This window comes from Ctenopharyngodon idella, chromosome 3, assembly GCF_019924925.1.
Source record: "Ctenopharyngodon idella isolate HZGC_01 chromosome 3, HZGC01, whole genome shotgun sequence".
NCBI classification, from domain to species: Eukaryota; Metazoa; Chordata; class Actinopteri; order Cypriniformes; family Xenocyprididae; genus Ctenopharyngodon; species Ctenopharyngodon idella.
In genome coordinates, this window is record NC_067222.1 from 15,814,782 (window position 1) to 15,876,299 (window position 61,518).

The 61,518-nt window shown below is 36.5% G+C and overlaps 3 protein-coding genes and 1 long non-coding RNA gene across 6 annotated transcripts; 1 reads left to right on the forward strand and 3 right to left on the reverse strand.

The window, feature by feature from the left end:
• Positions 1 to 5,109: 5,109 nt before the first annotated feature.
• LOC127508189 (GTPase IMAP family member 7-like) lies at positions 5,110 to 9,229 on the reverse strand. 2 transcript variants are annotated; one of them, XM_051885930.1, is made up of 3 exons: positions 9,154 to 9,229; positions 8,526 to 8,612; positions 5,110 to 6,180 (listed from the first exon to the last, which is right to left on the reverse strand). In XM_051885930.1, exons 1-3 carry the CDS (start codon positions 9,167 to 9,169, stop codon positions 5,447 to 5,449), a joined length of 837 nt encoding a protein of 278 aa, XP_051741890.1. In that variant the 5' UTR covers positions 9,170 to 9,229; the 3' UTR covers positions 5,110 to 5,446. The 2 variants fall into 2 exon arrangements, with proteins under 2 accessions (XP_051741890.1, XP_051741889.1); XM_051885929.1 differs by having other exon boundaries at positions 5,110 to 6,183; positions 9,154 to 9,226.
• Positions 9,230 to 19,513: 10,284 nt separating this feature from the next.
• Positions 19,514 to 24,955, forward strand: LOC127508175 (testisin-like). Of its 2 annotated transcripts, XM_051885906.1 has the most exons (6): positions 19,516 to 19,901; positions 21,448 to 21,468; positions 21,557 to 21,722; positions 21,801 to 22,069; positions 22,553 to 22,701; positions 24,133 to 24,955. In XM_051885906.1, the coding sequence occupies exons 1-6, from the start codon at positions 19,832 to 19,834 to the stop codon at positions 24,421 to 24,423; spliced, it is 966 nt and encodes a 321-aa protein (XP_051741866.1). In that variant the 5' UTR covers positions 19,516 to 19,831; the 3' UTR covers positions 24,424 to 24,955. The 2 variants fall into 2 exon arrangements, with proteins under 2 accessions (XP_051741867.1, XP_051741866.1); XM_051885907.1 differs by lacking the exon at positions 21,448 to 21,468 and having other exon boundaries at positions 19,514 to 19,901.
• Positions 24,956 to 28,928: 3,973 nt separating this feature from the next.
• Positions 28,929 to 34,269, reverse strand: LOC127508176 (uncharacterized). The gene is made up of 8 exons (XM_051885908.1): positions 33,035 to 34,269; positions 32,341 to 32,655; positions 31,943 to 32,263; positions 31,190 to 31,216; positions 30,960 to 31,043; positions 30,758 to 30,786; positions 30,339 to 30,392; positions 28,929 to 30,195 (listed from the first exon to the last, which is right to left on the reverse strand). The coding sequence occupies exons 1-8, from the start codon at positions 33,093 to 33,095 to the stop codon at positions 30,139 to 30,141; spliced, it is 948 nt and encodes a 315-aa protein (XP_051741868.1). The 5' UTR covers positions 33,096 to 34,269; the 3' UTR covers positions 28,929 to 30,138.
• A 16,283-nt stretch (positions 34,270 to 50,552) lies between these two features.
• On the reverse strand, positions 50,553 to 60,642 carry LOC127508253 (uncharacterized). The gene is made up of 6 exons (XR_007928751.1): positions 60,475 to 60,642; positions 54,698 to 54,844; positions 53,235 to 54,130; positions 53,038 to 53,160; positions 52,533 to 52,674; positions 50,553 to 51,311 (listed from the first exon to the last, which is right to left on the reverse strand). It is a non-coding gene; the product is annotated as an uncharacterized LOC127508253 (long non-coding RNA).
• Positions 60,643 to 61,518: the final 876 nt, after the last annotated feature.

Here is a 61,518-nt window from a genome sequence, read left to right on the forward strand (position 1 = left end):
TAGTTACGTATTTAAAATACAAAATTTGAGTAACTGTATTTCATTACAATTAAATTTTAAATGTGTGGTAATCAAATTACAGTTACATCTGAAAAGTATTTTACCTTGATGATCCACGACTGTTTTCATATTTTGTGACAGTTGTTTGTGAGTCCCCTGTAAAAAAAAAAAGAAGAAAAGATAAGAATAAAAGGTAATTGTGACTTTTTATCTCACAATTCTGACTTTTTTTTCTCAGAATTGCAAGATTTAAACTCCCAATTGTTTTTTTTTTTTTTTTAAAGTCAAAAGTTATAAGTTTAAATTAGAAGTTATTTTCTTGCAATTGTGAGTTTATATTTTACAATTCTGACTACTGACAATAAATCATAAAATGTTTGGATATTTGTATTCTGTAGGGTGAAAACAATTTGTGCACTGTTAAAAGTCTCAGTTTTGTATTGATTTTGAAAGGTTTTATGTGTAAAAAAAAATCTGCATGCTCCCACTGTACATCAGAGAGGTATCCTGGGATATAATGGGAACAAAATTAAATTTTTAACACAAATAAAGTGGTTATATTGTGAATATACATTTTATTTAATGTGCAATTTATTCAGATGTTTTAAAAATATATATACATATTTCATAATATATTTCATATACATATTTCAAAGAGAAAACTGTGTCCCCCAACTTAAAGAAAAGGTGAGTTTTATTTGACCTACTTCTTGTGTGTAAAGGTCACTGCAGGTGACGGTTGATCTGAGGGGGGCATGGCACATTCATTCTTTATTATAAATTTTGCCAAATGTCTGACAATTTCGTGTTTTGCACTTTATTAATGTCTGTCGTGTACATATTTTGAATCTATGATAAATCTTTGATAAATATAGTCATAGTTATTATTTTTTCCAAAATGTCCCCAAAATAAATAAATATAAGTGTGTATTTGTGTTAATTTGTCTGTGGTGTTACTGTCTCCATTGGGGAAAATGAATAAATATCCAAATGTCCTTAAGCTTCCATATTATCTGTGGTTGAACAGTTTCTAAATAATCCACTGTGTTTTTACGTTTTGCTCTGAACACACAGAGATTCCCAAAATAACATTATGTCTGCAGACTTGTCAGGTTGAGATTGATCTAAGACTTTTGAATTCACATTTAGTAATTGTCAAAAATACAAAGATGCTGTGCAAATACTGTTTTATTCTGAACTCAGAATGCAGAAAGGAATACTCAAACTCCAGACACACAACAGAATCAGAGTCCTCAAAGTCTCAGTTTGAGACTCGAGACTATTTACTTCATATGAAACGTCCCACAGCAGAAAGATTGTTTAAAATTCATGTCCTGTTCTGAACACAGACTGCAGCAGGATCTGACGAACCTACAGCCACTGGATCAAACCAGAACTCAGAATCACATGAAATAAAAGCTCTCATGGAGAATGAAGATCAGGGTACTGGAACGAATGGAGAAACTCAGCCGGATTCAGTGGTGTCACAAACATAATCAGAAATGACAGAAAAAGTCTGTAGATCAATCCCACACACTGATGGTTTGATCAAACTATCATGAGCTCAGACAGGTATCAAGATCAGTGTAATTCTTTATTTCTAATGGAGATTTAACTGATGTTATAACTTTAATCGTACTGCTTTGAGTTATTCTTTGCATTTTCTTGTTTTTAACTGTTGTGTAAATAGCTGTGAATAAATGTGTTTAAAGTCATCATGAAATCAATCAAAATTGACCCTATTTACTTTGTTAGTGCATATTACTAGTCTTGTGTTGAACAATTAATCCGTGCAAGGTAATACACAGAAAAAAATTGTTTGTCGTGGTAACCTTTAATCAAAATCTGAAAAGTTACTTCCGGTCTGGAATGGCGTTCCTTCTCAGATGATGTCAGTTTGACGGCTTGGGTTGAAAACGCTTAAACTACTCCCCTCCAACCGTTAGTCTGTTATGTGTGAGAGATGGAGAGGAGGAGTGCTGAAGTTAAACCCTGTCCTCTGTTCAATATTCCCTTTCACTTGGAAAATACGTCATAACACTGGAGAAAAGTCGTTTGCAACTTCCGGTTCACGGGGACTTTAATGAACTGTTTAGTTGCACCATTGTTGTGTATTTATGTGAAAGGGGGACATGACAGTGAACTGTGCAGCTGCAGGTACAGGATGCCATTATCTGTCATCTATAAGATCTGCCACTGAAGCATGTCGAGCTCTGAGAGTTTACAGCAACAGTTTATGGGAGTTAAAGAGGTCAAGACATGAGAAATCAAATTTGCTTTGATCTTTTGACATATGAGAGGTCTTTGTACCATTAAAACATCCTGCAAGTTTCGTAGCCTAAAATGTCCTTCCCATTATAAACAAAGGATTTATTTAATCAAGTTTTAAAAAAAAGCTTGTTTTGATATTATGGGACATTTGTATACGCCCGCCTCCAGAGCAAGACATCACCAATAGTTTTACATCATCACACCATCCACACATTTTCATTTATTGACACAGAACTCATGTTTAATGCATTCATCCTTACATCATCTATAATACAATATATTGTTAGCCCCGAGAGTATTTACATTAGTGAATTAATAGATCCACATTAAATGTTTGTTAGTGGTCGGGTGGTAGAACTTTTGTTAAGCGTGTCAGAGTTTTGGGTTCTAATCCGCCTTCGAATAGTTTTTTTTTTTTTTCTCATTAAAGTGCCCCTATTATGGATTTTTGAAAATTACCTTTCATGCAGTGTGTAATGTAGCTGTGTGTAATTTAGCTGTATCTGCAAAGTTGTAAAGCTGAAAGTGCATCATAAACAAAGTTATAGGCCTTTATAACAGAGAAATTGGTTACCGGAAGTGCTCATCGAAGCAGTGCATTGATTCTTCTGGTTATGTATATTTTCATTGTGCTTTAACTGTCACCGTCCTGTCAGCGTAACACCTACGTTTTCTTCACTGTATTACAATTAAATCCTAATCTTGTAATGACAAACTATATATTGTTGGAAGGGTCTAAGTCTCTTAAATAGATATGTTTGCACTGTTTTTTGTTACAAATTATGTAGGAACAGTAATAGATTAATTAATGACAAGATTGCACCTCAAAAATCTACATCATAACACAAGTTCTGACCTTTGTCACAAAAAGTTTTTTTCGTTGCCTTTTTTATCATAAATTACATATTTGAAAGTTTAAAACCTCAAAATTCACACTGTGAAAACCATTTTGAAATCGGATATTTAGGCTATTTATAATTTATGCCGCGCAGCGATTTTCAATAGCACGTATCAGAGGATTATTATGAAGGCAGCTGACATTAATGGAGGAATTTGCAGCTTTATTTGCAAACTACAATTCCTGTTCATCAATAAGGTGAGAATCAGACTCGTTAAAAACCCAAATACACTCGAATTAATTACATGAATTGATAAGTGTACTATCAAAGTAGTAATAAAGATGTTTGCCGTCATAATGATGACAGTAGCGCACACAAAAGTAGTAACTGTTCCGTGTTCAGGCACAGTTAGCGCTCACACTGCATGTGAACCGCGCTCGAGCCCAACCGAACTGCGCTCTGGCCCACCTCTTCCAAGTGGGCCAGGGCTGGCTAAATGAACCGCACCAGGGCACGGAACGGAGCGATCACACTTGTCAAACGAACCGGGTTTTGGGGGTCAAACGCACTCGGGCACGGTTCAGAGCGCCTAGTGTGAGTACACCCTTAGATTCATGATGCAATTTGTTGAGGCTCCAGTTGATCTTTGCCAATGTTGTCTTGATGAGAGAGAACCAGTTGGAGTCAGAGGAACTTTGGTGAATGGAAAGACAGACCTTTGTTGGGAGAGTGAGTTTGCTGGATTATTCATTAAATATATACCAGTGTGTCTGACTGGTCCAGATACTACACGTTCAGTGTAAAAGCGCCTTAAGGCTGTGGCTAGAAGTCAGTTGTAGTTCTTTTGTTTATATTTGTCTCTTCTCTTTTCCTGTTCTTGTTTATCTGTCCTTCAGTGATTCTGCTTGTTAACAGCAGGTGTTCATCAGTGTCTGAATTAACTCACTTCTTTTCATTCAATCTGTCAAGTGGACAATATTAGTAAACTACTGTAGGGAATAGTGAATGAGGGTGTAGAGTGTGAGAGCACAGCCCCTTGTCGACTTTGAGCGCTGCTAATTCACAGTATATTCGAAAATATTTGTCGAACATGACAAATATCATCCAGAATGCATTGTTTTCTATGGTATATTACTGTTTTAATGGGAAATGGTGTTACTGGCAGAATTTGGTAATTTTTTTACAGTAAGGTTTTACAGTGTAGATTAAAGAGTCTTTAATAAAGACGCATCTCTTTAGCCAAGCATTCACATAATGCATCTCATATCCTTGTACTCCAGTTATATCAGATCAAATGCACATGATTATCTTTGCTTAATGTTATGAACAGCAGCTACATTAATTATTTTCCATTTGCTTTTGTTTTATCTTGGGATGCACATCCCAATGGCGTCATTACAACACAAATAAGAAACAATCCCCAAGGATTTGATCACCACTCTAATGTTTCTCAGCTGGAGGATTTATTTATTCATTTAAAAAGGTGTCACTGATGTGAAATACTAAAAATATTCTACACAGGGGGAAAAAAATTACAGAGAAAATACAGTAAAATTTAACAACCATTTTCAAAAAATTTTTACATAATGTTAAATTCCCCTAAAATACAAATATTCACTCATACTTTTGCGCTGTTTAACTGATTGTTACTGAAGAAAAAAAAAAAGAAAAAAAAAAAAAACAGTAAATGAATTCTCTTTCAATAACTGCAGTGTTAAAAACACTTGTTTGTTGTTACAGAATGAGATTAACAGAGAAACAGATCAGCTGAAGTTAATTGTTTATGTTTGAATGGGTGTCTAAGTTATTCACTGATTTTTGTTTGTTTTATAACTTCATTAAAGGTTGAGATGTTACTGAACTGTAAATAATTCTGTTATGGCAGAAAGATCACTGTAATGCATCAGTACTTTGATACAGTGAAGAGAAAATACACCCTCTTTTGTGCAAGATGAGCAATTGAGACACACTTCATCAACACTCATCATACAAACCATGCTTAATTTGCTCAAGATAAGGATTTATTAAGTCCACGTTATACAAACAAGAAACTTCTCTTCTTACCACAGGTCGAGAGCTGTCTTAGTAGAGAGTTTCTTAGAAATTAGACTCTATAAAATAGCATTTTTGTTTAGGATGTTTAGGAAGAAAATGAGAGATATAGTTCCAGGTTTTTACAATCACAATTCAACAGATGAAATAATCAATATACATACAATATAGTATATACTTAACATGGCAATCTTAAAATTCTCATTAAATCTTTTAGATAACTAAATTAGAAATGAGTGTATGACGATCTGGCCTTTGTTGTTTAATCAGATTAACTACGGCCCTTATTTTCCTTTTGCTATTGCTATTCCTACTACTGCTGCTACTCCTGCTACTGCTACTGCTGCTCCTCCCACTGCTGTTAGTGCTGTTTGCCCATAGTCCCACAGTTTTTGTTTTAAAGCCTCTTGTTCAATCTTTCTCTGGGCTTTTTTAAATATCTCATTAGTGTAGTGCTGTCCTCCATTGATCCTCACTATTTTATCAATCTTCTGCAGCAGTTTTGTGACCTGAGAGCGATTACTCATGTCTTCATTGTTGAAAGAGTGAAATCTGCCACCGCACTCATCAACAAGAGCCTTGAGATCATTACTTTCATTGATGTATTCTTCTAATGAAATCCCCTTCAGATAATCAGCGTGAGTGAACAGAATGATGGTGTGATGAGAAGCTTCTTCTCCAAAGTTTTCCTGAATCCATTTCACTGTTTTCTTCTCTTCTTCTGTGAATCTCACACCCAGTCTGATGAGCAGCAGAAACACATGAGGGCCAGGAGCAGACATGTAGATGCACTTCTCGATCTCTTTCTTCAGCTCTTCTTCACTCAATGATGTGTCATATAGTCCTGGAGTGTCGATCACTGAGATGGTTTTATCCTCCACTGTTGTCACGTGTCTTTGACAGTGTCTAGTAACAGACTTAGAGGAAACACCATGTTTAAACTCAAAGTTGCCGATGATGGTGTTTCCTGTTGAACTCTTTCCTGATCCAGTTTTACCCAACAGCACAATCCTCTGATCTGCAAAAGAGAGAGGAATTTAAAATGTTATTTACACTTGTAATAATAATTCAGCACTTTGTCTTTGCTCAATTATTAATTAATCATTAAGATACTGATACTGTGAGTTGATTGCTGCTAAACGGGGCGCGTCTTGACGCACTTCACGTGAAGGACTTGAAACACCCGCACCCGCAAAGCGATGTTAACGGGACAGACATCACATTATAAAATGCGGTTATATTTTTTTCCGGCATCACCGGGGCCCTCCCTCAGTCCGGGTCCCTGGGCTTAAGCCCAGGTAAGTCTGTGCATTAATGCGGCCCAGTATGGAGGCAAAGAATCTTTTAGAACTTTTCTAGAAACCACTTTTAATATTAGCTGACCTCATACAGTATATCCAGGTTTTTAAAAACAATGGGAACCCAGGTTCTTCGATGGGGAAAAAGTTGTTAAGGGGGTACATTAAAATAATGTTAATTAACAACTTTAAATATCTACACAAAGGCCATAGCATTGACATTAGACACATATTGTATGTATGTATACTTTATTTGCTTCCATTTTACAATTTATTTGCTTCCATTTTAGAACACTGATTATTATTTAAATAATATTTGTATTGTATTACAGTGATGATAAAAGAGAACTGAAATCGAACGCATTTCTGATTTGTTTATATATTTATGTCTGCTGCATGATACAGTTTGCTTACTCATGACACTAGCTTTAATTATGCAACTTTGCTGCATAATGAATCGATAAAAGCGACTGGATATAAACTAATGCAAATAGATGATAACAATCATGACATTAAATCATGGGTCGAACTTGAGTGTGTTTTTGTCACATTGTTTTAAAGATCAAAGTGCAGGATAAAAAAGCAATTTTCTCCTTAAGAATGAATTGATTCTGAACTGCCGAAACGAGTCGTCAGCAATTCCCGTCTCACTTCCTGTTACAAACCTACATAACAATGTAAAAATTTGCATAATGGTAGCCGATGGTTTACACTGGTTGCTCACAACATCTATTTTGACCCGCCTTCAAACGCTGTTGTAGCTGAGACTGGAAGAGTTTGGTTTGTGTTGTTGAGATGTATAAAGATTTTTTTTTTCCTGTTTTTTTTTTTTTTTTTTACAGTGCGAAAGCAAATCCACTTTGCATGCACTTCCAAAAGATGAGGTCTCACGCTGGAATTGATATGGTAAAACTGACGCCATTGTTACTCTTCGAATCACTAGCTGTGTCTCATTTCACAGGCTGCGTCCTTCGGAGGTCACATTTGAAGTGCGACCTCCGGAGGATGCAGCCTTCGAAATGAGACACAGCTATCATGTATCAAGTGCTAAGGAAGCCTCCGGAAATTCAGATATGGTCATTTGTTTGGTTTCCGACATGTGATGTAAGTGGTAGACCAGTCACAACAGACTGGGCCATCTGACCAATCGGAGCAGAGGAGACTCTCGGAAAGGAGGGGTTTAGAGAGACTGACCCTGCATCCCAATGTGCCTGCTATCCACCCTAATGATTGGCCTGTTGAACTCACCTGACGTAGCTACTCACTTTGAATTCCTAATAATAGATGAGTTGATGTCATAATAACATCTAGAGAATATGAAACATATGAGCTTTTTAAACTTTACCAGTCACAAATACATGTGTAGAACATTCTTTTTCAAAGCTGTCAAAAAAACAACAACAACAAAATAGCAATGGCAGAAGAAAGAATTATTCTGACACGCATGTCAATCGAAAGTGTCGTAGTGAGGGAGTAGAACTTTTCCGACGTCATTAGGGATTTTGTGTCCTGAAAAAGCTTAAGCAAACCTTTGTAAGTTAGCCCCCATGATCTGATTACATTTTCAGCACGATAAAAAAGCATTCAGAAAGGAACATTTTTGTATATTTTCAAATGAAATGTAGTTCTAAGTACTGTAAGTAGCCTGTACAAATAGTTCAGACTATGTGCCAATATGTAGTTCATGCAGTGATATTTATATTTTATAACAGACCTATAGGTTCAGATGTTTTGTTAATGGCATTTATTCATGCAAAATAAAAGGCTGATAACTTGCACTTTGTGATTAAGAAGATTGAGTGAATGTAGGTTATAGTTCTTTTGGATGAAGGGCCCCCTCAAGAGGTAAAGCCCAGGGGCCCCTTGTAGTCTTAATGCGGCCCTGACTCCATATCATGTTTTTTGTTTGCCTCCACGTCATGCAACCAAGCCATAGATTATCACTTACCTATATATATATTTTACTTTTTTTTTTTTTTTTTTTTTACATGAAAATCTCTCAGAATTAAAAAAAAAAAAAAAAAAAAAAAAAAAAAAATGAAGCCACAAATGGCTAAATATTTACCCAATTTTAAGTGCAAACTTTCTTTAGCAATCTCCTGTATCAGTCCTTGCATCTCTTCTTGGTCTGCAGCATCCTTCTCTCTCAAAACTATCAGAAAGAGATAGCAGTCAGAATGAGATTTATTTATTAAGTCTGCTTACACACACAATGAATTTGTCTTGGTGAAATTTTAATTACACACACATCAGTAAACAAGCTTTACAATATTTCATTGATGGATGAAAAGTGTTATTTAGTGCTGATTTTACAGATTTTATATGGATTTCTGAAGGGAAAAGAGCGACCTGATTGTCAGAATCATAATGAATATGTCAGATGTTAGCCCTACTTCAAATTTCATTTTTAAATTCAAGGCCTGATATTTTTCTGTGTTGTTTTTTGAGACTATTTACAGCGATATAACAAAAACACTACACGCAGTACTTCTGCATCACAAAAAAATCAGTAAATTTTAATGTTAATTCAACCTGCGTGTGCATCTGTCCGTGGGGCTCTCAGTTCATAAACGCCCCTTGAAATGCATAATTCATTAATAAATCATTCCTTAATAGGAAGAGCTTTGATTCTGATATATCATAGAAACGTTTAACATGTTAATATACATATTTTGTTGTTCATAAAACCTTACCTGCACTCTTCGCCATTTTCTGTTCACCAGCAACAAAACCGAAAGTATAAAAGTGAGTCACGAAAAAACGAGCACGAAACTCGCCTGCGCCCCCCAGTGGAAGCTATAAATTAGTTATAGATTCATGATTTCCTCAGCAGACAAATGTCAAAGTGCTAACAAAATAGATATTTAAAAATAATATTGAAAATAGTTCTGACATGATTATTTATTTCTAATAATATTAATAGCCTATTAATATTATTATTTTTTTCATTCGCTTTGGTAGCCTACTATTTTCACAAGGTGTACATTTTCAGAACTGATCACACTTGTAACACAGCTAGTCATTCTTTCAAATCCTGATCGCATGCTTTCATTACAGTTATACACATTTTCAGTCCACATAATCAGTGTTTCAAACACAAGATCATTGTGATATGAGAACATTTGGTGTAATCACTGAAACACAATGTCTTCTTTCAGTTTAGTAGGCTACTTTTAACTATCAGTTCATTCATTAGCAAACAATGAAAGATACATGTTTCAAATCACCCTTGTTGCTAAAATAATTACAGCAACACAGGCAATATGTTAGAAAATACACTTACATTGCTAGAGGTGGGTAGTAACGAAGTACATTTACTTCGTTACATTTACTTGAGTACTTTTTGGGAAAATTTGTACTTTTAAGAGTAGATTTAAATGTGGGTACTTTTACTTTAACTTGAGTACATTTCTAATGAAAAATCTGTACTTTTAATTCGCTACGTTGGGTGATGTTCCTCTCGTTACTTTATTTTAATGCAATGGTCAGAACAGTGCAAATGCAACAAATGTATTGCAAAAGTTTTATTGAAAGTAAAATCTATCAAATGCAATTAACTAATCATCTAAAAGAAATAGAAAATAAGTATAGTCAATAGTCAGTTCTTGTGTGTTTTATTTATCATCCAAGTTTTCGATTGAGTTAACCATAAAGTTATTTATTTAAATGAGACAACGAGGGGTGACTGAATACTTTGTGAGAATTTTGTCCTATTGATATGCCCACCAGCCACTGCAAGTAAAATGGGGTTGCTGTTCAGCACATAAAAATGAACTACTATCATGATTTCAGACTGTGGTGATGTGGTTTCTCCACTGCGTGGATCTTCATGTGTATCTTCAGGTGACTTTTAAAAGAGAAACTCTTTCCGCACTGATCACACGTGTGCAGCTTCTCTCTGCTGTGGATCCTCTCATGTTTTTTCAGATCTGCTGACCGACTGAATCTCTTGTCTCAGTGTGAACACTTGTAAGGTTTTTCTCCAGTGTGAATCCTCTGGTGCAGTTTTAAATCACTCCCTGTAGTAAAATAAGAGAAATACAACAGTAAATCTGAATGTAAATGTGCAGAAGTGCTTGAATCTTTCTAACATGAATGTTGTTCAGCATCATGAATGAATGAAGAATAAACAGCAACCTCTTTGTTCTTCAGTATCTTCAGTGTGTTTCATTCTGCAGGGTTCTGGATCACTCATGTTCTCACTGTCCTCTTTAATAAACTCAGTCTTTGCAGATTTCAGCTCTTCCTGATGCTCTGATGCTCGTCTGATGGGAATATTCCAGCATTTATTGGAGAACTGCTGTGGGAGGAGCTTCACTGATGATGTGAGTGATGTGGGAGGAGCTTCACTGATGATGTGCCTGATGTAGGATAAAGACAGAAATAAATATACATATCTGTAGCCAACAAATCCCCTCAGTCTGTTGACAGCAATGAAATGAGCTTTAAGTGTCAATTTACAGCAGATCTGGAGACATCAGCATAATAAATGAGGTGAAAACAGGAGCTATTGACATGAAATAAAGAGTGTTTTCAGCAGTTTCTCTGTTAATATTGATGATCCTCAGACTATCAACACTCATTCAACAAGACATTCAGATCATCTCACTTTATTCTGAGTGTTTGCTAGAATGTACATTTCCTGAAGAAAATGTGAATGGTCCTTGCAGTGGCAAAACTCGGCACTCGGTTGCAAAAAGAAAAGTTTCCAGCAAGAGTTTTCTGCCAGTTCCTGTTCTTTTTATTGTATGTCTAATAAGTCCAATTACTGAGATTCTCACCTTTTGTCTTTAATAGCTCTTGGAGCCCCTGTCCCATTTATTGAATAGTTAATGCTGATTGGATTAGGACTTGCGACACTCTAGAGTCTGGGGCGGGTTCCTATACCTGAATACTTAATTTGCATGCTTTGTTTAAGGTCGTCAGCCAGGTGCTTTGTCTCTATTTCTAAGCACTGCCCCCTAAAATGTATATAAACTACAATGTACACTTCTCAATAAAGAGGAACTTCTGCTTGAAAGATATCCCAACGTCTCCTGGTCTCTGCTTCGACGAGGAAAAAGGTTCCTACAGTTTCAATAATGACTGATTAAACTTATTAGTCATTTTATCAACAACTCATTGTTATTGTCCATGTTTTAATTTTCTGCTGAGTCTGCTTGAATCAGGAATGATTTTAGTTCTAAAAGCTGTCAAGAAGCTGTCATGTGTCTCTTCTATTCAATAAAGACAAACATCTGAATCTACTTGACTCTTCTGTAATGAACTTGTGAACCTCTACACACATCTCACACGTGGTTACCCTCGGCTGTGTTCCCCTTCAGGTCCATACTACAACAAAATATACAACAAGTGTTCCTATTGTCATATCCTTTCTCCTTTTTAAATTTTTATTTATTTATTTATTTTAATACAGAACTAATGTTCCAAACAAAACTCTTAATTCATGTTAAAGACAAAAACAATCTACCATTTCCTTATAACATCCATACAGTGATTTCATATTTAAATCACAACAGTTTTACATTTCTTCCCTTTTTTTTTTTCCATGTGACATTTTTACACCTTTTTCATATTTTAAGTGTCGAGGTTTCTTTACTAAAAGTCCTGCTTTTGTGAAAACAGATGCTGGGATGTCTGACTGTACAGCGCTTTGCATCTGATTTCTCCATAGTGGTGGTGAGTTGTGACTGAACGTCAGCAGTTTCAGTGTTTTTTGTGTTGTCAAGATCAACAGTCTCTGTTTGGTCAGAGTCATAGGGTCATTTCATGGTCCCTGTTTCTCCTTTTAACACCTCCAGAATCCAGCTGGACACTGTAGGATCTCGAGTCGATGGGCTTCACCACTGTGCCCCTTCTCCAGATCTTATGAGGCTCGAATGCTTGTATTCTCACAGTCACCTTGTTTTAGTCTTTGGCTGATCTGTTAAAGTATGTTTGTTGCTGTTGTTGGTTTGCTGTCAATTCTCTCATGGGATTTTGAGTCTTTGGCTGCAGGAGGCTGGTTTTCGTGGGTAGTCGTGTCTTAGTGCGACGGCTAGTTGATAATCCATGTGTTGGTGTGTTTCTGTGATCCATAATTGCTAAATATGGATGATGTCTGGATATTTGTGTACTGATTTATGGTTTGCTTGTCTCAGCTGGGCTCTACATTCAACTGCAAAGTGATTTGCCTTTACACACTTTTTGCATTTCTTACCAAAAGCTGGTCATTTCTGTTTATTCATTTCATGCTCTTTACCACAGAATTTGCATGTGATTATACTGCCGTGTTGATGTCGATCTTACCTGACAGCATACACCTTTTCTACCGCTGCTCCCGCAATGGCTTTGAAAGTGACATGTGAAGGTCAAGTATGGTAACCCATACTCAGAACCTGTCCTCTGCATTTAACCCATCCAAGATAGTGCACACACACATAAGGAGCAGAGTCATGATTAGTGAACACACACTGCAAACCGTGATAGACAGCCGGAGCAGTGGACAGCCGTTACGCTCCCACCATGTTTCATATGTCTCTTTTATTCAATAAAGTCAAACATCTGGAACTACTTGACTCTTCTTTAATGAACTTGTGAACCTCTACACACATCTCACATGTGCTTATTCTCGGGTGTGTTCCCCCTTCAGGTCCCTACTACAACAAAATATACAACAATTGTTCCTATTGTCGCAACAGCCATTGTTTCCTCCTGAGACCTTGAGATTGAAATAAAATGGTAATAGATGACAGACTCGTGGAACAGTGGAAGTTCACATGGGGTTCAGCACATATTCATCATTTCTGTGATGTGCAGCTGAAGTATAATGTGATGACGATGATGATGATGTTGTTCATACGTTGCATTGTTTGAACTGAACAGATCCAGTTGGCACAGCATCAGAATCACTGGAACATTATTCATTCATTTCTACTGACAGCTTTACACCATTAAACTCTCAGTCAGTCTGTAAATGCTTCATCAATAACTGTTCATAGTTTAATCCACTTGACTTCAGTCATGTCCAGTTTCTCTTCTTCTTCCACACATGTTTCCTGCAGTGATTGTGATTATTGTTGAGATGGCAGTGTTTGCTGCTCCTACTGTGATTCTTCTTCAGATCATCTGTGCAAGAAGAGCTGGTGAGTTTGAGCTTTGTAGCATCGCATCTTGGTTCGTTTACATGTCTTTGGTCCGTGTTGTGTTCATATATCATTCGAACCGCACAAGAGTTCGTTTGGAAGCGGACCGAGACCCATCTTTTCAGCGGTCTCGGTCCGCTTGTTTGGTGCGCACCAGGGTTCGGATGGCAGCGTTCACACATGTTCAAATGAACCGCACTAACAGAGCAATCGCACCAGGGTTCGTTTTAATCGAACTAAACATGCCAAGGGTGAACACAGCCTAATTGGTCCTTCATGGACAAAAATCGACACCATAGGAAATGAATGGGGAATACTATAATTCAGAGCAATGTTTTCTTTATTTTATTATTATCTATATTTAATAAATCCAACACAATGCAGATCACACACATAAATGAAGGGGTGAGTCTACACAACATTCTCGATGTGCTGGTACTTTTGAGTTATTGAAATTTGATGTTTTTAGAAATAAATAATTTCTCTGTCTCCTACTTTGTCTTTTCCTTATATCATTTGTCTGTAAGCGTATTTGGTATAGTCTCTCACAACATAAATAGTTTTTTAAAAATTCTGAGAGGTTAGGTTCATTACAACAATGATTTATAGATTTCAGCCTATATGCAGCCATTGAGTACTACAGCCATATAGTGGCTATTGATATTTTTATACCATCACATGTCACCAAAGTCACCACATTTTTAGGTTTTGGCTGTCTGAACTTATTTAAGTTTTAAGTAAAATAAATATTAAATATAGATAATAAAAATAAGCTTATTTTACATAAAAATATGGTACTTTTAGACGTAAATTAATTAAAAATACCCCCAAAATCACAAAAAAGTACATAAATTGATAGTTCTTATTTTATCGAAGATAGTAATTAAAGGACATTTATTTAAAAAAAATGTAGGATTACACCTGAGACCTTTGTGCCCAAATTTGTTCACGAAGCACCAATTAAGGGCTGCTATACCAGGGGTGGCAAACGTGGGTTCTGGAGAGCCACAGTCCTGAGTTTAGCTCCAACCCTAATCAAAAACACATGAACAAGCTAATCAAGGTTTGAAAGGTTGCTAGAAAGCTATAGGCAGGCGAGTTTTTATCAGGGTTGGAGCTGAACTCTGCAGGACTGAGGCTCTCCAGGACCAGGGTTAGCCACCCCTGTGCTATATGAAGGACACTTGAGGGTTAAATGTTTCTGTGCAATTTGTAAAATGGTCTCAATTTCACAGCAGTCTCTTGAACTATGAGGAAGATTGAAAACTTATGAGAATTTTGGGTGGTGTCTCTTCAAGATATCTGATAATCCTCCCTTCATTCCTTCGAAGTGATGGTGCTTTATGTAACATTATGTAATGTAAACGACAAATCCCATTTGACATTTGTGCTGGCTACTGTATACAGGCCACCAGGACACCATACAGACTTTATCAAAGAATTTGCTGATTTTCTATCAGAGTTAGTACTAGCTGCAGATAAAGTCCTTGTTGTTGGTGATTTTAATATCCATGTAGATAATAAAAAAGATGCATTAGGATTGGCATTTACAGACATTCTAAACTCTATTGGAGTTAGACAATTTATGCGCCATTAAGCTCCTGAAGCTTCATTAAAGGAGTGAGCTTTCTGTAAGACAACCTTTCCTTAGCCACCATATAGGTGGACCTGAATGATGTTGCGGTCTCCTCCATTAATTTGGAATTCACCTCAATTACTTTATTTGGCAGAATCGCCTTTTGCTTAGTCAATGCCACTTCAATGGCCCTCTTGTGTGCAATGCTGTCCCTATGTTTATATATCTTTTTTCACAGCTTGTTCTGAGCAGTGCTGCTTACTTCCCCATTAATCCATTCACCAGACAAGTGAGTTTAACGGGAGAGAGGAGCAAGAGGGGTTAGGATGGTGACTGGCCTCTGACGAGCTGTTACCACCACCATCTTCAGCTAGAGAGGACTTTATTTCTTCAGCTTCTTCTTGCGTTGTCACCCCAGCGGGAGGTGTGCTAACAGGGCTTGCAGCAGGTGAATCGGTCGTGCTATTAACGTCATCACTACACAATTTCTTAGTAAAACCAAAATTAATTAAACTGCCTTGTGTTCTTTTTGCCATGGTGGCTATATGATGCTATATGATGCTAACTGCAGAATGGATTTCAAGGACTTCGCGCAGAGATCAAAGGCCTCCAACGTTTATATTTTTTTCTACAAATCTTTGAGTTAACATGTACTAAACATGAGTGGAATTTGCACCGCAGCGCCCCCACACCTTGATGCTCATGACAAGAGCAGCATGTATCGTTATCTTTATTGAAGTGAATTAGGTTTAAATCGCCGTCATGCATGAATGAATGATATTTTTGCAATTTTACACATAATAATCCACGATGATCACATTACACAAAACCGAAATTGCACGTCAAAATAACACATTGTCAATATTTTTTGAGACCCCCTCAAAATTTCACAAATCATGTTTTCAGGGGAGCCCATGTCTTATTAAGGGAAGCCAAGCTCGCCCTCGCTCCCCTGTAGGTCGCACCCTGTGTATAAAACTAAATTAAGCAACAATCTCTTTTAAAATTTAAAAAAAAAAAAAAAAAAATTATTTCATGAAAATTTTTACTAAACATGGACCTTTATTTTAATTAAAAAGGTTTATTTCTGCTATTGCAGGCTCATTTTGTAAATGTAAGCAATTAATTTGGACAAGCACAAACTGGGTGCTGGTAAAGATGCCGGTACAGATTCCTGCCAGAATCGGCTCAAATTCATGCATCTTGCACTCCACGCGCACGACCATGCACACCGCGATGACGTCACTTTCACCGCGCGCACCTTCGCGCTCGTGCGGACGCGGCGAGTATACACCAAGCAGCAACCTCCCCCTGTTTCTCTTGAAGCCAATACGGAAATTAATTGACTGGCCGCTAGAGACAGGCTCCTAAAGAGAGCAGAATCTCATTGAGTCCCATGTTAAAATGCCCAACTTTACAGCAGAAAGAAACATGTTTACAGCTTGGTACAAATTGTAGTTTTTGTCTATACAGCTAATTTTAATGGCTTTAAATACAAGAACTAAGTGAACACATGACTAAGACAACCAATGAGCAAGTGACACAAGGAACAAGGGAACCAATGACAGAACAGAACTCAGAACCACATGACCATAACCAACCAATCAGAACATGACACATAGACTAAGGGAGAACATGAGGAGCAAGAGAAGCATGACACAAACAAGCAACATAAACCAAACTACGAAATAAAAGACAAGAAAACATGAACAAAACCCAAAACTATACGTGACACTCCAGCACCAGTAATTGTAATTTGTGTTGGGTGTGCAAATAACAACATGAAAAATCAAACGGGACTTCATACCTTTATAATGAAATAGAAATTGCGAGATGAATCCAATCCGTTGCACTTGGGTAAAATGTTCATGAGTGTCCATTGAAAAACAAAAAACAGTACTTTTTGTCCACAAAAGCGTTAAATCCATGAAATATTGATATATTATCCATTGTTTGCATCACATTTCTTCTGAATGATCTGCTCTCTATCATCGTTCTTCAAGAAATTATGCAACTTGAGCAGCGTTCATGTTGTAAAACTGTATATGATCATATATATCTCACAAACAAATGAGTCCGTGTCCAAAGTATAATTTTTCAAAATGCAGCAGTTAAATATCCAAGCTGTGCTGTTTTATATCCTCCCGCCACTGTAGTAAATCTCAGACTCAGGAACAAAACTTTTAGCCAGTGCCACGATCCAACAACATGTGTTCTGTTTATCTTCCGCATGAGTGCACATGTACACAGACGCACATCTGTCTCGAGTCTCGACCATTAACGCAGCAAGCCATATTAATTTATAATTGTATATATTATTATTTTATAATTGTATAAAATAATCCCGAAAAAAAGCACAAACGTGGCTGAGATGCCAAATTCAGCGGCTGGAATTAGCTGAGGTAACATGACGGCTCACAGACAATCTACCTGTCACTCAAGTGACCACGCCCTTAATTATGCAGAACTTTAAGGCTTAATATAATTTAAACGGATGAGTTATAAAAAATATCACCCCCCTCAGAGTTGTCATGAAAATTAGCTGTATAGACTAAAACCACAATTTAATCCAGGCTGTAAACATGTTTTTTTTCTGCTGTAAAGTTGCCCATTTTAACATGGGACTCAATGAGATTCTGCTCTCTTTTGGAGCCTGTCCCTAGCGGCCAGTCGCTAATTAGAGTACTTTTTAATTTAAATAAGAATAGAGTTCTAACTCAGTAATATTTAAATTTACCCTTTAAAAACGAGGTTGTTAAAGTTTTATAGATATTGTTTGTGTATTAAATTTACATCTCTGTCCTATCTCAAGCTACTGTCAGCTCAAGCTTTTGTCGAATCTTTCATGTTTTCAAGATATAATATATATATATATATATAAATAGAAAAGGAACCGACCCCCAGATGTGTTCACAACGTCGAAGTCTGAAGAGACTCATGTAAAATTATACAGGAGAGAAGCAGTCAGTTGAGTTTGTGGCAAAAGCTTTTACAGTGCTTGAGTATTGTTGTATTTTACTGCATATGATAATTCATACTCATGAAGTAGAACTGAATTGACATTCATTACAAGATGATTAGTTAAAACATTTCAAATGCACCTGCAGATTATTTTTCCAGACATGAATTTTGTCATTGAGGATTTTTTAAAAATACTATGCAAAAATCTTGTCTCGTTTCGTTCTAATGAACCCAGTCTCGTGTCTCGTCCCGCCTCGTGAGCTAACTGTTTCGTCACATTCCACATACTTGTAAAGAACAATCAGTCATTTTTAAAGATTCGTGTGTTAACAGGTTTCAGGTTATCAGGCCCGTGGGTGTGCAGAACTGTCTTAACACTGTGTAGTTATGTGAACGTGTAGTTATGATCCTTTGATAAAATTTGAAGAATGAATAGGAATTAGGAAGAGGATGCTCACTGACAGTCACACAACGGGTAAAAACAGTTCCCATAAGCCACACTATATCGAGGTGAATTATACCGTGTAGGTTATAAATGTATAATCTGCTCTTCATAAAAGCACACTAAAACAGGAAAACAATGATTTTCTGATGTACTCACATTATTTGTCATCTACACAACAAAACTGTTTCTCTTCTTGATTTCTTTCCTTTTAATAACTGTACATCTAAAATGTACAGTGTACAAGATTAAATAATATAGGGTGAATATGAGCTAATCAAGTATGTTCAACAGCACTTGAAAATGTTTTTGCTGTTGACATTCATGAAGTTGTAGTTCCCATTGTGCTTTGCATGGGACCTAATGGGGAGAGTATAAAATGTTGAAATGGAGTATTATTTTACAGGTGTGTGTTTTTGGGCAAGATGAGAAGAGGGGGAGACTTGAGCGCATTTAATGTTAAATTATTTGGTGATTTAGAACCATTTCAATGACACTGGGTTAGCGCTGTGGGAAGAGTGGAGCTTTTATAGACTCAGTGTTTTCATCTTGATATAACAAAAGGTATAATTCCCATGTGACTTAATGGAAACTGTTGCTCCTGCTTTTACCTGTCGTGTGACTGTGGAGAAACCAGCGAGCATCCACTTCTTGTAAAAATTCCAGTTTCATACTTCAAATTTTTTTTTCAAAGGGTCATAATGTAGTCAGTTTCACTTATGGCTCTGCATATCTCCAGGCCTGAAATCCTGATAACGGAAGAATCTTTAAAGATGATTGACTGTTCTTCTATTAAATAAGCATGAATAATGTTGAATGCACATACTGATTTTCTCACATTGTGGCCATATATATACTGTAGGTTCCCATGCAAGTAGGTTAGAATTATGACATGCAGGTCTTTTCTCTTTCAAGGTAAACCAGCAACTGTCTCATAAACAGGGAAACACAATCTCTGTGTATCTGGTCTTTTTTTTATATAGTTCAGCAGTTCGGGACGAATACATGTACTGTTACACCCCTAGTAGATGTCATATTAGTTAGTGTTCTTTTATCACAGTGTCCCAATAAAGTGAACACGGGTGAATTTTAAACAGTTTTACTACTTCAAGCATTAAGCTTTTTTTTTTTTTTTTTTTTTTTGGACAAATTAGTCAGAGATGAACGTAGCAGTGGGGTGGGGCAGAGAACTCTAGATAAATGCAGTGGTACTCACTTTACTTTCCATTAGAAAGCTGACAGTCGAGGAAACAGCAGTCAGATCACAGATGACAATAATAATTATGAAGTTTAACACAGCTTTGAGTGTTGCTGGAATCATACTTCTCTACATAGCAGGTAAGATCTTACAAAAGTATATAACATGACAAAGATGTATTTAATAATGTTTGTTTCAATATATTAACAACTGACAAAACATTGAATTCCTGACTCTGTAAACACACTTGACAATTTATGTTTCTTATGATTGTAAAAACCTGAAGACTTTGTTTAAATGCTTGAAATTAGTTTTAGATGAACACAAGTTCTGCATTTGTATGAATTTCTTTACAAATGCATAATTTATGTATTTTAATGGATGGGTTTAATTCATGTAAATTCCAGGATCTCAAGAATCAGATGCAGTTGAGTGACTTTGAAGATAGTTTTGTTTTGTTTTGTTTAATATTTTGGTCACTACATAAACCCCATAGTATTATCTTAGTTATAGATTTGATGACTTTAATTATTCTAAAATGTGGAAAATAACAATAATAATAAAAAAGAATGAATAGTGTCTGAAATACTGAAATATACTGTAAAAAATACTGTACATATACTGTAATACAACTTCCTAATTTTGGTCTAAGTTTAGAAGAGGTAACATTGAGATTGTGACCATATGTGCTGTAATGATGATGGGAAGAGACAATATGCTATACAAAAGTGCCAGCAAATGTAGTATATTTTACAATTAATGAAAGCAAGATATAACAATACTAATAATAAAAGGAAAAAGGGAAAATATATAGGCTATACAAATGTATGTATGCAATACAACAAAATAATAAGCCCACAGGAGGAAACAGTGGTACCAAAGTGGTACCAGTGCTGGTTCACTAATCGAACCGAATTGAAATTTTGTTCCGGGTTGATGACGCAAGACGCACAGCCGAAGTAGCACATCCGACTCAAAAAGAATTAAAGGAGCCGGTCCAACTGAATGTCGAAGTTTGTTGAGGATTACCAAGAAGTCTGATGAGAGAGTTGATGATACAATGAGGCACGTACTGGAAATATGCTTATTATGACTACTGTTATTAAATATTATTATATTAGCTGCAAAAACATTCCTAAGAAAATTGACAGAGCGAAGGAGAGAAAGAGAAAACACAGAGGCACACAACTACCGGGACGTAACACTTGTAATATGTTGTAAAATACTTGATCAAACTACTCACACATTGTTTGAAAAACGCACACAAAGACAAGCACACTATTTTATATTTAGTACAGATTATGCAAGCTGTTTAAATATAGCTACATTTTGGGGTTTGGGTCCTCATCCATCCATCCAAATCACTTTCACCTAATAATTTATGGCCATTTTAAAAACTCAGAAATAACCCTATAGAAATTCAGAAGTATCTAATTCACATACTTATGAAACTGACCTAATTTAGGTTCATTACTTAAATGATTTCAAAGTCATATGAAATGAATAGGTATTTTTTGCTAAAAACAATAAACACCACTGTTCAGGTGAAAGACTTTATCTTTCTTTCATATCAGTATGTGCCAGTGCTGATGTAAAGGTGAAACAGTGATTGTGGTCTACACAAACCAGTTCATCAGCCCTGCCTACATGATTGTCTACTTACTTTGTCTTTGTCTAAACACACAGGTTCCGTCGGCCAGTTAGATGGTAAGTTGTCATATCTTGTTTCACACAGAATGTGTCAGAATGTGAGGCATGTTAGCTGGGAAATCTCATATCTTCTTTCTCTCATCAGTATGTGGTCGAGCTCCTCTCAGCAGCAGGATTGTTGGAGGGGAGAATGCGACAGCAGGGTCTTGGCCGTGGCAAGTCAGCATTCATGTCATCGGCTTTGGCCATAACTGCGGCGGGACTCTGATCACTAAAGACTGGGTTTTATCTGCAGCTCACTGCTTCGAGAAGTATGAAGAAAAATAAAGCTCAAGATACATTTGTAGATTGATAATAGTGAGATTAAAGCAGACTTTCTCTGTTTACAGTTTTGGTGTGTCTGACACACTGATGTACTTCGGCCGTCTGAACCAATCCGGCTCAAACCCTAATGAGACATCCAGGACAGCGAGTCGAATCATCACCCATCCTAACTATAACGGTTCTACTATTGACAATGACATAGCACTGATCGAGCTGTCCTCTTCTGTGAATTTCTCTGATTACATTAGGCCGGTCTGTCTGGCGGCGGCTGGTAGTGTATTTGATGCAGGTACAGAGAGCTGGGTCACTGGATGGGGCAGGCTACAATCTGGAGGTGAGGAAACATTCGCTTGGCAATTAACCAAATACAAACAATTTTGTCACCATTGTTTTGTACCAATGTTAGTTTTTGCTTAGTCTTAGGTACCTTTATTACCTTGAGTTTGATGAACTTAAACCATTTAAGGCAACTGGTTTCCTCAAACCATTGAAATAGCTATATAGTTGTTAAAACTTAGTTAGATTTGTTACCTGAACTCAAACTGAATGTGTGCAATGAACTTAAAATCTTTAAGTTGAGTTTACTCTAATGATTGACTAAACCAACACAAAAATATAAGTGACTTTATGTTAATGTATATGAGGTTACAGTACTCATATTTATTATTTTTTAAAACTTAAATGGTTTAAGGCAAACTGTGTCCTCAAATGGTTTAAGTTACTGTAACTTATCAGGTTTTACAGTGTGTAAACCTCAACAATTTAACTAGAAATCTTTTTGAAAGCCATAAAATGTGTCCTCTGATCTGTGTCACAGGCCAGGTTCCAGATACACTGCAGGAGGTGATGATACCCATTGTGAACAACAGTGACTGTTTTAAAGCTTATGGAGAGTTCAACATAAGCATCACAAGCAATATGATTTGTTCTGGATTGTTAAATCAGGGAGGAAAAGGTTCATGTCAGGTAAGATAACAGTTGTTCATTTTAACACTTTTTAATCCAAATCAATTTACGAAACACTACCAATTTTGGTCACCTGCACACTTTAGACTGCCAACCTAGTGGTTATGTAAGCCCAGTGTTTACTCCACCGATCATGAACTCGTACACTACGACTGCTTTTGATACTACACCTGTGGCCGGTTGCATAAACTATCATCTAATATTTTTCTGCAAGACTGTTCATAACTTTTCTGTTAAGTCAGTTACTTAAAAACATAGGTCGGTAACACTTTATTTTAGGGTCTTTTAACTAGTTGCTTATTTGCATGCATATTACTAGAATATTGGCTATTTATTAGTACTTAATAAGCACATATTAATGCTTTATTCTGCATGACCTTATTTTACATTCTTAATCCTACCCAATACCTAAACTTAACAACTACCTTACTAACTTTTAATAAGCGGTAAATTAGGAGTTTATTGAGGGAAAAGTCGTAGTTAATAGTGAATATGTGTTCCCTATACTGAAGTGTTACCCATAGGTCTAATTTGAATACAAAAAGTAGGACTGATTACCACTTGATAGATAGGGCAAGCTCACACTACAGGACTACAAGACTACTATACACTCGCCAAGGTGCTCACACAACACATCAAGTTTTCTCGTCTTCTTGTCATACACAACACAACACTGATAAGGTGCACAAACTACAAGATCTACAAGATCAAGAATGCAAAAAATGTTTTCTCACATGAATTCATGTGAGACTTTAGAGAGATGCTTATGCTCGTTGTTCAAGTCATTTGCAGGAAAAAAGACAAAAAAGAAAATTGGGAAGAATTTTTGTTGAACAGACATGTCTGTACATGTCTGTTCAACAAAGAACTGATAGTAAATAAAAGAACTGATAGTAAAAAAAAACTGATAGTAAATAAAATATATCAGTGTTAAGTATAGTGGAAAGGCAATTTATTTCGATTTTAAAAAAGATTTCTATTTTACATAAAAATGTATGTTCATTCACTCCCCCACCTACATTTCCTACCAGTACTGAGACTCAAACCCGCGACCTTTGGGTTACAAATCTGACTCTCAAACCATTAGGCCACAACTGCCCCCATATCAAACAGGTATGAAAATATAGCAGCGTCTGTGACTGCTGGAGACTTCAGATCACATCACTGACCTGCTCATACTGAACAAGCATTGCCTAACGCAATGACCACCAATTTGTCGATCCGGGCTTTTTGTCACAGAACTTGGAAATCTGTCCGCGACAGCAAAATCCAGCTAAAAGTCGTGTAGTGTGAGCTTGCCTTAAGTCAAACTAGTTCTTAAGACAGTCTCAAAATGTTATCAACATGTCTCAACTATTGCATGCTTAGGTCTATAACAGTTGTTCACTGTATATTGTCAGAGATATAAATGCTGAATGTTTGTGAATACAGGGAGACTCTGGAGGTCCAATGGTCAGTAAGAAAAACTCTCTGTGGATTCAGTCCGGCATTGTGAGTTTTGGTATAGGATGTGCTGAACCCAAATATCCCAGTGTGTTTGCCAGAGTCTCTCAGTACCAGAACTGGATCAAGTCTTACATGGGCAGCAACCCACCTGGATTTGTTGAATTCAATCCAACTTCCAACTCCAACTTCAGAAGTGTACCCAACCTCCACTTATTTTCCCTTTCTCTCACATTCTCCATTATTCCTTTCACCTTCTCCCTCTTTCTCTCTTCCTAAAGATTGGTTGAACAGAAACTCTCAGGGTTCTTTGATGAAATGATGAAGTATACTGCGCATGCTCTCATAATATGAGAAATGTGAGAAATTAGCAGTTTAATTCTTATTGTTTTTACTGTCTGAGATTCAGGTTGTTTGCATAAATAGTAAAGATAGACAGCTATTGATGAAACAGATTATATTACAGCTTATATGTCTGACAACCAATATGCATAACCCATATAAGGTCTGGAGCTCTGCAGTGTGATCATGGATACTGGCTGTTGTAAATATAATTATCTTAAATTGTAGTCACACTGTCTAAACAGAATAAACACAAAAGAAGGAACTGACCTAGGAAATCTATCAAACTGTCTTAATATTTTTGTGTAACCCCTGATACAGTTTTTCAAGATTCTTTGATGAATACAAAGTTCAAAAATATTGAAAAGTTTAAAAATGTTTTGTCTTTACTGTCAGTTTTGATCGATTTAATGCATCCTCACTGAATAAATGTATTAATGTCCTCAAAATAAATACATACAAAAATCTTGCTGAAATGTTTTAATCAGTAGTGTACACAAATATATTAAGCAGCACAACTGTTTTCTACACTGATAATCATCAGAAATGTCTCTTGAGCATCAATTCATCATATTAGAATGATTTCTTAAGGATCATGTGACACTGAAGACTGGAGTAATGATTGAACCTGCTTGTGCCGTGTGACACTAATGGTGAAGTTTCCATTAGAGCAACAATAAACAATGCAAAACATGGGCATTTCTTAGTGCTTCCCTATATAAAAAAATCACTTCCTGCCCTCCATCTGGATTTCGCACCACCCCGTGACGTCATGTGCAAACAACCTATTGCCTTACTTTTTGTCCAATTTACTTTAGCAGATGAAATCAAACTAAAATCTTTAAAAATTGACTGTAAAACTTCTAAATCTTTTTGACCCTTTTTTAAAATAACTATATCATCTGCATAAGCAGACAACTTAAAAGACATTCCAGAAAAAGGCAATTCCCACCCCTCAATTAAATTTCTGATTCTAACTACAAGAGGTTCGATAGACAGTGCGTATAACCTGCCTGACAAAGCACAGGCCTGTCTAATTCTACGTGAAATTTTAAAAGGGACATTCAAACCACCATTAACTTTTAAAACACTTTCAATGTCCCGATACAAAACTTTAATCATGTCAATAAAACTTTTATCAAAACTAAATCCTTACAACATATTCCAACCCTGTCGAATGCTTTTTCATGATCTAAAGAAATCAATCCAGTTGGTCAAAAGACTAGAAACATCCAAAATATTCTTAATCAAATAAACATGATCAAATATAGATCTAGCCAATCCAAGCTCCTTTATCTTTTGTTTTCTTCAGGTGAGCAAGTTTTTTTTTGTGAAAATAACTATTTTCTAAATGCTATGGCAACATGAAATATGGAAACGTGTTCTTCTTCAACAGGGATGATTTCTTGCAGTACCAGTTTCTGAGTGAGAAAGAGATTGGTTGAGAATGGTTGAGAATGTAAGCATGATGATTGTGCTCCTCTTTAGCAGCGGCTCGTTAGGGCCTGTAAAATAATCACCCTCTTCTGATTAGATTTGATGTTCACAGCTATTGGCTAAACTGCTTCATAAACCTGCCTTCTGTGGGCGATTTCTTGATCGCTCCAGAGCTGAACTTGAGACCTGCGAACAGGCAGAGGGGACATGTAGGGAATGTATATATTGTGCACAGGTGATTTTCTATTATATCATATTGTATAAATATAATTTATTATTATTATTTTGTGTGTATGTGTGTGGCTCAGAGAGGGTGGCACTCAAAAGACTTTAGCAGGAGAGAGTGTTTGTGCTTAAAAACTTCACAATATATAAATAACATTGATATATTTGAATCAGTGAATCCACACATGATACTGGAACAGTATTATAAGAATATTCTGTGACAGCAGAAATGTGTTTAAGATCTCTGTGTGACTATTTATAAAAATGTATTAGTATTTTTAAATTATGAATTTCAGTCATTTATTATAATCCTCAGAGCCGAATCTTCAGTAGAGCAATTTCTGTCTATCCATATCACGTTGTAGGGACTTGTGAACAGTAACAAATGTATGTACTTTAACAAATAAATTGTATTCTAATTATGTATTTATGTATTAATGTTTATCATTTAGTAGAGTTTATTGAAATACTTTTGGAGACTGCAGATGCAGAAAGGGTTTGTGGCTAAAATAGTATGTTTTCATAACATTTAGTTTGAATATTTTTTTTTCCATAATTTCCAATGATCCTAAATCAACCAAAAATGTGAAGAAATGTTCAGTAAATACAGAATATTATAAACCATAAGATGCAGTTATTTTGTCATTTCTAATACAAAGATGGCCATCACTTTTAAGTGGCCTGCGGAGCCCTGCACAATTAAATTGTGCGCACAATTTACTAATTCGTTCCCTCGATTTACTAAATCATGCATACGATTTAGCCTACTATTTTTCCCTGCTTGTCATGACCGGGGCTCGGCAGTGGCCTATTTAAAAAAGCCATAAAAAGATGGTCACTCAAAGTTGCTTTACTGGGCCTGGGACAAGACACAACTGGGACAAACAGCACTGAAAGGCTGATTAGAATGCAGTGCATCGATGTTGCATGAGAAGTCTTAAAATTAAATAAACAGAAGTTCAGAGTTCACAGGCAGGCCAATAAACACACTCTTCATCTTATAGTCACAAATAACACATATTTGACTTGACTAACACAACTAGGAGCTGACAGACAAAATAAGTAAACTTTTGTGTAATTTAAAGTTCAGGGTTGGGCTTGAAAACGATCCAAACTTAGTTATTAAAGGGGTGATGAACTGAGAAATCAAATTTCCCTTGAGCTTTTGACATATAAGAGGTCATCATACTATAAGAATATCCTGTAAGTTTTAGAGCTGAAAACTTCCTTGTTGGTCCAATAAAAGCTTTAATTGACATCAGACCCAGCAAACGACAGGATTTTCAAAGTGGGGATCTATGACAAGCACCGCCTCCGCAGAAGAAGATCAACGCCTATTTCATCACTGCTTGTTTAGCCCCGCCCACCGATTCGTGCATGACGTGCAATAGAATAGGTAGCCTAAGTAACCTAGGCCTACGTGGTGCTAAACCAGATCGAGCTACCAAGCAATAAACATGCCGTTGAGGATTACAAAATATTGTGCAGTGCCTTGACTCGACAGTAATGCGACAACATGTAAGTAACTGTGTTAATTCTAATGCCTGATCTGATATTAATGTGGTGAAATTCCGTTCATGGATATCTCCGCCCCGTGAGGAGTATTAATTGAGTGGTGTGTGGGTATATATAAAGGGCATCCCCAGGCTAGTGTGGTATCGCGTCATCATTGCGTCATTGTTGCGTCTGGGTTTCCGGTAGTCCGCCACGCTATTCGAGGTAGGTGTTTGCTTAGCATGGCTATGGTTTGGCATTCGTATTGTTTATTGGCTAACTTTTTCTGTGCAGCTGGTGTCTGTTCGTGGTTTCTTTATTACTGCTTACAAGGGTTGGCTCCCCTGCGTTACTGCTATAGAGTTCCTGTTTGAAAAGAAATCGTTTGAATGTACAACACAGTGTGCTGTGAGGGGCTGCTGCTCTCCTGCTAGGTACGTAAAGTGTATTTTTCAGGTGCGTGCACGGAATGCTAATGAGTTTACTTGGTGTATGTGTGATGCGTTATTTTTCTGTTTCGTGAACTTTAAGGAATTGGTTTGCCGGATATCTAACCGGAAGTCCTGCTTGATGGTATGTAAACCCATTTATGTCCCTATGGTCATCTTGAAGGTATGTTATTTTAATGTAATTGTTCCATGTATTTTAGGCCTGTAAATTGGGCGGGGTCTATCGCTGCATGGCCTAGTCTCAACGCTGCTGTTTTGCTTTATTTTGTTTTTTTTTTATTATTATTATTTTTCGTTTTCTGAGTTTGTTATATTTGATCTGCTTTGTTGTTTGTTCTATGTTGTCATTGTGTGTTTTGATTTATTCGGTCTAATCCGTTACTCTCGTTAAATTCTTTTTTTTTTTTGGTTTGTTAATAATCTTGTATTTATATGGCTTTGTTCTTTGTTTAGTGTTTTTTTTTTTTTTGGTTTTGATAGCCAAGTATGTGTGTGTATATATATATATATATATATATATATGTGTGTGTGTGTATATGTATGTGTGTGTGTGTGTGTGTATATATATTTGAGCCTTTAGTATAACTTATTTTTGTTTTTCTTTTGTAAAGATCAGTTAACTTTTTTTGACTGTTGTGTTTTGGTTTCGTTTGTTTATTGTGGTGAAACTCATAACCAGTGCTGTTCTGTTTTTGTATTTTGATTTTCTTTTTTTTTCTTTTTTTTTGTTACTAACTTGTGCACAATTCAAATTCACATTTTTTAACTACTTTAGCCATCTCTCAAACATGCATTTCAAGAATATCTTTCTTTTGATCAAACGATAAGCCTAAAAAATTTTTCCATTGATTCCTTTATGTTTTATTAACAAAATTCGGGAGGAGCAGGTGCAGATAATTAGACTAATTAGCACAAGTGGAAAGCATTCAGCTAATCAACCAACAACAAGAGGTATACTGCAGACTTACCTCTGTTCGTTGACAGTTTATCAGCATCCCTCCACCACCCCATCTCCTCACTTCTAGTTATATCTCTCATTATCACATCCGGGGGGAGTACTCTGGGTTCGGGCCAAAATTACGAGCTTGGAGCCCTCCCCCTGGACAGCACGCCAAATACGCATTACTTTACTTTATCTGATTATACATATGTGTGAACTCGTGAAGTCTTTACAAAATCCGAAACAGACAAAATATTTCTCTCAATCAACTTCGCTTTCAAAGCCATTTTTAACTCCTCCTTTTTCAAGCGTTTATCTGATTCTTTAATCTCATATTGTTCCCACAATTGTCCTTTATCCAACAAATGTAATAATCCTTCCGACAGAGCTTTAATAAAATCTTCAATGGATGCCATTCTTAATTTCCAATTCACAAATTCATAGGCACAAAAAAATAAATATGGTCAATACAGATGAGAATTCATTCATAATTCCCCTTCTTAAACTCCACCCATACCACCCCACTATACTAAACCAGATCTTCATGCAACTCCCCAGAGTCAAGCGCCTTTAAACACAAATACCGCTGGCAGTGAAGTGAGCAAATCTGCCCAATCCACAAACCACGGCAGTGTGCTCAACCCAGGAGTCTGCACAAAAATAAAAAACAAAAGCAACAAACCAACGCTGAGCGTTGCTTAAGCCTAACAGGGGAATGAATCAAATCTCATCTTATAATCTACCCACACTTACCCATGAAAATGTGAACAAAACTACTTTGATTATTGCGTTCATCTCCTACCATATTGACCGATGTCTTCACCCCAAACACTATCAAATTAATCAAATGAAAATCATAATAAACATGATTAACGTATTGGTGTTAAATTTACGGACAAACCCCCATTTGTTACAGCCGGCTCTTAAGCTGCAACAACTGGAAGACCAGACAGACATTTATTTACACAATAAAACCAACATAAGTATAACATAAACAAGAAACACTTCAGGGCTGGGCAGGACATTCAGAATAACACCGCCTGTTGACTGCCATGCTGGAGACGATCATTCAAAACATCGCTCCCACGCGAACGGTCTCAGCAGCGTTTAACTGTGCATCCAACAAGCATCAGGTGTGTCGGCCACGCCTCCTCCAGACGGCACCTAAAATCACACAGAACTAAACAGATGCACAGCATAGACTAGGACGTCACAACAGACATGACTGAAGTAGACCGAGTACAATTCTGGCAGTTCCAGTTTTGGCAGCTAGGGGGTGTAAGCGCTTATGTTGAGTGGGAATTTACCTGTTGAAGAAGAGTGTTCTGTCCTGTTGGATAGACAGGTCGTGTTTGTTGATCCTGTAAAAAGAGCAGTTATTAGTAAATCCTCCTCCTGCATTCTCCTCTCTTGTGTGGTTTTTGATGCCAAGTTTCCACAATGACGTTATGATGACAGATCCTTGTGACATGAATGGATGTTACAGGAAAATTACCACAGTGTCAAATATACACAAATATACACAGATTTTTGAAGATGAATCATATTGTTCACTGGCAGTAGATGAATGTAAATGTTAATTGTGTCATTGGTTCCAACATATTTATTCTGTGAGTTTTAGACCAAATACACTAACTTGACACTATATAATCTGACTAATACGAGTGTCATATTTCACGGTCAGAGCTTATAAACACTAATAACTGGATCGACCTACAATACTCACCTCAGAGTCACCAGTTCCTCTTCTGTTATCTGAAACATAACGTCATGAGAATATTTATGATCAAACACATAATACAGTCTCGAATGAAATCGATTTTGTGATGTAGAATAGAAACATTAAATTCTGTCTAAGAGGAATTCTGTCTGTCTGTTTTGGACTTTTGTTCTTTTGTTACATAATATGAGAAACTGTAAAAACTCACCGTCTCTTTTTCTGCGAATCATCCAGAGAATAAGAGCAGGAAGGAGAACAGCGAATGAAGCGACGACAATCACAATCACAATCACTGAGAGAGAGACGATATTACAGTCATATTAATACTGATGTCCACTGAGGTCATTTTCACTACAATGAGTTCATTTAGATCCTGATTCTAGAAAAACTCCAGAGTGTGAAAACAAGCACTGAAATGAGGATGATGTTCATACACACCTGGAGAGGCTGGATTCAGTGCTGTTGCTGTAGTTGACGTAAAAAACAAAATGGAAATAGAAAAATCATATTTGAATGCATGAACACAACATCAAGACATTTCTTTTACAAACTAAGACTGATTTATTTTAACTGCTGTAGTCCAGATCAGATCCATATCAGTGCTGAAGATGTTCACACTAACATGAGATGACTTGTGTTTAATAAATGCTCACTGTGATTTTAATAATTTAAGCTAAAAAAAAAAAAAAAAATCTATTCTGTCATTCACATATATACCAAGGAAGGTATACGAAGAAGTATTTACTCTACTATATGTGTTCTTTACAATAGCTTTTAAGATGACTTCCTGTTTGTGTGAGGAAGTGAATGATTGAGGCCTACAAATTCAGTATGATTTGATAAGCTCTTTCTCAGTAATTTTCTGTAAACCACTGAAATGAGAAAGACTTTGTGCAGCTGCTGTCCTCTCAGAGTTTGGGGTATTTAATGTCTTCTGATTCTCTGTACAAATTAAAGGATGGATTAATTAAAGCCAGTGTGAACCAGTGAAGTGAGAGACTGATGATGTGTGACAGTGATCATGTGATCATGAACCTTGTGTAGGAGCTGCTGCTGTAGTTTGGCTTGATTTCTTCTCAGAGTTTGAGCTGCTGACTGGAATCAGCGTTGTTGAATCAGAAGATGAATGTTCAGATGTTCATCTGTAGGACATTAACATCATATTTTACAGTAGTAATAGTTGTTTCTTACCTGAATACTTGACAGTGTATCTGACTGAGGTCTGGAGTTGATTTCTGACAGTAAGCTGACATCTCCACTCTCTGTTGTCATCTTCATTCAGGAGTGTTGTAGTCAGATTGATGTTACAGTGATCTGATGATATCTGATATCTGGAGTCTGTCCTCAGATCAACACCAGACTGATTCCTCCACAACAGCTGAAGTCCCTCAGAATTACAGGAGAATCTAGTATATGAATACAACTGACAGGAGAGAGTCACAGAGCGGCCTGGACTGATCTCAGTCTGTGAGGATGATGATGATGATGATGATGATGATGGAGACACTGAAACTGAACACAAGACACAATAATCAAGTTTAAAAGGAAAATCTACCATTTTTAAATTGATTTCATAATCGTAAAATTACCATGAAGAACATGCAGATAAACATGTTCATCAGTTCCTTGTTGTTTGTCATTCACATATTGTCTGCAGGTGTAAGATCCATAATCTTCTTGTGTGACGTTCTTGATGTTCAGAGAGCAGTCAGACCCCAGACTCAGTCTCTCATGTCTCTCTGTGTCCTTCTTCTTTTTCCCTCCAGTAATCAGTTCAACTGCTGCTGAATCTCTGTTATAGCTCCATGTAGTTGAGTTGCAGTCAGAAAGAGCATTATTACAGGGCAGACGGACATTTTCACCAGAACTGATGAACACATCCTCATCATCCACTCCACTGGTACCTGAAACACAAGTACATCTAATTGATCATAATGCTATATATTAATAATTGAAGGTAAAACATACCAACATAAAAAGCAGAAGATTTAAATCATAGTTTTTTTCCCTCATGAACACAATCATCACACTCTCCAGAATAAAGTATTTTTCTTGATCAGAGAGCTGTTGAAATCTCTTAATATGAAGATAATTGTTGATCATCAGATGTTTGAGTGACTCTATGTCCAGTATCAGGAATAATACAGTATGATCTGTATGTATCAATACACAACTCTGAGATCACAACGTGAATGTGTGCAAGAATAAACTGAGCGTGTTCAAATCAACTCTTTCCAGACTAATTCCACTAAATGTCTTTAGAGAAAATCCAGATTTCTTTACCTGTGAGAAGTGAAGAGAGAATGATCAGTCCCAGCAGACACAGATCACACTTATTAGCCATTTTCTGTTTCTGTCCGTCTTTCTCTTCATTATATAGTTACAGCTCTTCCTCTAAACACTATCAGCTCCTCCTGTGGTTGTGAACTTCCTCTGATCTGAACTGAGTGTTTAAATCCAGCTAGAGTTGATATATAGTGACACTGACTCAGTACATTATAGAGAAGTGTTGCTTCACCAGGGTTCAAGTATATTTCAGTAAAAATATGTGACCCATGCTGGTAAAATGAGTCACAATGAGCAAAACATGAACAAAAATTTCACAATCTCTATTAAAAACACTTCAAAATGATGTATGATTTGTTGGAATCCGACAAAAAAACGACTGAGCTGCACCTGTTTGAACTCGACAGAGTGAGCAAAGTCCATTTTGAGAAAACTTTTCTGAAGGTTACCAAAAAAAAAAAAAAAACCCTGTTAATAACACCAAAATTTGGCACACACCTTGTCAAATCCAAATATCTTCAATATTTTGAAGTAGTGTAATTCTGTTTATATATGTGTATATCGGGATCAGGTGCTGTCTGAGGCGTCTTTGTGTGCGCGCTTCGGATCTGTCAGTCAGCACGAGTAAGATCATTTTGTTTACAACAGCATGAGTTTGAAAATCACATTTCATTAGTTCAGACTCATGCCATCAAAAATTTGCTATGAATATTCACAAAGTCGGAATGCTGCGCTTCAAAATGATACCGAACTTAGACTAATGCAGAAGATGCTGAGGGCAACATTTTTCGTGGACAAATTGCTATTGCTAATTGCTATTTGGAGCATTTGGATCACTTGATGAGGCTCTAATGAACTCACTTTTGTGAAAACCTCAAATTCGACCAAAATCGATATTTTTGACTTCTTTGCCTGTAGCTCGAAATTAGCCTGTGCGCATTGCAACTCATTTTGCCAGCACGGGTCACATATGTCTTTTTCATTAATGCTTAAATGTAATTTACAGCACATTTATACTGTAATAGGAACTGTCCCTCAAGAGCATCTGATGGTGATGTGCCCTAACCATAACCATAACCACTAACATAAGAGAGATCAGGCTTTGACAGGACAGCGGTTGTGAAACTTGTTCTTCAGTGTGATAAAGTTCATATTGTAAACCACACTGGCTCAACACACATCTGATCTGAACACAAAAACATTATTGTTAGTTTAATTTCTTTATTTTTAAATGTCCTGCATGCAGTTAAATTATAGAAATCAAATCATTAAATTATTAGAGATAAGACTGGTTTGTTACTGAAAACTTGTCCATGACTCATGAATTCTAAAACACTTTTTAAAGTACATTGAAATGATTAACATCAATTTCAGTTTGGTCGAGCAGAAAGTATTTGCACACTCTACATGAGTGCAAATAAAAATATTGGTAAAACTATATTAACCCTCTATAGTATGGTGTGAGGCAACATGGTCTATTTTAGTTTGTTTTTAATAAAATAAGACACTAATTTATTGATTAAACATATGTCAGGGCAGAATAATTTAAATACTAATCAATGAAAGTGCAAAAAAGACCACAACATGACCCACAGGGGTCCATTTTGACAATCCATCAGGGAGAGAGTGAGGGTGAGAGAGAAGATGGAGATGAGGATGAAGATGATAACTTGATATTATTATGTTGTTATATGATGGTTTGGTAATACTTGTGTTCCACTATGGTACAGTGTTGCCTGAGGGCAACAGCTGGATATAAAATATTACTTTTTATTAAATATGAAACTTTTAATACATTAAAAACTGAATAAATTTGTTTGTTCAAGTGTTAAAGAAATTGATGTTTTCAATAAATATATTTTTTTCTATGTGAAAATGCCACGATGTGGTACAATGTTGCCTCGAGGCAACAAATTTTTAAAAAATGAATAAATTAAAAATATATGAAAATGTTTATTGATATTGTTAAAGTGTCCAATTTTAAGCAGGAAAAAAACACAAATAATTTTTTCCACATTGATATCATATAGCGTACCATAGAATGTTGACAATATTAATAAAATATTATGAACAGTGATGCTGATGCTAATCCCTGACTCCATTGTGTGATAAATTATAGCCTCTAGTGCAATGACTTAAAATGATTTAAAAAAAGAGAAAATGCATTTTACAATAAGGTAAACAACTAAAAATCAAGATGTAAACTGACATTGTATTTCTTACTGTAATTCATTCTTTAAATAAGTGTTATTTTATTTAAGGCGGAGGGTTCCCACAAGCTTGGAAAACCTTAAAAAGTGTGATTTATAGAGCTGGAAAAGTCATTAAAGTTAATAAAATCTTAATAAGTCAAGAAATCCTCAGAAAGGAAGAGATGTATTTACAGAAGAATGGAAAGAGTGTGTGAGTGAAGGTGGTTGTGAATGTGTGTAGATGTGTGTTAGTTACAGGATCAGAGAATGACACCGTTCCTCTGTCATAGTCCATGAAAACCATATGGTTTATCCAGTCCCTGCCAATCATACATCAGTGTTGAAGAAATCACGTCCCTTCCTGTTTGGATCCAGAATCACAGGAGCTGATGAGACACAATCAACAGATGCTTTGATATAATGATCAAGATTGAACCCAACACAGATTATTATGAATTATGACACTCGTCCTGTTGATCAAACACATCAGACATATTTTATGAACCTTAGAACTAAAATTTGGCAACCATGTCTGAATGAAAATGCATATATTTTGTATTAAACAGAATTATGGGCCGCTGGTGCTTGAGCTATTATTGGTCACTCAGTGTTTCTGTGAAAAAGACTGACAGTAATGAGGTTTGAGTGTAGCATTTGGATGTGATGCTGGATCATGTCGAGCTTCCCCTTCCCATCCTTCACTTTAAATCACAGGCCCGGTGCCTAAAAGTCTACAGATGGCAGATCATTGTCACCTCTGCTCTCTCTACTCTACTGTTTCCACCTGGTATTAAGATACGCTTTGGTCGATTGGATCACAAGTGGATGACGCTAAATACAGGTGTAAACGGGGTGTAAAATGTTTTGAGTTTGTCCACTTTCGACCACTTCCAGAGGTAGTCGAAAACGCATTCGACTTGGTTGCATTTGTAGTGTAGACGCTCATGTTGTCGAATGTCACATGAGCGTCCACCTACTGACCTAACGCATAAACATGGGAAGCGCTTTAGCCAGACGGGATTTAAACTTTGTCAACTGAAGATCCAAGTTTGGTTTGAACTTACCAAGCACAATTTTCTCTGACCGTTCCTGATTTCTAACACACTCACAGTGTTCGGCCGGTCTTGTGGCTGTCAGAGCAGAAACGAAAGCTGAAATGCTCTCCGTATGTTTTTCCATTGTCTCCCATCACGTTCATATGTAAATTGCATGAGCTTATTTTGTCCATTAGATCGAAAGGTCTGAAAAAACCCATACATTTACCCACCCATAGACCCTCCCCTCGAAGAAATCAGGGGTCCGTTCTTCATACGTCGCTAACTCAGTTAGCTGGATTTGATTGTTGACGATTCAGGCTTATTTCATGTGAACAGGATTAGATTGTATCTTTTTAAGCGGAACTTTATTTTTAAAGAATACACCATTTATCCAGGGAAAATAATTAAAGATAATAATTTACAAATTAATTTGAAAATAATATTATAATGTTGTGTAGTCTATATTACTATAGGCACAGCTAGTTTTAATCATTGAAATATTTATTTGTGATGGAATAATTACTTTATAATTGTATGGAGTCTTACACATATGCTGTACAGTTAATCTGAGCCGTGTATTAATTTGAGTGTTGACAGCTATTATGGGAGTGGCGTGATGCAGCACAGGTGATGACTAGGCAAGATAATTTGATCTTGACTTTAATTTTAAATTCAAACTTAATGCTCTCACATAACAAATCTGCTTCAAAGATAAAATTAAATGAATTGCGAATTACAACACTGAAATAAAAATGTAATGAATGTACAACTACTCGTGAATCTAAATAATTGGGAATCATGTCAAAAAATAAAAAACAGTGCACATTTAATTTATGTCGTTCTGTCATTTTGATTGCTTGTCTGTTTCTTTATAAAGGTCTAGAAATTTCCAGAAAGTTTTTCATCAGGTGTCTTTTTTAATTATACGATGTCATTACGTTGCTGTATGCGTTCACCTTGAGAACTTCATCTTTTTTTTTTTCTAAACGCAATGACTTTAGTTTTGTCTCTGTTTAACTGAAGGAAGTTTTGGCACATCCAGCTGTTAATTTCATCAATGCATTGGCACAGCGAGTCAATGGGGCTGTAGTTGTTAGGTGGTAGGGCTAGGTAGATCTGGGTGTCATCTGCATAGCTGTGATATGCAATTTGGTCCTTTCTCATTATTTGGCTCAGTGGCAGCATATATAGGTTAAACAGGAGCGGTGCAAGTATTGAGCCTTGAGGGACTCTGCATGTCATGGATGTCCACTCAGACTTGTGGTCACCAATACTCACATAATAACTTCTCCCTTCTAAGTATGACCTGAACCATTTGAGGACCATCCCAGAAAGCCCAACCCAGTTTTCCAGCCTGTCAAGAAGTATGTTGTGATCGACAGTGTCAAACGCAGCACTGAGATCGAGTAGAACCTGCACTGATATTTTACCTGTATCTGTGTTTAGGCTAATATAATTTATTATCTTTAAGAGCGCTGTCTCTGTGCTGTGATGCGGTCTGTAGTTGCTCAATTTGGTATTATCCAGATTGCTCTTTTTCAGGAGGGGCAGTTATAATAACTGCAGTTTTCAGGGAGTTTAGAAAAGTCCCAGAAAGAAGTAAGGCGTTTACCACTTCTAGTAGATCTGCTTCTAAACAGTTAAACACACTCTTGAAAAAAGATGTGGGAAGTGTGTCAAGGGTGCAGGTTGATGTTTTACGATGCTGTACTGTTTCTTCCAAACTTTTGTCAATAATTACTTCAAAATAAAACATAGTAACTACTTTCTGAGGTTATGCTCTGATCTGTTTAACCACAATGCAGCTCAAGGATGTGCTGATCGCCTTTCTGATATTATTGATTTTCTCAGAGAAGAAAGAAGCAAACTCACAGCATTTGCTGTCTGAGAGCATTTCACTGGGAATCTGACTTGGGGGGTTTGTTAGTCTCTCTACAGTAGCAAAAAGAGTGCGGGTGTTGTTTAAGTTGCTGTTTATAATATTTGGAAAGAGGGTCTGTCTAGCTTTGTTTAGGTCCACACTGAAAGCATGAAGGTTATCTTTATAGTTGTTATATTGGATTTCAAATTTTGCCACATACGCTCAGCTTTTCTGCATTGTCTTTTCATATTTTGCACTGCTGTTGAGTTTCTCCAAGGCGCTTTTTGTCTGTCACTCTTCTTCCTGACTTTCACAGGAGCAATGTTATCAATAACATTCTTGACTTTTGAGTTAAAAGAATCAAGGAGAAAATCAAGAGTCTGCAGATATGCTTGGTGTTAAAGATATAGCCTTCATAAACAGTGCACTGGTATTCTCATTTAAGCATCGCTTTTTGACAGATATTGATCTAGCTTCAACGGTAGGAGAGATCAATATATCAAAGAAAATACAGACATGATCAGATAGCGCTACATCCTTAATGACAATGGATGAAATGTTTAGACCCTTACTGATAAGTAAATCTAGAGTGTGTCCACGATTGTGTGTGGGTCCATGAACATGCTGAGTCAGATCAAACGTATTCAAAACAGTTAGGATTTATTTTGCCATTTTGATTTCTGCATTATCCCCAGCAATAGCAAAGCAGTCAAACTCTGAGGAAATTGCTGATAACAGTTCAGTAAAGTGCTCAACAAATGCTGGAGAATATTTTGGAGGCCTGTGAATAACGATAAGTAGAATGAGAGGAGCACCTTTTAACACAATACCCAGATATTTGAAAGACAAGTAATCACCAAATGACACTTGCTTGCATTGATAGACATCTTTAAATAGAGCAGCTACACCTCCAGCTCTCCTAACAGCTCTGCAGACACTCATAAAAGTAAAGTTAGGAGGAGTTGTTTCATTGAGGATTGTTGCACTGCAGCTGTCTTCTAGCCATGTTTCATTTAGAAGCATAAAATCCAGGTTGTTTGTGGTTATTAAGTCGTTGACTAGAAGTGATTTATTTTTAAGTGAGCGGATGTTTAAAAGTGCTAACTTAACAGTCTTACTTTCTGTCTCTACAGTAATCTTAGCTTGAAGTGTAATAGGCAGCAGATTAGATGAGTTTGCCAAACGGCTTGAGAAGGCCTTGGACTTTCTAATAGAACAGAAACAGAAACAGAGAAGGCAGCAGGCACACTGCTTCCCGCTTGTTCTGTAAACATTTGACAAAGTCACTGTTATCATAGCGGGGACCCGACACACATCACTGAGAGCTGGTATCAGTTGTTTTTGGTTGACCTAGAGCAGATGGAGGAGGGTGTGGGCCCTGGTGTTGAGGCAGAAGCCGAAGAGCTCTCACAGGAGGAGGGGGAGGGCGAGCTGGGCCCACAGGCTCTGGTGGTTGTGGGGCTCACCATTTTTTTTGTTGATATCTGGGGGCTAGAAGGGCTGTGGCTCTGGTGTTATCGGAAGATGTAATATGTTGTCCTGGCTTCCCTGGCTGTTTTCCAGAAAGTCGTCTGAATCTTGGAGCAGTTCTAATCCTGTCTGTCTGTCTGTGGTGAGCTCTGTGGGCAGGGCTCAGTCGGGATTGTGTCCATGGGCAGTGGTTGTTGCGGCTGCGTGGTGTTATCACTGTCCCTGTGGGATGTGTCAATTGCATGTCCATTCAGGTGCTGAAGTGAAGTCCTGTGGTCAGTTGTACTCTGTCCAGGTGTGCTTGTGCCATTCAGGTTGAGTGGATTGCCACACACTGCTGAAGGATGATGGAGTGAGAAGTAGATATTGTACTTTAGCACTCTTGAACCCAGTTTGTTTGGGTGCAGGCCATCATGTGTGAACATTTGTCTCTGACTCCAAAAAAGATTGAAGTTGTTGATGAAGTTCAGTCCCTTTATGTTGCAGGTTTTTTGCAGCCATGCAATCGTGAAAACCTATTTGTTCCTCTTGCTGGGAGTGGTCCACTGATGAATGACTGAACTTTCTCTTCTAAGTGTTTCAAAAAGTTAATTGAAATCCCTCTTAAGGAGTTCTGACTAGAGCCCTGCATGGGCCCCAGGCGCTCAGGCCCGAGCCCGGCCCGTGTCCGACAGCTTATGAGAATTCTCGGGCTGAGCCCGACTGGGCCATTTTTTTTTAATCCTCCACAAAACACATGCTGTATTCCCTACATTACTCCACTAATATAGTCCACTAGAAGGAGTGAATGAAACAATTGAGTGAATTCGGACACTGAGTGCACCAGAAGGGCTGCCGATTTCGCATAGTTTGTGCTGTTGTTTAATAATCTTTTGAAATGTAGCAAACTGGCAGCTCCAGTAGTAATGAATATTTATGTTGAACTAGCATGTTCAAACCTTTTAAACGATTTAATGATCAATTAAAAAGGAACTTATACCTGTATGATAATGCTGGACCAGCGGTTTGGAAAATGAATGGATGATTGATTCAGCTGCGGGCGCCATCTCCTGGCGAGACGTGGGAATTCATTCAGCGCGCGACTCTCACAGTGCATTATGGGTATTCTCTAGCCGTTGAGCGTGCATCGGGTGTACACTCGTTATTGCGGTGCATTGTGGGATTGAATGAGTGCACTCAACATCGTCCACTATGGTTTCGGACACCACTACAAATGGCTGTCCCCTCAAATAGTGCCCTATTTAAGGGTATAGAGGGCGATTTCGGACACAGCCACAGTCTATGTTGCAGCCGTTAAAATAGTTCAGTTTTGTTTTTAAGTATTTATAATCCTTTTAGTTTCTTCCCAGACATGAAAATATCCAAATGAGGTGTCATTAGTTGCCCCTTGAAATAATCAATAATTATTTTTTTTAAATTTTTATGGAAGTGTGCGTGAAAAATTGTGTTTTATGTTCGGCCACAATTGTGACCGGTGGAATAATGTGTAACGTTACATTATACTGAAAATATAGCCCAGTTATTTAACACATTTTAAACTCTTTCATATCATTTTAAGGGTTACTATTAAACATAAAAACCCTTATACAACACTTATAGCAATACTGAGATAAAAGACAAAAAATAAAAAATACAAATACAACCATCTGTTGTTTTGTTGTGTTGGTTAGCACGTTTTATTGCAGTGAACCATTTCAGTCGTCTCTCGGGATCATTAGGAATATGATAACATGATTTCCCCTTTGCTTTTCCCCACCTGTTCTGGCATCCTGACACAGAGCAGCTGTCCACCATGTTGAAATAGTAAGGTTTGTAAGGTCTAAACATGTCTGGTTTTAAATTATTGTTCGAGCACTATCGATACCAATGCTACAGTGCCCTCCTGATGTCCTGCCAAAATGGCGGAGTTTAGATTGCATGACATCAACCTCCAGCGTTAGTGTCACTATTGCCTTGTGCATGGGAGACCAGGACCACAAGTAATTGTAACAAAAAATGCAGCAAATATTGACACAATTTTTGAGAAAAGCCGTAGCAAAATCAGTCATTTTAGGCTGCAAAATTCAGAAAAAAAAGTCCTGCAAAAATATGTATCATATATCATATTTGTTTAACCCTTTGACGTGTACAATCACACTAGTGTGATAAGAAGGTTCAGTGCATCACGTGATCGACTGCTAAATTCAAACGAGCTCTCGCGCTTTGGCTGGCACCCAGCCAGAGACAGACGCACTCAGCACTTGTCATATCTCACAACTATTCAGTGTTTTCAACCACGTTTATATTAGGTTTCAGACATTTAAATACACATAAGTACTAGCAAAACAATACATTTATAGTTTGTAAAATACACACCGATGTCTATGGAAGTGGCAATAGCAATGCTTTCAATTATAAATTGACCACGTGTTTTATTCATCAGATACACATTGTGTAGGTAACTATAAAAATTACTCTATTCTTCTCCCACTTCACTGGCCACTTACTTTTATGTATTTCAGAAGAAGTGGATGAATTGATGTGTTTGTAAATCCGACAGATTCACTTCTCTGAATTGCGGTGCAAACTAACATGGCGGCGCTATAGATCAGCTAACATGATCATTATAAAAGGTTTTAAATGACAAAACACGTTCACTTACACGTATTTGAGAAATGAAAAACGAAATAAATGCGACATCTGTCATACAGTGCTATTGTGAATGCGGTGTGTCACATGAAAAGTGATGCATTCTAAAATAAAGGTCACCATAAAAACTCACGCTGGGGTTAGCTAGAATATTCTAAACTTACGTGTGTTTAAAATATGATAACAATCACCTACACCATACAGCACTGTCAGAGAGTGCTTGGGAATTTTTAAACACACAAAACATACCAAAGTTAGAAAATGAAACATTTTAGAACTAAATAAATACACAAAATACAGAAATTAACAAATAAAACTAAAATGTAGAGTTTTTGCAATGTTAGGCCATCTATTAAAATGAACTTACCTTCTTGTTCACAGTGGCGTAATTCTCAGTTTTCAGATATTTCTGGGTGTTGCAAGTCTAAAAAGCACAATAGGTCTGTGTTGGTGTCGCAAGAGCTGTGCTTCGGTCCTTCAAAAGCGCAGCTTCTGTCAAACAGCTTCAGGATTGGCAGGTCCCTCAAAACATGCCCAAAAGGAATGAAAACTAACCCAATTTCCCCTCCCCCTATCCAATCACAGTTGAGAGCTGCGGAATGATACGGCACATATAAAACACAAACAATGACTAGAAAATGTACCAGTTTATATTGTGTTCGAAAGATTGAATGAATATAGGTCAAATAAAATCACAATAACAATGAAATAAAAATAAATACAACTCAAATTAATCATTTGTTCCTCTCAATCCCTTATGAGTTTCCCCTTTTATATATATGCTTACACCTCCCTTGACCCCTAATGGTTGCTCTACAACAACACATTATTCTTTCCATTAAATACCTGGAAATTTTGCAGAAAATTCCATCACTTTCGTGTTTCCTGTTTATTCTTTTCCTGTTGCACCTTTTCTGGTCAGCAGATTTCCATTAGAAATCATGGAGGAGTTACACAGAAAATAATTTGCAGTTCGTCTGTTACTGTGAAGGAGAAAGTGTGTGGAGAAAGGGGATGCTTTTTAAACAATATTTGTGTGTGTGTGTGAAGTGAATTCTGTGTGTGTTGGCAGCTGCTTATCTGTGCTATTCGGATGAAGTCATATTCGGGCTGTCAAACTTAATGTGTTAACACATGTGATTAAAGCCCTGTGTATACTTCGGCCCGCACACCCCGTCCGCGTGCAGCCCAAATTTCGAGACTGCGCGGACGGTGCGTGTGCAACAGCGCATGTGCAAGCAAGACAGAAGAGTCCACTAGGTGGCAATACGCACAGTACTGACCACAGTGTGCAGTCATCGAAGAAGAGTGTGTAAAGAAGTGATTTAAAAACAACACGCTTGAAACAAGATGAGTAAACTAAGAAGCACATCCTTCTCCGTCGTTTTAGATTCTTGTACTCTTGTGTATCTTCTGAACTATGTTGCAATGGTGGATGCACTAATTTTCTTCTCCGTTGATGACACGACTCAGTGCTGCTCTCCGTTGTCTAGTAGAGTATAGTAAAAAAGTTGTACTGCGCGCGCATCCGCGGTTGAGTATACTTTGAAAGATACGCGGACACGACTGTGCATGGGACGCGTCCGGGCGCGGAAAGTGAAGTATACCCGGCGCTTAACTGTTCAGGACGTGAACAGCTCTGAATATAACGTCGCAGGTCATTATCTCAAGATTCTGGTAAATACGAGGTGGCGTGAATGCAGCATAACTCAGGGGTGTCCAAACTCGGTCCTGGAGGGCCACTGTCCTGCAGAGTTTAGCTCCAACCCTAATTAAACACACCTGAACCAGCTAATCAAGGTCTAATTAGGCATACTAGAAACTTACAGGCAGGTATTTTGGAGCTGGTTGGAGCAAAACTCTGTAGGACAGTGGGCCTCCAGAACCGAGTCTGAACACCCCTGGTATAACTGGAGCCTGAAGATCTCCAAATGGGGGTGGAAGCTCCAAAATAGGGTGTGGCTTCCTCCCATTTACAGACAGGCACATGACATGCATGTGTGATCGTCTTCTGAGTGGTTGAATTCTACAGGATTTCCAGGAGATGTGCGTGTCGCGATCTTTAACAATCCACCTGGAAACAAAGCTGTTGTGGCACCAAACCCCTCGTGAAAAAAGAACGTCGTCATGTTTACAAATGTGACAATGAGCGCTTGTCAGGTTCAACTAAACACTGGATTTTCAAATGTATGTGAACTGTGTGAAGCTCACGGCATAATTTAAAGTTCTGTAGGGTACCAAGGTTGCCAGTTGACCTCATGTTCCAAAGTGTCCTCTGGGATAAGTCAATCTGTGATTATGTCAAGTATGTCAGATCTCTTGTCAGTGACTTCTGATCTAACCATGGCGTTAGCCCAGAAGAATGCTGTTGTGGAACAAAAACACCAGTCCAGTCAGTACAACAAAAGAGCTAAAGGCCAACCTCTAGCTGTTGGTGACCAAGTGCTTGTGGCTAACAAAGGTTGTAGAAGGAAATGAAAACTTTCTGACAAATGGGAGCCAGTCATGTAGACTGTTGTTGCCTCAAAGACTTCCATACACATCTATAAGATCCGTGACAGGGCTGGGAATGAGAGAATAGTGCATCCAAATCTTCTCCTTCAAGTGAACTTCCTCCCTCTGCCTGAAACAGAAATTGTTAGTTCTGATCACAAGGATGCAGAAGCACGCTGTGGTGGTCGAACTGGGCAGACGCACAGTGGTGAGTGGTGAGTCCTGCGTCGCCGAGATTGAGTCTTCAGAGCACGCAGATGATGGGCAGAATGAGGCCGAGGAACTCTCACATGCAGACTCTATGTCGAACATCTGCAATATGACTACTTGTGATGATGATCGCACTTCTCCAATCAAGAGGAGCCAAATTCACAAGTTGCTTTGTTCTTGACTGATGATAATATTGCGGCTGGTGCTGGTGCTAACCATTCATCTCAAACTCACGTCTCTGCCAGTGAACCCTTTAGGGAAGATCCTGTAGCTGATTTAAACACAGGTGATCATTACACTACCAGGTTTGGGAGAGTTATCAAACCAGTTTGCAGACTTATTGAATCTATGGTTCAACTTGAAACCCTGTTTGGTTTGGATTCTGGGTCTTCAGTTATTCATGTCTGAATCACAGTTTGGCTGTGGGTACATGCAGTCTTTGAAAATTGCTTTGTTCATGTTTTTTTTAATTTTTTTTATTGAAACTTGCCTTAAAGTACATGGTCCAAGATTTTTCAATTTTTAATGGGCACTTTGGTATGACTACAAAATGTGTAGAAGTTTGGCCAACTTTCTTCATATTTGTAACCCTTTTGTTTGGGTGGCTTTCAATGCTGTGTCTTCACTGTTTCTAAAGTGTGGACCATGTGATCACACTAAGAGGCTGTTTATTTGTTTTTATATATCAGGAGTAAACGATCAGCAAAACTGCCGCTTGCCGTCCAGTTCTTAATAACACAACGCAGAAAACAGACCAGTTACATTTAACCTATGACTTCCAAACATGTTTATTTAGTTTATTTCGGTACATAAACACAAAAACAAAGCAAAAAGATTAAATAAGACTCCTGAGGGCTGTGATATTCTTACAGAGGTTTGAATTGGTGTCTTTTGTAGTGAACAAGTTTGTATAAAAATTTGGAAACCGTCTGTTCACACTGCTGCCTTCTGGGAGGCGCTATAGGTCCATTCAAGCTCACACCTCCAGACTTATGAACAGTTTTTATCCAAGTGCCATACAAGAATTAAACTTATAATTATTTAAGGGACTGTGAAATACATTACACTGTACAATACATTATAAACTGGACTATTTTGTATGTGTAATACACATATTACACATTATACATGGGATTGTGCAATACTTTATACTGCTATTTATTCTTGCTGCTATGTGGAATATGCTTGTTGTGTGTTATTTTTGTACTTGTGTCTGTTTGTTGCTTATGTGTGATGCCACAAGTTGTACTTAAAAATTTCCACTATCAAAATCCCAAAACGTTCCTGCACAAGGCATGTTTCCACAAGTTAACCCTGGAATGTTTCTGCCCTCATTCTCTGGAAATCTTTTTGTTATTAAAGATATGGATCATATGACCTACACCCGAGCGTGGAAATTCTTCCTGTAGGTGATATGGATTCACTTTTCGCACGCGTTGTTTTGCGTAATGCGGTGTTTATATATAGGACAATCTTTGTTGAGCAGTTCAGGATAATGATTCACAGCGCGTCAGCTTGAATATTCGATATCTAAGTGTGGGCGGGAATGAAACGCCTCTTTCCGCTGATTGGTCAACCAGAATAAAACAGAACAGAATAAAAGTCCCTCACTCTACAGCTGTACGGATTCTTAACACGTTTATTCTACATTTCATCTCTTTCTCATCAAATAACCAAACTAGTGAATGGCTTGACATACATCGTACTGGTGCAGAGTCAGGGCTTAATTCTGTGCAGAGCCGGCCCTCCCTATAAGCGAACTAAGCAGCTGCTTAGGGCCCAGCCGCCAGCAGGGGCCCCCAAGAGCAAATAAAATGACAGCTTGAGTTTTACAGCGCTTATTCTATCAGTTGCAGTTCTGGCGCCTCCTTCCCAATACTGTACAACTCGACGTACATTTGCATCACATGTTAACGCAGCGGTAGAGTTACACTTACAGCACTCTGCACTTATTCGCTATCACAAAAGTTCATTATTTGCCTTGTCGGTTAAACATTTCATTCATTTCATTCTGACATGCGCTTTTTCTGAGCGCGTACACCCGAAGCGCGCGCACACACACACTAAAAGCCTGTCAAACAGCGCCCGAATAGTGGACTTTATCTTTCGCGTCTGATTGCACTAATACTGTCAAATACACACAAGGTTTACATAAACACAGTTAGATATGTCTAATGTGAAAGTAATCAGTTGAGAGAAAATCGGATGCGTGTCTGTATTTTAGATGTGTGCAGGTCTTAAAGTAACAGCGGCCTAATAGTAAACATGCTGCCCTTGTCCTTAAAGGGACAGTTCACCCAAAGATGAAAATTCTGTCATTATTTATTCACTCTGTTCCAAACCTGTATTAATTTCAACTTGAGAGCGAGTAAATGATGAGAGAATTTTCATTTTTGGGTGAACTGTTCCTACAGGTCCATCTGAACTGTTAATTTTATGTCATTATTTAAGCATTTAATTTATTTTGTCCATTTTGTACATTTACATTTATTTTTTATATAAGAAGATACTAGTTGCGTCCCAAATGACGCACTATACACTAATACACTATGTACTTATGCACTATGTACTCATCCATGTAGTGTGTGAATTGTATTTAGGTTATTTTGTCATTTAACATCGGAGTCTGATACCCCCTTTCTCTCCGCTACGTAATTAAAGCTGTGACAGTTGAGTGCATGAAGTGTCCAACATTCCACACTTCTTTTTTTCCCGTTAATTTAGTGCATCATCCAGGTATTTAAAGTGCACTTTTTTTTTTTTTTTTTTGGAGTTTTCAGTGTGAACGCACTACTCACACTATTTGTACTTGAAAACGTCATAGAATAGTGCACAAATTGGGACACACCTACTGTTTATCTTAAGTTATTTTAACCGAGGGGCCCCCAAATAAAATTCTGCTTAGGGCCCCATACAAGCTTGGGCAGGCCCTGATTCTGTGTAGACATAAATTGATCTACGCATGAAATATTAGTTTATCTCATAAATATTAATTTACTTTGCGGCTGCACACAACTACCCCCTAGCCTAAAACTTTGGCACACTGTTTTATTTAACTGACCAACTATAAAAATCTAGCGAAGCTGCTCGACGCACTGGGCAGCCGGAGCAAATGTACAATACATTGAAGTAAAGCGCAAAGTACCAGTATCGATTTAAGTGTAAATATGCAGCAGTCACAACTTTTGTTTTAGACAACATGGGATGAATTTGAAATATGACAGGCTATGAAAAGATATTTATTTCAGTATATTTTACAGTCACAGCATATCTATTAGGCCTACTCTATATTAGGCCTATTCTATATTGAGGTTTTTTTTTTTAATAGAGAAGTGTAAGAAATGTAGGTTATCACTGGCGTATGATGTCAAAAATACAGCATGTATATAATAGGCTGCATGCTATTTTTTTTTTTTTTTTTTTTACATAACTTTTGTTTTAGGCAATAGTCTTTGAACAAATCAGTTGACCGAGTGATTCAATGGCCCAATATATTAGAGATCCACTTGATATTTATTCCTGAATGAATCAGTGTTTTGAACGAATCGGTTGACTCATTCATTAACACAATGACTTGCCGCCACATACTGGCGACATTAATTTCATAATCCAAATATCATTTCATTTTGTCATTTATTTAATATTTCTGTATTCAAAATGTTGTTTAAAACATTAATCTCATTACATTATGCAATTGTAATTGCTACGCATTTACTGCCCTCTCTGAGCAACATTATCCAACATCTTATTAAATAGATCTAAAAGCAACTTCAGGTGCTGCTTCTCTGACACCTCTGCAAGCCTTTGGCTGATACTGATTTAATTGGTAACAGCCTATAGCGTCATATTATTCTAATTTAGTTGACTGAATTTAAGAACTTAACATTAAAGATGGCATACCTACATATTTAATAAGATTTGGAAAAAATCTTATAATCAAAATCAGTGAAAATCAATTGCCTTTATGGTAAAGTTAATTTCTGACACCAACAGATGCCTATAAAAATACTCTTCATCTCTTTATTGTTAGTGTTATTTCAGGGTTTTGATATCTTCTTTTAACTAAGAGAGCACTATAATAGCTATATTTAACACTATATTTATTTAACATTATTTATTTCTTTTACTTTTTTTTTTTTTTTTAAAAGTGTGATATTTCAAATTGGCATCTCAAACGAGTTCACCTTCATCATCAAATCATGACGTCCAATTCCCATTACAATAAAGTCCATCTCTGAACTAATAGCACCGCTTTGAGGAGCTAATAACATGTAATATCTTTTCATATCTGTCATATTTCAAATTCATCCCATGTCCAAAACTCAGGGTGTTGTCTAAAACAAATGTTTTGACTGCTGCATATTTACACTTAAATCGATAGACTACTGATTTGCACTTTACTTCAATGTATTGTAGCCTAAATTCGCTCCGGCTGCCCAGTGCTTCTAGCAGCTTTGCCACACAGATTTTTATAGTTGGTCAGTTAAATAAAACAGGCAGTGTGCCAAAGTTGTAGGCTAGGGGGTAGTTTATGTGCAGCTGCAAAAAAAACCTAATATTTATGAGAAAGAGATGAAATGTAGTTGCTATAAACGCATTAAGAATCCGTACAGCTGTAGAGCGAGGGACTTTTATTCTGTTGAGCAGAACCGATAGAGACAGAGCGCATTTAGTGTAATCTGAAAACCACGCCCACCGGGGGGGAAAACAATCCAACCGCCTCGCGTGAGGCTGCCTACTTGCAATTTCTGACTTATTACAAAAAACAGAACAATGCCTAAAAGCTGCTGTGTGACACGGTGTAAAGCTAAAAAACCCAGAAATAAATTTTTATAAGCTGTCGACCCCAAAAAACGAATGTTTAAGGACACAAAAGTGGATACAGGCAGTGAGACAGATCGCAACGGGTCATATTACTATAAGAACTACACTGGAGGGGAACGTAATCGGCGACAACATATGCTAAATAAACAAACAAAAACAAACAAACCATTCACTATTTTTAACCATGTCAAAGAATTATTTCACCTGTCACCTGTCCCCTCCAATGTAGTTCTTATAGTATTATGACCCGTTGCGATCTGTCTCACTTCCTGTTTCCACTTTTGTGTCCTTAAACATTCGTTTTTTTGAGGTCGACAGCTTATAAAAACTTAGTTTGGGGTTTTTTAGCTTGTTTGCTGTACACCATGTCAGCAGTTTTTAGAAAATGTTCTATTTTTTGTTATAAACCAGAAATGACAAGGAGGCAGCCTCACGCTATATAAAGTCAATGGGGACTGTTGGATTGACCCGCCCCCTCCCGGTGGGCGTGTTTTCAGATTATGAGCTTATGTCTCTATGAACAACTGATGACGACATGGTTTGATGTCTGGTTGACCAATCAGCGGAAAGAGGCGTTTCATTCCCGCCCACATGTAGAGATCGAATATTCAAGCTGATTATTCGTTTCCAATCCCAGAACGAAAAAACGAAAAATCAAGCCATTTTTTTTGGTTTTCTTTTTAAAAATGAAAAACAAAAAAGTGCCATTTTCTCGTTTTTTTATTTTTTTATTTCAATATTAAATCAAAAAACGAATGAATGGAAGATACCCTGATTCTCAGAGTAGACTAAATCTGATCAGAATACTCAGGGAGAGAGAGTTCACCCTTAAAACAACCTTCTAACTGAATATGTTCAGAAGAAAACATTGAAAACAATTATTCTCTAGTTTAGTTCAATAAAACAGCTAATTAATCTAACAGTTATTCAGGTGTCTCTCCTAATGCACATGCAAGGATTTAGGTCCATCTGGTGGCAGTTTATATGCGGAAAGTATATGTCATGAGTTGACTGATGATGTGACGTCGTTTACCTAAAACTGACAAAGAAATTAGCAAGATAATAATCAGGAGGCGCCACATGACTGCCTCTCACTCTCAGAAAACACATTCATGAACACTAAGACCAAAAGTATGTGTTTCCATACTGAATCACAAGGGGTGCTAAAGCATTGGGAGAAACACTGATCATCATGTGATGACTTATACACTTTTGGGCGTCGTCAGCAGAAAAATGAAATAAACTATTGAATCAGTGTGACTGAATATGTTCAGTGGTGTCTCCTTGTTGGTTCTGGTGACTGTATAAAGTCCAGAGTCTGTGGTTCTGGTGTTGTTGATGGTCAGAGTTCCAGTCTGATGATCCAGTTTCAGTCTCTGAATCTCCCAGCAGCACTATCATTATAAAACCTGATCTTATCATTCTGTCTGTTGAGTCAGGCAGTGAGAATGTTGTTTTGTCCAAACCTCTACTCGATCGTTTCCTCTCACTGTAGCATCAGGCTTTAGAATGACAGAATCTCCCTCCATCACTGACTCAATTTGTATCTCCAAACACACCTGAAGACGTTTTAAACCATTTTAATATTATTTACAACATTTAAAACATTTAAACTTTAAACATATTAAAATATTTTCACAATTAATGAATTAGGCCTAGATAAAAGTAAAGATTTCTGGCTTGTTGTGAATCACAGATTGAATGATTTGCAAGCATCATCATTTTTTACATTAACAGCACATGCAGAATCATCTCACGGATTTAAACAGAACTGCTACTTTCATAATATACTTTTAACTTACCAACTAAACACCACAAGCGCAACCAGAAAAAAAATCAGGTGAACCATTTTTCTTCAGCAGTTCACACAACAGTTTCAAATAGTCAAAACTCTCAATTCTGACTAGATGACATTTAAAACAACCGCAAAAGTGCAAACCGTACTAAAGTGCTCAGTGTGTATAAATAGCTCTCAACACGTCTGTTTAGAGTCTGTATGTCTTCTCTCAGATTGATTTTAGTTATTCCAAGTAAGCCTAAGAACAGTTTCTGCAGACTGTTGTTCCCTCAATGCAAGATTGTATGATATACCTTACCCTTTATGCCAGTAGGGCACATTATTAGGGCAAATCTGTCTTTCGATGATTTGATATTACCTAGCTTGAAAACTTTGAAGCTGATTTGTGTCAAGGTGTAATCAGGCTCATAATAGCAGGACAACACACACACACACACACACACACACACACACACACACACTTATTAAATCCTTAAAACAACACAACATAAGATACTTTGACTTTCAAAGAAAGTTTTCAGAGAAAATTCTTTAGCAAATATCTTAATAACAGTGTAGATTTGGCTTCCTTTTTGAATTTGAACTGGCCAGATCTCACAGGAAGCTGAACTGGAATGACAGGAAAATGAATTTACAGAAATAAATTCAGCACAGGCGATGCATTCTGGGAAATAAAGGGTTTACAACAGTTAATTTACTAAATATGATGAAATAAATAAACACAGACTTCTATAGTTGGCAATTGAAACACCTTTCAATCTTTTTTCAAGTTTTTTTTTTAAAAAAAAAAACACTTTTAAACAAGACTTCATTAAAAATTCCAATATTAAAAGTCTGTCTTTAAAATAGTCATTAATTTTTTTGAATTTCTGTTTGCAAATTTGTAATATAGCAGTGCTTCACAAGAAAACTGATCTTGTTTTAAGGACATTTATATGTTTTTACTTAAAGAGTCCTTAGTTTGACATGCAGACAGCAGTACCTTAACAGTGTCAAATTTAGAGAGTGAGAGGCCTTCTGGGTAGTGCAGCACTATGCTGGTGTTGAAGGAGTCGTCGCCTGGGTTGGCCAGCGAAACGAGGACAGTAAAATGAGCTTGATTCACCACCAGTAGTGTGTCGTTCCTGCAGAACAAACCGAACACAGAATCTCCATCGCATTCTCATGTTTAATTACAAAACAAAACCTCATGAAGAATGGCAATATTCAGAAGCATTTATAATCACATTTCACATTAGCATCATCTGATATATTTATCTGTTGTTTCTCATGTAAAAATGAAGTTAAGCTTCAGATCGGCCACACAGCTTTTACAGTTCCTTTGAAACGGCACCTAGTTGCATACAAAACATTTTATTTCGCTTTTGAATGTTGCAGGACCTTTAGGATCTTAAGAGTTAACTGCTTTTGATCTGATATTTCTAGGCAGAGAGAGACATGAATTTAACAAACCTATAGTGTATAGAGATGTTTGAAGCTCAGCTCACCTTGACATACTCCTCCATCCTGCTGTGGATATCGAGAATTGCCGCAGAGTTTGCAGAAAACATCTCGGTTTGTAAGAAATTCATTCGTATCTTCAGAGGAGACACTGTGTCAGCAGTGCAGCGCTAAAACAAACACAACACTTGCTGTTAAACCGAAGCTGCCGTGATTAGCTGAAGCTGTGATAGATGAAATGTACCAGCATGAAGATGGGGAAGCTGAAACAGGAGATTCCAGAATCCAGCAGGACGAACTGCTGCAGAGTCCGGGATGACAGGTCATTCTGAACGAAGAATCCTTGATTGAGTCCTCTCATCATGTCCACATTCAGGAGATGCAACAAAAACAAAGTGCAAGGTGATGAACGCTTGAAACTATCTAGTGCGCATGTGTCGAGCATCTGTGTTTGGAGTTTACTTTGAAAGGATATGCATTTGGCTATACGAATACACTAAGCAGCTATATGAATACACCATACGAGTCTGAATATCTGTGTCACACCAAACATCTTTTGTCCTCAGACTCTGGGTAGTTTTTAATGCTTGTTTACAACTGGTAATGGAGAAAACCTGAAGCGATCCACTGTGTCAAAGTGGTTCATTATTATCAAGCGTTAGCGTTAGGGGGGTTGGGGGGGGGGGTTATTGCTGCTCTCCCTGCTCTTATCCATGCTAGGCTGCATGGATGCGCAGGGAGTTCTTGCCCAGAACAGAATCATGACGCCAATACAAACTCTATGCATTATCAATCATATTTGACGATAGTGGTCCTGACAGAAGTACACGTTTATCCTGCCATGTCTGTCTGTTTATCTGTGAACATTTGTCTCGTCTGGGATTCTGGGTTAAACTGGCCACAAACACAATGTTTGGGATTGAGGGAACTAAAGCAGACTCTCACCTGAGCGTGTTCGGGGTTTATGCCATGTGTCCTGTCGCCCAGGTAGATGTAGACGACTCCCTCACCTTCGTTCTCAAGCGGCGCCCCCACTGCCACATCTGACAGGCTGTCTCCATTCAGGTCCTTTAGTGAAGCCAAACATGCCGCAAATCTGCCTGTGTTTGACTCGCTCACGATTAGTGTCTTCTGAAAATACTACAGAGAGAGAACACAATATTTATTTATCGGCACATTTATTTAGAAGTGATATCTGCTTAGAAATAGACAAAGTTTCTCAGTTTAGGAACATTTTCAGTTGTTACGACCCCAGGTCTAGGGTTCAGGATTGAAACATAAAGGAAATAGATAACCAAACAGATTATTTAAAAAAAAAAGAACTTTCTCAGGTTTTTATATTTATTGTGAGGTTAGAGAAAATATTTTTTGCCAGCAGTTCAAACAATGAATAAGATCGCAAAAGTAACTTCAGGGCCAGGCCAAAATAATAAACAAAAAGTGAACTACTTTAACCCAGCAACTAAATATCCTATCAAGAACAAAAGGTAAAAGAAAATACAAAGACTTCCTTAACTGAACTAAGGCCTAATCCTGACTTAGTCTAAGCCCTGTCTGTGAAACCAGGCCTGTTATATTTTAAGGCTTTGTGGCTCTTGTAAATTTTAGTAGATGGTGCTGTTGTCGATACTCTGAGGCTTTGAATCTTTTCCCAGTACAATCAGGGGATACTATCACTAATCTGAATAGTCGTAAATCTGTCCATACCTCCTCCGATAAAGTGTAGACATACAGCCTCCCTTCTGCCCTCGGCTGAGACTGATGAAATAACGGCGCTCCAACCAGAAGGAAATCTGAGTCTCCATCTGAGTCCACATCCAACAGATTTAGAGAAGCTCCAAAATATGACCCAATCTGTTGCCAAAAATGGATCAAAACGAATGTAATTGCATCTTAGCATATATATATATATATATATACAGAGCCTGATGTTCACAGAAGAAATATGAAAACAACATGTTCCACTAACACTTCACAAACACAGTCACACAATACTTACTGCTTTCATGTTGAACACTAGAAACTGAAGCGGTCTATGTAGAAAATATTTGACTCTTTCCCTGTTCCATGTGGCATTGCAAAGCCCATTATCTCCAAAATGCTGCAGTAAAAAGATTTGATATTGGGTATGCATACTGTATGGGACGTCCCCTATACTGACCATTAGTTTTTTCTACTAATGAGAAATTAGGTTTTTATAGGTGTATAAAGAAGAATAATGACATATATCTCCAAAATGCTGCAGTAAAATGTACTCATGTGAGGTATGCATACTGTATGGGACGTCCCCTATAGAAACCGACCATTAGTTTTTTCTACTTATTAGAAATGAGGTCTTTATGGGCCTCTGAAGTCAAATAATGTGACATATCTCCAAGATAGATAGATAGATAGATAGAAAGAAAGATAGAAAGAAAGAAAGAAAGAAAAATATCAGATAGAATGAGAGAAAGAAAGATATCAGTTAAAAAGAAAGAGAAATATCAGAAAGAATGAAAGAAAGAGAAATATCAGAAAGAAAGAAAGAAAGAAAGAAAGAAAGAAAGAAAGGAGAAATAGAAATAAAGAAAGAAAGAAAGAGAAAGAAAGAAAGAAAGAAAGAAAGAAAGAAAGAAAGAAAGGAGAAATAGAAATAAAGAAAGAAAGAAAGAGAAAGAAAGAAAGAAAGAAAGAAAGAAAGAAAGAAAGAAAGAAAGAAAGAAAGAAAGAAAGAAAGAAAGGAGAAAAATAAATAAAGAAACCAGAAAGAAAGAGAAATATCAGAAAGAAAGAAAGACAGAAAGAAAGGAAGGAGAAATAGAAAGAAAGAAAGAAAGAAAGAAAGAAAGAAAGAAAGAAAGAAAGAAATCGGATAGAAAGAAAGAAAGAGAAAGAAAGAAAGAAAAATATCAGATAGAAAGAGAGAAAGATATCAGTTAAAAAGAAAGAAATATCAGAAAGAAAGAAAAAAGAAAGAGAATGAAAGAAAGAGAAATATCAGAAAGAAAGAAAGAAAGGAGAAATAGAAAGAAAGAAAGAAAGAAAGAAAGAAAGAAAGGAGAAATAGAAAGAAAGAAAGAAAGAAAGAAAGAAAGAAAGAAAGAAAGAAAGAAAGAAAGAAAGAAAGAAAGAAAGAAAGACAGAAAGAAAGGAAGGAGAAATATCAGAAAGAAAGGAAGGAGAAATATCAGAAAGAAAGAAAGAAAGAAAGAAAGAAAGAAAGAAAGAAAGGAGAAAAAGAAAGAAAGAAAGAAAGAAAGAAAGAGAAAGAAAGAAAGAAAGAAAGAAAGAAAGAAAGAAAGAAAGAAAGAAAGGAGAAAAATAAATAAATAAAGAAACCAGAAAGAAAGAGAAATATCAGAAAGAAAGAAAGAAAGACAGAAAGAAAGGAAGGAGAAATAGAAATAAATAAAGAAAGAAAGAAAGAAAGAAAGAAAGGAGAAAAAAAGAAAGAAAGAAAGAAAGAAAGAAAGAAACCAGAAAGAAAGAGAAATATCAGAAAGAAAGAAAGAAAGACAGACAGACAGACAGAAAGAAAGAAAGAAAGAAAGAAAGAAAGAAAGAAAGAAAGACAGAAAGACAGAAAGAAAGGAAGGAGAAATAGAAAGAAAGAAAGAAAGAAAGAAAGAAAGAAAGAAAGGAAGGAAGGAGAAATAGAAAGAAAGAAAGAAAGAAAGAAAGAAAGGAGAAATAGAAAGAAAGAAAGAAAGAAAGAAAGAAAGAAAGAAAGAAAGGAAGGAAGGAGAAATAGAAAGAAAGAAAGAAAGAAAGAAAGGAGAAATAGAAAGAAAGAAAGAGAAAGAAAGAAAGAAAGAAAGAAAGAAAGAAAGAAAGAAAGGAGAAAAATAAATAAATAAAGAAACCAGAAAGAAAGAGAAATATCAGAAAGAAAGAAAGAAAGAAAGACAGAAAGAAAGGAAGGAGAAATAGAAATAAATAAATAAAGAAAGAAAGAAAGAAAGAAAGAAAGAAAGAAAGAAAGAAAGGAGAAAAAAAGAAAGAAAGAAAGAAAGAAAGAAAGAAACCAGAAAGAAAGAGAAATATCAGAAAGAAAGAAAGAAAGAAAGACAGACAGACAGACAGAAAGAAAGAAAGAAAGAAAGAAAGAAAGAAAGAAAGAAAGAAAGACAGAAAGACAGAAAGAAAGGAAGGAGAAATAGAAAGAAAGAAAGAAAGAAAGAAAGAAAGAAAGAAAGAAAGGAAGGAAGGAGAAATAGAAAGAAAGAAAGAAAGAAAGAAAGGAGAAATAGAAAGAAAGAAAGAAAGAAAGAAAGAAAGAAAGAAAGGAAGGAAGGAGAAATAGAAAGAAAGAAAGAAAGAAAGAAAGGAGAAATAGAAAGAAAGAAAGAAAGAAAGAAAGAAAGAAAGAAAGAAAGAAACCAGAAAGAAAGAGAAATATCAGAAAGAAAGAAAGAAAGACAGAAAGAAAGGAAGGAGAAATAGAAAGAAAGAAAGAAAGAAAGACAGAAAGGAGAAAAAGAAAGAAAGAAAGAAAGAAAGAAAGAAAGAAAGAAACCAGAAAGAAAGAGAAATATCAGAAAGAAAGAAAGAAAGAAAGAAAGGAGAAATAGAAAGAAAGAAAGAAAGAAAGAAAGAAAGAAAGAAAGAAAGAAAGAAAGAAAGAAAGAAAGAAAGGAGAAATAGAAAGAAAGAAAGAAAGAAAGAAAGAAAGAAAGAGAAAGGAAGGAGAAATAGAAAGAAAGAAAGAAAGAAAGAAAGAAAGAAAGAAAGAAAGAAAGGAGAAAGAAAGAAAGAAAGAAAGAAAGAAAGAAAGAAAGAAACCAGAAAGAAAGAGAAATATCAGAAAGAAAGAAAGAAAGAAAGAAAGAAAGAAAGAAAGACAGAAAGAAAGGAAGGAGAAATAGAAAGAAAGAAAGAAAGAAAGAAAGAAAGAAAGAAAGGAAGGAGAAATAGAAAGAAAGAAAGAAAGAAAGAAAGAAAGAAAGAAAGACAGAAAGGAGAAAAAGAAAGAAAGAAAGAAAGAAACCAGAAAGAAAGAGAAATATCAGAAAGAAAGAAAGAAAGAAAGAAAGAAAGAAAGAAAGAAAGAAAGAAAGGAGAAATAGAAAGAAAGAAAGAAAGAAAGAAAGAAAGAAAGAAAGAAAGAGAAAGGAAGGAGAAATAGAAAGAAAGAAAGAAAGAAAGAAAGAAAGAAAGAAAGGAGAAAGAAAGAAAGAAAGAAAGAAAGAAAGAAAGAAAGAAAGAAAGAAAGAAAGAAAGAAACCAGAAAGAAAGAGAAATATCAGAAAGAAAGAAAGACAGAAAGAAAGGAAGGAGAAATAGAAAGAAAGAAAGAAAGAAAGAAAGAGAAAGAAAGAAAGAAAGAAAGAAAGGAAGGAGAAATAGAAAGAAAGAAAGAAAGAAAGAAAGAAAGGAGAAAAAGAAAGAAAGAAAGAAAGAAAGAAAGAAAGAAAGAAAGAAAGAAAGAAAGAAAGGAGAAAAATAAAGAAAGACAGAAAGAAAGGAAGGAGAAATAGAAAGAAAGAAAGAAAGAAAGAAAGAAAGAAAGAAAGAAAGAACGAAAGTAAGGAGAAAAAGAAAGAAAGAAAGAAAGGAGAAAAAGAAAGAAAGAACGAAAGTAAGGAGAAAAAGAAAGAAAGAAAGAAAGAAAGAAAGAAAGAAAGAAAGAAAGAGAAATATCAGAAAAAAAGAAAGGAAGGAGAAATAGAAAGAAAGAAAGGAGAAAAAGAAAGAAAGAAAGAAAGAAAGAAAGAAAGAAAGAAAGAAAGAAAGGAGAAAAATAAATAAATAAAGAAACCAGAAAGAAAGAGAAATATCAGAAAGAAAGAAAGAAAGACAGAAAGAAAGGAAGGAGAAATAGAAATAAAGAAAGAAAGAAAGAAAGAAAGAAAGAAAGAAACCAGAAAGAAAGAGAAATATCAGAAAGAAAGAAAGAAAGAAAGACAGAAAGAAAGAAAGAAAGAAAGAAAGGAAGGAAAGAAAGAAAGAAAGAAAGAAAGAAAGAAAGAAAGAAAGACAGAAAGGAGAAAAAGAAAGAAAGAAAGAAAGAAAGAAAGAAAGAAAGAAAGAAAGAAAGAAAGAAAGAAAGAAACCAGAAAGAAAGAGAAATATCAGAAAGAAAGAAAGAAAGAAAGAAAGAAAGAGAAATATCAGAAAAAAAGAAAGGAAGGAGAAATAGAAAGAAAGAAAGAAAGAAAGAAAGAAAGAAAGAAAGAAAGAAAGAGAAATATCAGAAAGAAAGAAAGAAAGAAAGAAAGAAAGAAAGAAAGAAAGAAAGAAAGAAAGACAGAAAGGAGAAAAAGAAAGAAAGAAAGAAAGAAAGAAAGAAAGAAAGAAAGAAAGAAAGAAAGAAACCAGAAAGAAAGAGAAATATCAGAAAGAAAGAAAGAAAGAAAGAAAGAGAAATATCAGAAAAAAAGAAAGGAAGGAGAAATAGAAAGAAAGAAAGAAAGAAAGAAAGAAAGAAAGAGAAATATCAGAAAGAAAGAAAGAAAGAAAGAAAGAAAGACAGAAAGAAAGGAAGGAGAAATATCAGAAAGAAAGAAAGAAAGAAAGACAGAAAGAAAGAAAGGAGAAAAAGAAATAAAGAAAGAAAGAGAAAGAAAGAAAGGAGAAAAATAAATAAAGAAAGAAAGAAACCAGAAAGAAAGAGAAATATCAGAAAGAAAGAAAGAAAGAAAGACAGAAAGAAAGGAAGGAAGGAGAAATAGAAAGAAAGAAAGAAAGAAAGAAAGAAAGAAAGAAAGACAGAAATGAGAAAAAGAAAGAAAGAAAGAAAGACAGAAATGAGAAAAAGAAAGAAAGAAAGAAAGAAAGAAAGAAAGAAAGAAAGAAAGAAAGAAAGAAACCAGAAAGAAAGAGAAATATCAGAAAGAAAGAAAGAAAGAAAGACAGAAAGAAAGAAAGGAAGGAAAGAAAGAAAGAAAGAAAGAAAGAAAGACAGAAAGGAGAAAAAGAAAGAAAGAAAGAAAGAAAGAAAGAAAGAAAGAAAGAAAGAAAGAAAGAAAGAAACCAGAAAGAAAGAGAAATATCAGAAAGAAAGAAAGAAAGAAAGAAAGAAAGGAAGGAGAAATAGAAAGAAAGAAAGAAAGAAAGAAAGAAAGAAAGAAAGAAAGAAAGAAAGGAGAAATACTTTTTTTCTGGCTTGACTGGAGAAGTGGATGAATTGACGTGTTGTAAATCCGACAGATTCACTTAAGAAAATAAATCTGTCTATTTTGGATGCGGTGTGTCACATGACAAACATGACACGTCGTCATGGAAATAATAAGGTGATGCATTCTAAAATAAAGGTCACCATAAAAACTCACGCTGGGGTCAGCTAGAAAATTCCAAACTTACGTGTGTTTAAAATATGATAACAATCACCTACACCATACAGCACTGTCAGAGAGTGCTTGGGAATTTTTAAACACATGAAACATACCAAAGTTAGAAAATGAAACATTTTAGAAGTAAATAAATACACAAAGTACAGAAATTAACAAAGAAAACTAAAATGTAGAGTTTTTGCAATGTTAGGCCATCTATTAAAATGAACTTACCTTCATGTTCACAGTGGCGTAATTCTCAGTTTTCAGATATTTCTGGGTTTTTCAAGTCTAAAAAGCACAATAGGTCTGTGTTGGTGTCGCAAGAGCTGTGCTTCGGTCCTTCAAAAGCGCAGCTTCTGTCAAACAGCTTCAGGATTGGCAGGTCCCTCAAAACATGCCCAAAAGGAATGAAAACTAACCCAATTTCCCCTCCCCCTATCCAATCACAGTTGAGAGCTGCGGAATAATACGTCACATATAAAACACAAACAATGACTAGAAAATGTACCAGTTTATATTGTGTTCGAAAGATTGAATGAATGTAGGTCAAATAAAATCACAATAACAATGAAATAAAAATAAATACAACTCAAATTAATCATTTGTTCCTCTCAATTCCTCTCAATTCCTGTGTGTGCGTGTCAATAGTCACTAGGTGTAGATGTAAGTAGTAGTGCAATAGTCTGGAGTGCAACAGTCAGTAGTGCAAAACAATCTATGGAGAAAAGTCAGTTCAATCCTACCGATTAGAATTTACACTTTAACAGTAGAAAGACACTAATCTGGTGAGGAAGTCCAGAATTCCTCCTTCTCTCTTCCTCTTAAATCAACAGTCGCTCAGTGGGTGGCTCGCCATCTCGGTTTCTGAAGGGTTCGATCCAATCACACAAAAACCTGACCCAATCCGGGGGGGTTTCACATGTATTTACCATCCACATTGGATTTTGCAGGGGTTCTCAATCAGCAATCATCCGCATCAAAATCAACAATCACCGCTCTCAGATTTGTGTCTGTTTCTCTCACGATTTTTTTTCCTTTTATTATTATTTTAAATTGCACAACAACTTTTTGACATTTTGTTGCATCTTTTCAGCATTTTTGTTGAAATTATAATTATTGTAAATTGTATTCTTTTTTTTTCCCATCATACAAACCACAACAATGGGGACAAACCAAAAATATTCAAACATAAAGAGTAAAAGAATGCAGCAGCATAATTTCTTCATGCCGCAATGCAGTTTCATATGCTGATTGTTGATGTTTGTGTGTCTTAAA

Bases quoted from the DNA above. Each gene is read 5' to 3' on its own strand.
- LOC127508176 (XM_051885908.1), bottom strand. From the start codon at position 33,095: ATGGCTAATAAGTGTGATCTGTGTCTGCTGGGACTGATCATTCTCTCT. The intron at 31,044-31,189 runs GTGTGTATGAAC...TCTCTCTCTCAG, and splicing joins ACTGAATCCAGCCTCTCCAG to TGATTGTGATTGTGATTGTC. The intron at 30,393-30,757 runs GTGAGTATTGTA...CTCTTTTTACAG, and splicing joins GAGGAACTGGTGACTCTGAG to GATCAACAAACACGACCTGT.
- LOC127508189 (XM_051885929.1), bottom strand. The intron at 6,184-8,525 runs GTAAATATTTAG...CTCTCTCTTTTG, and splicing joins AAGTTTGCACTTAAAATTGG to CAGATCAGAGGATTGTGCTG.
- LOC127508175 (XM_051885906.1), top strand. From the start codon at position 19,832: ATGACAATAATAATTATGAAGTTTAACACAGCTTTGAGTGTTGCTGGA. The intron at 21,723-21,800 runs GTATGAAGAAAA...CTCTGTTTACAG, and splicing joins GCAGCTCACTGCTTCGAGAA to TTTTGGTGTGTCTGACACAC. The intron at 22,702-24,132 runs GTAAGATAACAG...TTGTGAATACAG, and splicing joins GAGGAAAAGGTTCATGTCAG to GGAGACTCTGGAGGTCCAAT.